Raw genomic sequence first — 72089 nt, forward strand, 5'->3', positions numbered from 1 at the left:
TCTCTCTCTTTCTTTTTAAAGATTCAGTAACTTCACTCTTGGCTTGCTAAACCTAATATTTATCTTTTTCAATGAGCGTCATAAATTGCAAATCTTGTTAAGAAAAATACCTGTTTACGTAGTTTACATAAGCCGTATATCTTCACTGCATAAAAGTTGTTTTTTATGACAAAAGGCCATAAAGTAAGGGATAATATTTTAAGGTCCTCCTCGTCTTCAAGAATTTTTGAATTGCCGGGCTTCGGATGAAAGGGAAAAATGTGAGCGTGGATTTGGTCAACGCTGATGTACGTGTATCCTAATTCTAAAGAGCTCTCAAATATTTAACAAACAAAATTCCGTAATAGGCTTAAGTGAGGGAGGCAGCATATGACACGCCTCATGTGATGCTCGTGATGAAGCCTTTAATTGAGGCGATGTGAAAGAGAAGCCTTTGCCCTCAAACACATTGACACGACACTTTTTCCACTCGGATGCCCCCCCCCCCCCACTAATCCATGGATCTGAGGGGGAATCATCCACTGACATTCAATTTTCTGGGAGAACTTTCTTTTCCTTCCTGAATGAGGCAATTTGTTCATGAAGTAATACAAGTATTAACTCTTTCTCAGTTTAAGTGGTCCTCACAAAAGAAAGATTAATTCTGGCATTGGAGATTAAGGTCACTAGACCAAAAAACATAGTCAGAGGCCCTCAGTTTTTAGCCACATCCCCTCTTGTCTGGAAAAATAACAAGAGAAACTGTGATTCTCCAGCAAAACAGAAACAAGAGAAGTTCAATATTGGACTCGCAAAAATCTTACAAATGAAATGGAGTAACAGCTCAATGAAACTCTGTCTCTAAATATTTTCTACCTCAAAGACAGACCTAGATAAACGAAAAATATATATATATATATAATAGATTTATTTTGTATATATAATGTGTGTGTGTGTGTGTGTGTGTGTGTGTTTGTGTGTGTGTGTGAACTATCCAGTTGGTAATTCAACAAACATTTATATGGTAGTCAGTTCAGGGAAAATGAAATGTGAGCACAAGGTATTCAGAGTATAGTGGGAGAGACATGTATAAGCAAATTACAGAATGCATGGAAAGCATTAAGAATAAGAGCACTATCCAAAAATGTTAGGGGATGTAGAGGGTAAGCTTGGCTTTGCCTAGTGGATGTTAGGGGAGACGTTCTCCCAGGGAGGGTAGGGTTCTGGAAGAAGAATGTGACTAAGGAAGGCAAGCCAAGAGAGAAACAGGCAAGACAGAAACAGCAGCAAAATCACAATGTCGTTTGACCTGTTACTATAGCTTGTTTATGGCCGTTGCTTCTTTTGCAAGATCTTGTTCCCGTCTACCAATACAGGACCTCAGGCCCCTCCTTACTCACCACCTCACCCCCATCCAGAGTTTTTCATGGAGTCTCCAGGAGGTATCTCATATGCACGTGAAAGAAGTCCGATGAGTTATCATATAGCACGCACTGCTTTTTCCTCCTCTCCACTCCAGCCTCCACTGCTGGGCAGCCCTAGGTCTGCTGGGTGGTGCTGAGTCTTTCGGCACCACCAGCAGTTCTGCTGAGTTCTGCTGTACTCAAGATAAGATCCAGATAAGATCAACTGAGCACTTCCTGATTCCTGAAGAATGATGTTGCCGCCATTAGATCTCGTCTCCACTGTGCCTACTTCCCCTACCTCTTTCAGCTGCTCTAGTGTCTCGAACTTTGGAAGCATCAGGATTGGTCCCTGTAACTGTGTCATGTGTTGTAGAGGGTACCAAACATACTGGGTGGTCTTACAGAATTGTAGGGAGGAATTATTTCCATTTCACACATAGTTCCTTCTCTCTCTGAAGACTCCAACATGGGGAACTAGGGACTACCCCATGCTACCCCTCAAATCACTCCACACCCCAAAGCAGGCCAAGCATGTATGCCTGGCTTCCTCATCCTTCAGGTGGACTTCCGTCCCAAGTTGTAGCTGGGCCCTTGTGTAAACACACACATATGGCAGTTTGGTCCCTGAGGTGGGTGTGGCATTAAGCTGAGACCCCTCCCCCCCATGCATTGTAATTGGGGACATGATATGGAGGATTCCTTAAGAAGCCCCATTTAGTGACTACAGTTGAGAAGAAAGGTCTTATGTATTAGAACTCTTAGTTGCAAGAGGTGGGAACACTGATCTAAAAGAACTTTTTTAAACAAGGGAAATCTGCTGGTTCATGAAATGAAACAAAAGGATCCATTTCTACAGAGCTTGACCAAGGGCTCAGACAGTGGGATCAGGACCCAGTTTCTCACCTTCCATTTCTTGGCTCCGCTTCCTTGGCTCTGTGATCAGGCTGGTTGGTACCAGGGTAGCTGCCAACATATCCTGGTTTTATATCCTTTTCTACCAGATGCTGTACTGTGTACTACCAGCAGGAAGAAGAGAAGGTAAAAACCACTATTTCCCAGAAGCCCTGGCAAAAATATCCTCATCTGTCTCATTAATGATGATGGGGATACTTCCTTGAGCTGTCATGATATGGCCAGAGCAATGCAACGTACTGAATTGCCCTTTGTTCCACCCCTGGATCTGGGGATGGAGTCAACTCTACTCAGAAGCATATGACTGAGACTGGCCAAAGGAACTATCACCCAGAAGAGAACCTGGAGTAGAGCTCTTTGCAGTGTTGAGAGATCTTAATGAATACTACTAGCCTTTGGGTTTGAGGCTCAATGCAAGAGGTGTGGGAATGGGCACAAGGAGGGAGGTGGCTTGGACAAACAGACTCAGCTGGGGCTCTGGATACCTAGGAGAATGTCTATAAATGACCTGCCTCCCAGTGAATGGGATAAGTCTAACAGATGATGTAAGATAAAAATAGGGAACTTTATTTTTTTAAAAAAAAAAATTTTTTTTTCAACGTTTATTTATTTTTGGGACAGAGAGAGATAGAGCATGAACGGGGGAGGGGCAGAGAGAGAGGAAGACACAGAATCGGAAACAGGCTCCAGGCTCTGAGCCATCAGCCCAGAGCCTGACGCGGGGCTCGAACTCACGGACCGCGAGATCGTGACCTGGCTGAAGTCGGACGCTCAACCGACTGCGCCACCCAGGCGCCCCTAAAAATAGGGAACTTTAATGTAAAAAATAAAACAAAAATAATTCAAGAAAATATGTTACTACATATATAATCTATTGGTTGAGGAGAACTGCCAAGCCAAGACTAGGAATTCAGAAGCTAGATAAGAAAAGATAGGCACATTTATGGGGCGCCTGGGTGGCGCAGTCGGTTAAGCATCCGACTTCAGCCAGGTCACGATCTCGCGGTCCGTGAGTTCGAGCCCCGCGTCAGGCTCTGGGCTGATGGCTCAGAGCCTGGAGCCTGCTTCCGATTCTGTGTCTCCCTCTCTCTCTGCCCCTCCCCCCTTCATGCTCTGTCTCTCTCTGTCCCAAAAATAAATAAACGTTGAAAAAAAAAATTAAAAAAAAAAAAAGAAAAGATAGGCACATTTAAATATATAAAAATCAAGAGTATTTGTATCACAGAGGATATAATAAATAAAATCATAGGCAAATATCATAGCTGGAAAAAGGTAACAGATTTTAAAAGAGTTGGTATCTGTAACATACAAAATCCTCTTAAAATTGTCAAGAATAAGTCAAACAATCTCATAGAAAAGTAGGTAAAAGATACAAATAGGCAAATCACTGAAGAGCACATTTAAATGACCAAATGCATTTTTTTAAATGCTCAAATTCACTAGTAGTCAGGGAAATGCAAATTAAAGTAACAATGAGATGCCATTTTATAACCATCAGACAGACAAATTAGTAAGAATTATCACACCAAGTGATGGTGGGCTGGTGGGGATGTGATGGAAAGGGTATTCTTACATATGATGAAAGAAATGTGATGTGTTATAGCTGTTTAGGAAAGCAATTTAGCAATAATTATAAAAATTGAAATTACACTTACTATTCAACTCAGCAATTCCACTCTTGAAAATTATTTATCTCATAAAAATAAAACCACCAGTACATGAAGATATGTGCATGTGCACATATGTGTATCATCATTGTTTCAAAAAAGCACGCTGGAAACAAAATAAATGTCCGTCAGTAAGCGAAGAGCAAAATATTATGGAATATTCACAATACAGAGTAATAAACAGGATGACCCAGAGCTATACCAGTCGACTTGAACTTTTTTGCAGTTTTGTTAGTGGGTGAGTTAGGATAAGGAAAAGTGTACAGTATAATATAATAAATATAATGTAATATGCAATAAATATGACATACAGAATATAATAAAATATAGAATATAACTTCATTTTATACCATAACAATGACAATTATAGGAGTACTATACTAATACAGAGAAAAATATGGAAGAACACACATTTCTAAAATTGCTTACTTAGGGAAGAAACATAAAGGTACGATGAAGGAGGGTAAGCAAGCATCCTGGCTTGCCTGGGACTGAGGGTTTTGGAGGATATGGGGTTTTCACTGCTAAAATGGGGCCAATCTCAAGTAAGCTGGGTTGGTCAACACAAAGGTGCCAACTATAGGATGGAATGGGGAGGGAAAAGGAAGCAAAAAAAGGAGAAAAAATGATATGACTAAAACTGTGTAATCATATATATGTTCATGTAAAATGATTTATCTGGGTTGATATTTGTAAAAATAAATTTTAAAAATACTTACTCTCAGGGGTGCCTGGGTGGCTCAGTCTGTTGAGTGTCTGAGTTCAACTCAGGTCATGATCTCACAGTTTGTGGGTTTGAGCCCTGCATCCGGCTCTGTGCGGACAGCTCGGATCCTGGAGCCTGCTTCGGATTCTGTGTCTCCCCCCACTCTCTGTCATTCCCCTGCTCGTGCTCTCTCTGTCTCTCAAAAAAAATAAAACATTAAAAAATTGTTTTAAGTACTTATTTTCATAAGTTTCTCTAGGACTTAGGGAAAAATTTCAGTCCTGCTCATAGACTCCTGGAATTTAGAGAAAGCTAGTCTAGAGATACAAGGGCAAAAGACGGATAAGATTAGCAATAAAATACCATCATTTATCCATTCATTGAATATAAACTCATTAAACATCTATTCTGTGTATTAATTTACCTATTACTAACACAACACATAGAAGTTTGTCAATAGATGTGTTGAATAAATAAGCAAATATATGACCATAATTATAACAAATATAACTATTATAACCATAGCACATTATAACATATATACCACGTGATATATTACAATATCAAATTCTTTAATAGAAGTAAAAACGGAAGCCCATGAGAACACAGAAGAGGAGGGCACTGGCTTTGCTGAGCGGAGTCATGGAAACATAACAGAAGAGGAATTTTGAGGGTTTGAGGAAACAAGTAAGAGTTTGCAGAATGAAGAAAGGAAAAAGGAGAATCTAGAAAGCAAGAACAGCCCGTGGCAGTGAAAGAGTCATGCAAAAGCCAAGTGTATTTGGGAAAGAATAAGAAGTTCCCTGGGGTCTGCGTCTGGGGCCAGGGGAAGTTGGGAGAGGGGAGGCAAGAAGATGAAAGACAGGTGAGCCGGTGGAAGGTCCTGTGCACCATGCCAGGGAGTCTGAAGAAGGCACTTGGGAGACAGAAGAAGTCTCACACCAGGGAAGAGACAATGGATTTAGTTTTTAGGAAGATAACACCGGCACCAAGATGGCAAATTGACTTTATGTCAAATGCCAGTTCCAATTGATTGGTCACGAGAACTTGAAGGACAATGTTAAGAAAGACCGTGCGGTCACCCATGTCTGGGCTTAGCAGTTAAAGTGCCATGACCGATTAGCAGTGTCTACCACGGACAAGGGGTAAGAAGGGTACTGACAAAGCTGCTCTGTGTTTCCCAATGCTGCATCCACCAGCAACGTGGAGGAGGAACCACATGAAAGAGATCACTGTCAGGAAGAGCAGGTGCTTTTACTAATCTTTGCAAGAGCTGATGACATCACGGACATCACAGAGGTAGAGTGGAGGAACCAGCTTCAGAAGCCTCAGAGGGGAAATTGGCAGGACCTGCTAAGGGAATTCAGGAATGGATCGAATCCAGGCACTAAGGGTGTCTCTGGCTGGCAAGCAAGTTTCTGATCACGATCGCGTTATGATATTGGAATCAAACCCACTTGGCTTCCGTATCCACCTCACGGAGGGCACAATGACTCAGCAGTTCCGGGAGCTGCCAGGGCACGTCCAACAATTCTTGCTACCAAATCGCTTTCCGGTGTCTGGTCCCGGCTGCTTACCACAGCGGTCCTTGTGATTTATTCTCCAGAGCAGCTCTCAGAAGTTGCAAGTTCCTCCTAGAGCTGAAAACAGGAAGCAGCCTCCACTCACCTGGCGCACGGACCAGGAAGGAGCGTGTGTGCTCTGACACACCAGCGGTGTAAGTTCCCATTATGTCAGCAGTGTTTACCATCACTGGGCACTTCCCGTGACATAGGAGAGGAAATGACTAACCTCAGGAAACCATCCTCCCCACCCACCCCCAGTCCTCCATCCCCCAATGGAGATGCTAGTGGACTTTCACTAAAAATATCAACACTGTCTAAAAATAAGTCCATCGACTCTGCTCCTGCCCCAGGAAATCCTGCCCAAAGCTCCTCTTACATCACCACCACCAGCCCTGGTCCAAGTAACTTCTCAGTGCCAGGTCCTACCTATTCTTGCAGCTTAAAGTTAATTTGGAAATCAATCTGCCCCTGCCTTTCCCAACAACAAGAGAGCAAAGAATTGGTGGCCGCGATGGCATCAAACAGGCACCTTCCCGCGGGACGGATGGTCTTCCAAAACTCTTCCACGAGCCTAAGCACCCCAGTGGGTTTATTTCCTGTCTGGTTGACTTCCTCTAGGCTCATTATGGGTTTCAGTGTCATTTTCCAGAGCAGGAAGGAGGGTACGGGAGCGTGGCCTTTCGCAGCCTCGAGTGGACACGCAGTGGCTGACCTGCAGGAGAGAGAGTCTCAACGAAGCCATTTGTTAGGAAACCGCTGACAGGCACTTAAAGTATTTGGTAGTGGAGCTGTTTGTGCCGCTGGTTCCTGGGGCGCTCAGTTTGCTGCAGAGTGTATATTCTGTCTCACACTAAGAAGCCACTGCTAATGTCATCTGCCTTTTGGGAGCGAGAAGGAGGCTGCTGGTGAGCTGCACTGCTCTAGAGGCAGAGTTGGGAAGAAATGCCTGAACCCTAAGCCCTAGAGGGAAACATGGGAGAAATGAGAAATAACTATTGATTCAGTCCTTAACTCCTCCAGTACTGGAAGATTTCCTAACAACTGAACTGCGCTCTTGGTTTTACTTACCAAACAAGGAGGCGGAAGCATATCGAATAAGGACTCTCACTGCAAGGGTTGCACTCAGCAGTTCTTCTCCTGGGTGTAAATTCTGTCTTCACTAAGTACTGTGGTACATAGAGCAGATCTTAGCTTCTGCAAGCCTCATGTGTCTCAGCTGCAAAATGGGGCTTGTTCTCGACATGGATTGAAATAAGAAATAAACAGTGCTTCATGCACAGGCAGTACTCTGGCGATGTGCCTACAAGTTTCCTTTATGGTGTGCCTTCCCATGTGGCCAGCACTCTTCCAGTGCTGCAGATTCCACAGAGAACAGGGCAGGCAGAGCCCGACGCACAGCAGGGCACAGCGTGCAGTGAACTGATCCAGGGGGGTTGGCTGGCGGGAACGGTGTGTAAATTCAGTAACCGACACCTGAGAACTTTGCGGTGGAAGACATTCTTTCACTCTGATTTCTCAGTCCCAGAGCCAGCAAGCCCTAGAGGAGGGAAAGGGAAGCAGATATGCAGGAGCATCCGGGGGGATGTGAACACGGGAGGCCGTGCTGGGCGGCATGATGTCCCCTCAGATCTCACTGTCTGCTTGTGCACTCTCTCGGGAACAGCCCAGGGAAGGGTTCAGTGGTCACTGCAACTTTGGAGGCAAAGGGACTCCAGCCATCACCGGGGCACACCAACAGCAAAGGGTGCTGGCCAGCGTGTTTCCAAAATGGTGATGGGGAAGGAATCAATTATGAATTATCAGGAGGCAATTTGGGAGACCAGGAGGTGAGCGCAGAATGAGAACAGTGACAACAGTTTCAGAGGAAAAAATACTAAGTTTGTGGGTTCAAATGGAACCTTTGAACTGAAACCATCGTTGACTTTTGGAGCCTCCTATAACCAGAAGCCAGTTTGATTCTCCTGAGTGCCTCATAGTAAAAGCTCCCTTGCTCTAAGGAACCTCATAGACCTTCTCTGTCCTCCACCAGAGGGCCCAGAGAAGGATCGGGTACCAGGATGTGTTGTATGTAGCACCTTCCCCAAAACGTAATTATTTACAACTCTCAAAACAAGCAACAAAATCCTGCAAGGGACAAGAAAGAACAAAGGAAAGAAAGAAAAAAGAAAAAAAAAATCCCTATTAGGTCACAGGAGAGAGACAGGGTTGTCTGTGAGTCACCTTTGGAGTGACCACAGCCTTTATCTTTCATTCCAAGGCAAGTCAGTGCCTCCCTGGAACCAAGGAAAGGTCACCTGAGCTGAAGGAGACAGCAGGCAGACAAGAGTGGATGCTGTCTGATATTAATTATAATTTCAGCTCCGTGAGAGCAGGACCCTTCACCTCTCTTGTTCAGTGAGGACCACAAGTGCCTGGCCTTTCAGTAGTCATTTGCTAACTTTGTCCTATTGTTCTCCTAACAGCTTACATGGGATATAGAATCACTTTCATATCACTAGATACAGAATAGTTAAGGTTTGGGGTATAGTATCATTTTCCTGTCACTAGAGACAGTATAGTGAAGGTTTCATTTCAAATGTTGGTTGTCATTCTAGACTGTCAGTGGCAGTCAACTGCCTTGATTCCTAACATTTGAGGGAATCAAACCCAGGTCATACACATCAAATTCCATTTCACGAATTCTCGTGAGGCCCCACACTGGGACAGAGTACTATTACTTAACAGAGCGGCCAATAGTTAACTCCAAAGCTGCACCCAGGGTTCAGCTGTTTTCCTCTGAGCTGACTACAATCCCAGCCCAACAGAGTTTGGATTTTTTTCTTGGTTTTGTGGGTCATGACAGACCAGATCCCCTAGGGGGCAGTGTGTGCACATGTTTCAGCCAAGCCAGGCGCAGGGTTTATGGCCGCTGAGGTAATTGCCACAGCAACAGTGTGGGGCTGAGAAACAAAATTCACTTATCAAGTTGTTCTTTAGGTAGGAGCAGGATAAAGGTGGCCTGAAAGAATTGCGCAGTACAGAAAAACCTGGTGACACAGCAGAAATTTGGGGGATGGTAATTTTAAAGGCTCCAACCACCGAATTGCTTAAGGTCCAACGCAGGAATGATTTGACATGCTCCTTAACACTTGCTAAAGGGTTTTTAATATTTTTTTTTTATTTATTACCTTTTACATGTCGTATTTCTGAAATCCGTGCAGAATCGTGTTTCATTTTCTTACCTAGTCTGGGTGGCAGTTTAAATTCAATTAAAGTTAACCAGTTTTAATTGAGTAATAATAGTTCAAACTGTATTATTAAGGGCTTAGAATGCACCGAGTGTTGACTTACGTGGCATTATTTAGTTATTTATGTTACGTGATCTAATGCTCCCGCATCTCCATGAGATGAAGACTGTTCTCATTTTACAGATGGGGAAACTATGGTGTGGGCACTCACTATGGTGGGAACTCACTCGAGATGCCGAGCCTAAAAGTGGAGTCCAGAACCCATTCTCTTCATTACTTTACTATTTTACCATCTGAGGCAGTGCCTCTTAAACTATCATGTGCACACCTGTTACCTGGGGATCTCGTTAAAATGCAGATTGTAACCCAGCGTTTCTGAGCAGGGGCCCAAGAATCTGCATTCCCCACAGGCAGCAGGCAATTCCGGTGTTGCTGATCTGTGGACCACATTTTGAGCAGCAGGAACTTAGAGAAGTGTGTGACTTCGGGGCGGGGCGGGGGGGTGGTGCTAATAAAGACGTGCATGGTACCCTCCCTGCCCTCAGGAAGAGCATACCTAGCAGATAAGATTAAGTAAGACAAGTACACAAGTAACAATATTGGGAGAGAATGTATATGTCAAGGGCCACAGTGGTACAAATGCAGAACAACTCCGTGGATACTAAGTGAGGGACTCCAGGGTGGGACCGTGCACCGAAAGCTTTGGGAAGGATGAGCCGGATGAAGGAGCAAAGCTTCTTCTATCCACAAGGCACTTGCAGACTGGTGGGGAAGAGCCAGTGGCCACACAAACAGCCCTAGTGTAGGCACAGGCTTTACAAAAGAGGCTCCCAGGAGGGCTGTGGGAACAGAAAAGAGGGATGAGGTGAGGTAGGCGAGAATCTCGTTCGTGACTGGAATTAGGAAGCAGTACATTAAGAAGCTCTCGGCTGGCCATGGGCATAGAGGAAGGCTTCTTGCCTTCATGGTGTTCGAGATAAACCATGAAAGACAGATGGAATTTTGACAGTGGATATAGGAGTTTATTTCAGGGAGAAAAACTGACGTAAGCCTAAATTCTGAAATATAATAGTACAAAAAGCTAATGTGGGGATGAGCACATAGTCCTGTTTTCCTATCTGGACACTGGAAGGAAGGTGATCCTGGAAGCCATGTTTTAGAGCAGCGATTCTCAATTAACATTAAGGGTCACTGAAGGAGTTTGTGGCACCTGGCTGGCTCAGTCCAGTGTACGACTTGGGCTCAGGTCATGATCTTGCCGTCCTTGGGTTCGAGCCCCGCATCGGGCTCTGTGCTGATGTCTCAGAGCCTGGAGCCTGTTTCGGATTCTGTGTCTCCCTCTCTCTCTGCCCCTCCCCTGCTAACATTCTGTTTCTCTCTCAAAAATAAGTAAACATTAAAAAAAATTTTTTTTAATTAAAAAAAAATCACTGAAGGAGTTGAAAGAGTTTTTCACGCTGGAATCCTATTCTCAGGGATTCTAATTTCATTAGTTTGGGGGTAGAGCTGGGAATCAGGACATTTTAAAATCTTCATATTTTAAATTAGATGATATGTATGTGCAGTCAAGTGTGAGAACAATTACTTTAGAGCAGTGGTTTTCAGAGTGTGGCCCCAGGACCAGGAGCATCAAGTGTCACCTGGAAGTTTGTGAGAGGTGCAAATTCTCACACTCTATACCTACTGAATCAGAAACTCTAGGGGTGGAGCCCAGAATCTCTGTTTTAACAAACGCTTTTGGCAATTCTTATGCATGTATGTGTGTATGTATGTGTGTATGTATGTATGTATGTAGAGCATGAGCAGGGGAGGTGCAGAGAGAGAGGGGGAGAGAGACAGAGAGAGAGAGAGAGAGAGAGAGAGAGAGAGAGAGAATCCCAATCAGGCTCTATGCTGTCAGTGCAGAACCTGACATGGGGTTCCAACTCACCAACTGCGAGATCATGACCTGAGCTGAAACCAAGAGTAGGACGCTTAACTGACAGATGCCCGATGCCCCAACCCTTCCAGTAACTCTAACGTAAGCCAAAGTTTGAGAACCAATATTCTGGAGCCTTGCTACTCCAAGTGTGGTACATAGACTCAGTGCACAGATATCGCCTGGAAGCTTATTACAAAATGTCAAATCTTGGCCCTCACCCCAAGGCTAATCCATGAATCAGAACTGCAATTTAATACGATCCTCAGGTGATGGGTATGTAAGGTTTGGAAAGCACTTTAAATTTCACGGTGATAAAGCTGCACTATTTTAGATGGTAATAGGGAGTGGTGACATAACTGAGGCTTGAAAACTATTTAATAACTGTATTTAAGGTCAATTAAATAAAGCAGAACCTGGGACGCCTGGGTGGCACGGTTGGTTAAGCGTCTGACTTCGGCTCAGGTCATGATCTCACAGTTTGTGGGTTCGAGCCCCGCGTCGGGCTCTGGGCTGACAGCTCGGAGCCTGTAGCCCGCTCTGGATTCTGTGTCTCCCTCTCTCTCTGCCCCTCCCCTGCTCATGCTCTGTCTCTCTGTGTCTCTCAAAAGTAAACATTAAAAAAATTAAAATAAAAGAAAGCAGATCCTGTGCAGCCCACCTTATCTGAGCCTGAAGGATAGTCACAGAAAATTCGCTTGCCACTTACACCTCCCCAGACTTTTCTTCCCCCTGCTCAACCCTTCTTCTCCTAGGCTTCAGCAGAAAACCGTGCACTGGGGCCTTAGAAAGAAGCCTGTCTCACTCAGAGCTCCTTTCACGGTGGAATCCTGCCAGCCATTGATCCGACAGTGGGAGTTATCTCAGCAGTCCAACTCCACTCAGGCCCCAATTCCAGCTTCTATAATATTTCTGATAATAAGAGAGCCTAAATGAAGCATCCTTTTAAAGGCCTTCACTGTTAATTTGGCCCAGGGAAAAAAGCCAGCACATTACCCTGGGTTTTCCAGTCATTCTGCTTGTGCTGTATAGACTCTGAATAGATGTCCATAATGAGATTACTCAAAATGGAATTCATTACCTGACCTAAGATTTATTGCTTTTTAACTACAGATATAAGGCTACCCACACTCTGCTCCCAGAATTGGCGGCGTGACGGCCCCGCTTCTCCGTTCCAGGAAGGGCACGGGAAAGCAGGGCGGGGAAATGCCGAGCCTGTGCAGGGTTGTGGACGAAGAGTGGAGTGAACAATGTGGCTTCATTAGGACGGGCGCACGGGAACCCCAGGACTCTGTTGCTAAGTTCTGCTCGCACAGTCTCACCGCGGGGACCGTGGATGGGCCAGTCACCTCCCCACTAGCATAATTGGAAAGACTCTAAGGGGCCCTGAAATGCTGAAGTGCTGTGAATTAGCAGTGTTCAATTCTGATGAACATTAAAGGAAGTGTGTAGTTAATTCCTCCACACACGCTGCTCGCAAAGTCTTCCCACTGGGGACTTTTGGCTTGGAGCATTACAGGCCCATTTGTTCTGCCTGGCTTCTCCATCAGGGCAGGGACCTCAAGGTGAGTTAATAGGCTTGGCTTCTCGGCGCTTTATTTTAATCTGTATTTACCATCATCCTATGTATTTTAACAAACCTCCGGTGCATGGCATGCCATTGAACGCTGCACAAAATAGATAAGAGAGACGGGGCCCTGGCCTCACTGGCAGAGGACAGCGATTGTGTTCAAGGCAGTATTGAGGATGTCCTGCCTTGCACCCTGGTTTATGATACTGCTTGGTCCCCACACGGTTTACTGCCTGCCACAAGTCTTCCTAGGTCTTCCCTTCTTACCCTGGCCTGGGCCACATCCCCTAGACTGTCAAGAGCAAGGGGAGGTCCTGTCTATGTAGTCACCTCTTATGACAACTATAACCACTGCCTGCCTTGTTTTCTCCATCCCATTCTTGCTCAAACGCTCCCTTCTAATACGCAGTGTAAAACCATTATGGATGGGGGCTCTACAGGAGATAATAACTTTAAATAGGTGATACTTACATGGATATCAGGATAAAGTAAAACAGGACGGGCAAATTGATATTGCATATTAGAAGGAAATATTATTAGCAAACCAAACAAAAGCCAAATTTGGGGGCAATGAGCATGATACATTAGAATTGAGAAGAGTGACACATTTTCATACCCAGGTCTTTATTCCTAAGGTAGAAAAGTCTCTTTATGTATTGTGGAAGTGTATCTGAAATGCCACATTCTATTTGTTTGTTTATTTAAAGATTTCATATTTTAAAAGCAAAAGAAACTATTACTACAGAGATTTTTTCCTTTTTTCTTTTTCTTTTGTTTTCTTTTCTTTTTTTTTTTTTCTTTTTTTTTTTAACCATAGCTTTAGGGACTAACACTGGGGGGTGGGGGGTGGGAAATGTCAGCATAGGTTATAATCTTGCCCTGGACAATTGCAGGACAAGTCACTAGCCTGAATTCTTGTTATCATTTTAATCTGTATATAAACCTTGTCAGATAGCCAGATATATTTTTAAAAATGCAAACTAATAGCCATCATCATCTGATGTTCCTGAGACGAATACGACAATGACAACATGCTATTAAAGGCCATGTCTGTGCTATCAAAATAATGAGACTGTGGCCCAGGCTGCCTGAGAATTTCAACTATCTTTTAGTCAATTTGGATTGTCACTTGGGCAACATTATAGACAGATCTGGGATCAGCCATTTAGATAGAGAGAAAATGTCACACTTTCCTTTTTTTGGTAAATGCAATGATACAAGCGTCTCTGAGTCCCACGACCTTCCAATCTAACATAGAATCTACCTCTGACACCAGCCCTCAATGCTGCCACCTGCCCAGATGGTACATTTGCCCTGGCTGGAAGGCAAGGTCATCCTGTAAATCTTTCTCAAGGTACTGGATGCCCACGGGTATAGATTCTGTGAATGCCCAGGGTGGGAAAATTGTCCCGCCCCTCTACCTCCTCTCTCAGTTTGGGGTTCTGCAGAGGAGATCCGCTGGATCCTTTCAGGGACTCTAGCAAATTTTCAGTACTCGTCCACTGACATCTCAAAACACAGGTCAGTTGCCACTTGCTCTTGCCTGGGTTGGGGACCACTAGAGTCCTCAATACGATGTTCTGGATCGGGATATTCAGTTTGTGGAATTATTGAACAGGGGACCTAAACTTGCTGATTTTTGTTAGTGTTTGTTGATCTTACATCGTAACATGTCACAGAACAACACCAAGACTCTTATCTGAAATGATTATTCATTATCCATTGCTGGACTGTGTTTAAATTGCAGAAATTGGCCAAAGCCTGGGGAGGAGGGGTGGAAAGGATGTGACAACAAAAATCATAAAAAAAAGAAAATATCTTGCATACTAACATATCTTAGAAGTTTATGAAAACACAAACACGCTTTTGCCAGATGACTATAGTTCCTGAAATGTCTACTTCTTTTTTTAATTATGTAAGTAAATAACGAGTCCTTGCTCCTATAAAAGGTTCAAACATTTGTGTACATTTATAAAGCAAAATTTGACAGTTTCCCTTTATTTCCCCTCTATTCTTTGTTGTTGTTGTTGTTTTTTATTTTATTTTTGGGGCGCCTGGTGGTTAAGTCGGTTAAGCGTCCAGTTTCAGCTCAGGTCATGATTTCATGGTTCGTGAGTTCTAGCCCTGCGTCTGGCTCTGTGCTGACAGCTCAGCGCCTGGAGCCTGCTTCGGATTCTGTGTCTCCCTCTCAATCTGCCCCTTCCCTGCTCGTGCTCTGTCTCTGTCTCTCAAAAATAAATTTAAAAATTAAAAAAAAATTTTAATTCAAAGAAAAGATTTTATTTTTAAGTAATCTCTGCACCCAACATGGGGCTCAAACCCACAACCCCAAGATCAAGAATTGCACACTCCACTGACTAAGCCATCCTAGTGATCTCCTCTCCATTCTATCTAAACTCTCACATCCTTTCCAGGAAAACAGATGCTTCCTTCCAGGTCTTTCCTTATAATTTTATAATACCCATGCACGTATGTACATAGTTTTAAAAAGAGTAGGATCATTCCATACATACTGTTCTGCAACTTGATTGGCCATTAAATATGACCTGAAGATTCTTTTTCTACATCAGTACATATAGCACTACCCCATTCTCTTTAACAGCCGTCCTACCGCTCCATGTTAAAGATGAATCATCATTTGTTTACATATTATCCTACTGACTATTATTTAAGATTTTACTTTAATTTTCCAATTTCAAACGCTGAACATTCTGGAACCCATGTGCAAATATATTTTTAGATTGTGTTTGTAGATTAAAAGTACTTTTACAGTTTTAATAACTGTGGCCACTCGCCTTCCCCAAAGGCTCTCTAATTGCACTGGGAGCTTTGTAGTTTCATGGTCAGGGTATTCTCCAAATGTATTACCTTAAAGACAGTAGGCTGAGCTTTGGAAATAAACAGAGCTGAGTTTTCATCTCCATCAGTTCCAGCACCTAGTTCCTTGGGCAGGTTACATAACCCCACTAAGCTTCAGTCACCTTGAACAAGCAATGAGACTAATGTTACGGATCCTTGAGGGCTTTGGGAAGATAAGTGTCATAATATGTAAAAAGCACTTAGCACACAGTAGGTGTCCATTGAGGCTTGGTTATTAATGAGTTCAGACATGAGCTGAATTGCACTACTTGAGAGAACAGGAACCAGCAGTTTCCAGAAACAGAAGTGACATCTAAGATTAAAACAAACAAAAAACCTCAGATGAATCTATATACATAAGAGCCGCATTTTGTTGGTTTTGAATTTTATCAGTGTTTCTATCTCCTTCTTATTAAAAACATGGAAAGCTGCTCATTGTATTCGCTTCCTCAGTCTTTGATCTGCATCTGCCCTTTAGTCTCAAGAAGTAAATTCAGTGCAGGCAGCATCACTCGTTTACTCCTGGGTATTTTATATAACATGGAGGTTTATGCAAGGAGTTATGCTGTGTTAATTACTTGTTCCCAGGTTAATATTAAGATTAACTGGCATTTGCTGAACACACACTGATGTAGATGTCCAACCCAATTTATCACTCCTGCTTCACGAAGAATGTCGTCTTTCCCTGGATCACCTCCCACTGCCTCTGTGGCTTCTTGGCTTTGTATTATGGTGTGATTGCTGGCACCAGTTGCCTTTCATATTTGGGGGGTCTTCCAGGAGAATAGTTACTTAAAAAAATTTTTTTTACGTTTATTTATTTTTGCGAGACAGAGTGAGACAGAGCATGAGTGGGGGAGGGGCAGAGAGAGAGGGAGACACAGGATCGGAAGCGGGCTCCAGGCTCTGAGCTGTCAGCACAGCGCCCGATGCAGGGCTCGAACCCACAGACCGTGAGATCATGACCTGAGCCGAAGTCGGACGCTCAACCGACTGAACCACCCAGGCGCCCCGAGAGTAGCTATTTTTAAATTAATTTACTTCATTTGGGTCCCAGCTTTCAGCTCTGGTAGTAAACCTGTCCCTGCACCCTATCATTCAGATGTAGATGGAAATACCTGCCATATCAACCCAAGTCACAGCTAAGGCAGGATTCCTCATTTATTGCAAAGAAATCATTTGGGGCTTATGGATGAGGAACGGTTTCCAAATCTCCATGTCCAGTAATATCCCCATTGCCCTTAACCTTACCTCACCTATTTACTTGTTTCTCTTAACTTCCAGCTGCCATCTAAAAGAAAAACCAAGGAACATATAAAGGGATGCTTATGGGACGCCCCTTTATTTAAAAAAATGGCTTTGTTTGTGTGTGTGTGTGTGTGTGTGTGTGTGTTAAAAAAGATACAATTCAAAACCAACAAGATGCAGCTGCAGAAGCCCTTTGGCAGAGGTGCTCTGAAGCCTTGCTAGATGCTTGGAACGGCACAGTGAAAAGAGAAGAGCAACCCAGTTAAAACAGTCTCTGGCCCCCTCTGCCTTACCATTTGCCAGGGGGATGACCTTGGCAGGTTGTATCTGCACACTTCCTTCATCTCACCAATAAAATGGGATTAGTCTCAGAATCCACCTCATAAAGTCAATGTAAAGATCAAACATGTCTCAAAAATGTAAAGCACGAGTGCTCCCCCCCTCAAAGTATTATGCAAATAAGGCGTAGTGGTATTTATATCTAAGAGCCCAGGGTCTGGAACAGGCTGCCGGAATTAAATCCTGGGTCCGCCACCTACTACCTGGGTGATCTTAAGCAGGTTACTCACCTTTTCTGAAGGCGCTTCTCCCTTTTTAAGTGAGAACGATAACTGTACGTCAGGGGATTCTTTAGAGAAGCAGCGGATAGGACGCAGTGTTTGGCATTTAGAAAGTGCTCAGCAATGTAATATCAGTTCATATTATTTTTGGTAAGCTAAATTGCAAGATATTTGTGCCATGTCCATAAAAAAATTCACTCTGGTGCGAGTGACCATGGATTCCTGCAGTCTCCCTTTCAGTTTCTGACACAGTCTGGTTTAAAAATATACCGAGGTCCACAGAAAACTCTCTGGAGACATGGAATGCCATTCCTTATTAATACGTTGGGATTTTATTGATGAGGCAACATGCAACCAGTGGACCTTGGACCTCAGCCAGAGCAGTCATTTCTAAAGTAACAAATGGACCTAATTATAAGGTGGTTTTACCTAAAAGGTCAGTCTGTGCCATATAACTGGAGGCTGGCATTATGGGAAGCTTCTGGTGTATTATATCGCATGTCAATATTAACACGTGTTCTATCACCGCTATGTGAATTTTAGAGGCCTTAGCGTTCTATTCTGTGTCCACCGTCATGCACAGGCACACTCACACACACATGCAGCGCGCGCGCTCGCTTTTAGCCGGGACCACTAGTCCCCTCACGTCCCATGATTCTGAAAGCCGACTTTATTGGTTCGGGATTCCTATTTTTCAGGCTAGTTGCGCTGTTGAAATGAGTCCTTGGTGCTTGCAAGTCTTGTTCCATAATTTCATTTGGCTGAGGCAGGAGACAAGTACCTCATTTTAATTAGAATTTCAAGCAAACTGCATTATGTTGTTGTATGTTATTCCAGAAGAATGTACCACATCAAGGACAGCTGTTGATGGAGTAAAGCATCCTGTTTATTCTGAGGAAGAAATAAAAATGCTCGCACTCCCTTCTCAGGCTCTCTCACCGTGCCACTCCTAACGTATCCCACGGAACACAAAGATGTGCCCCGAGGCTCTCCAAGACAGTGAAACGTGTTACAGAAGATGCCAGGTAATAATCATGGGCACAAAAATGGAGTATCACCATGTCAAAGGGACGATCTCAGATCCTACCCAGCTGATTGTGTCCTTGCTGGCTTGCCACAAATCACAGAGCCCTCTAAGGGATCCACTTTCTGCCTGTTGCCCTGAGAAAGGTCTTCGCTTCGTTGAGGAAAACTGGGGCTGTGCTGCTGTAGACCTGCAATTAAGTCCCTGCTGCTCTCCAAACCAATGAGTTTTTCCAAGTAGTAATCTAATTTATTTTTCCCATTTTCTAAGTAATGCCAGGGTAAGCGCGTTCATCATTTTAGACTCGCTGCTCCTAATTCCTAATTCAGACTTGTTTGTTCAGGAGAAAGGCAAACAACCCCCAAGCTATCACCCACCCCCATTTATTTGGAAGGAGAGAGTTTCAGTGGGAGAAGATAAATAGCATGTCAAACATGGTTTGGAGGGGCTACAACTGAATAATTTCTAGTTTCCTACGCCTGTCTCCAGCTGTTGTGGCCCAGTGTGACTCTGAAATCTGTGTGCTGGCTTGGCTGAGCTGCTATTTAGTCAAATCAGATCAATACCTTGAAGCACTTGTCTGATGATAATCTCAAGCTTTTCCAGGAATTCACACATTGAACTATGTGGACGAGGATGACTTCTTTCTAGTTATCTGTCTGTGAACACATCAACCGGTTGATACCTGTAATCCTAAGATCTCTTAGAAAATAAAAGGCAGGCCACCTTTAGAGAATTGGTGGACTCACATGGCCCTCGGGATGCATCAGTCTAATTCCACGAACAATTATTGGGTGCTGCTGTATACGAGCAAATATAGGAGATATAAAGATCAGCCCAACATAGTCCCAATTCTCAAGTATAATTTAATATCGGGCTATAAAAACATCAGTAGGTAATTAATTGTTATTTAGATTTGGCCTCATTCCACAAGGATCTAAGATAGAAGAGTACTTGCAAAAATGCATGCAATAGGTTAAAATGAAATAAACTAGGATTACGTGAGAAGGGATTGGGGAAAAATCAAGGGTGGGGAAGTTCAAATGAAGCCGGAAGTGAAATAAGTTCAGAGAACATATGCCGTGAGAAATAATGCTTGCCAGTGTGGGACATAAATTTTTCTTGGAGCTTTCTGGAAGCCAGCACAAAAGCAGAGGCAAAATTGGTTTATTATATGATTGACAATGTCCATATTGATCTCGCTCAGGAAAAGAAGGGCTATACCAGGCATGGAAACTATGCACATCTTTCTCACATAAAGACTTGCATTTATGCTAGTCAGTATCCACAGCTTACTTACAGAAAATACAATCATGATTATCACTAAATGGGAACAAGTACAATTTGTTGCTTATTATTTGTCATTCCTTGTCACCTTCTTCCTTGCTTCCAACACCCCTCTCTACTATCACCCGTACGCACACCAGGGGCTGAAAATGCTGGATATCGATTGGGTCTCTCAGACTCCCTTGGACATGTGACCCAATCATGGCCAACGGGATTCAAAGAGTAGGATAGGAGCTCCCTGTCCATTGATAAACACCAAGTCTGGATATATTTACCCTTGCTCTAGAAGGAATGAAAATACTATAAACATAAATGAGACTCATGAAAAAAAATATTCCACTGTAAAAAAAAAAAAAAATGAAACATTTAACTCAAAGAAGGAGCTTATCTCTGAAAATGATCTGTGAGATTCAAAAGATAACATCAGGAAACCACTGGGAATCCTTGAAAAAAGTGCAGGAAGACAGGCCACCATAATTCAGAAGCTTAAGGAGATGGAAAGCTGAAATTAATGGTGAGATTAAAATTCAAATCATCAGCGTCCGACTTCAGCTCAGGTCATGATCTCACGGTCCGTGAGTTCGAGCCCTGCGTCGGGCTCTGTGCTGACAGCTCAGAGCCTGGAGCCTGTTTCGGATTCTGTGCCTCCCTGTCTCTCTGATCCTCCCCTGTTCATGCTCTGTCTCTCTCTGTCTCAAAAATAAATAAACATTAAAAAAAATTTTAAAAAAATTCAAATCATCAGAATTGACAGGCATCCCAAAAGATCTAAAAACATAATGGGACAAAGGTGGAACTTTGAATTAACATCTCATTTTGCTTCCTCCCAAAGCCCTTATAAAACTATAGACACACACACACACACACACACACACACACACACACACACATATGTTTCCACATAGGTAGAGAAGATAGAAAATAATGGTAAACTTTTGACACTGGAAAACAAACAGATGTGTGAAAACTGACTTAAAAGATCTGAGAAAGCCAAATTCTAAACTGTAGGTACTAAAAACTGAGAACCAACCCAACCATCCACAGTCCCTATCTGTTTCTCAAAAATAAATACACGCTAAAAAAAAAAATTAGAACAGAGAGATATTCAAATTAATTTTTTTATGTGTGGTTATAAAAGTGGATGCCAATTTCAAAATTTATTTTTAAGCTAGAAGATATGGGATGGTTTGAAGGAAGAAGAGAAGGGATAAGGAAAGGGAAAAAGGGAGGGAGATAGGGAGAGAGCTTTAATTACATTGATAATGGGCAAATGGGAAGAAAAGAGGGGTGCAAAGTAAAATTATGCTTAAAGTCAGTAGTTGTCAAATTTTGCTGTGCATTGGAATCAGCTAGAGATCTTTATGAAACACTGATGCCTGGCTTCTACCCTCAGGCATTTTCATTTAATTGGTGCAGAGTGCGACTAAAAGCTCCTCAGCTGCTTCCAATGTGCAGCAACAGTTGGGAACCATTGGCTTAATTCTTTCAATAGGAAAAAGCAAGGATGGCAAAACGATTTCAGCTTACTGTTCCAACTCTTGTTAATTGGCAATGACTGCCTGAGGGCTTTGTTGAGGTCATATCCAGACTCAATGGGAAAGTGCTCTAATCCACTTACGCTATCTCCACTGGAAGGGAAGAGAATTACATCACACATTTGCCACTCCTGTATTCAAGTAGATTTTGAAACTAAAGTAACTATTAGTGGCTTAAAAAAACAGCACAGATCTCTTCCAAAGTATTAGAGATGACGAAAGCAAAGAAAATACAGTCATATAGTAAAAGACAGTAAACAAAATAAAGAAGGAAGAGGACAGGGAGCTTGGACAGAATGAGGAAGAGGAGAACGAGAAGGTGAGGAAGAGGAGGGGAGGAAAGAAAACATAATAGAAGAAGTCACAAAATAAAATGGCAAAATACAATCAAATATATTTATTAAGCCTATAAATGCAATTGGGAAAATCTCCTTCATTAAAAAATATTATCTTTAGATTGTATGAGAAGAAAAGAGATATCCATGTATGTGACATTTTCTAAAGCCCCATCTGAGACAAAATTACTAAGTAAAAATACTAAATGATTAGAAAGTAGGCGAATATATCAAGCAAAAACAATAAAAAACAATCATAATACCGATAACAAATATGATAGAAACTAAAGCAGAAATATTAAATGAAATGAAGATGTACTGTCACAAAGAATATTTCACAGTGAATATAAAACTGTCATGAAATTTTATGCATCATGTAACATTATATCAAAATACAAAAGTGAAATCTGCTATAAATTACAACAAATGGACAGAAGTGCAGTACTAATGGGACACTTTAATAATAACTCTTTCTCTTTCTGATGGGTGATAAAAAATGTAAATCAAACTTTATAGCACACAAGCATAGAATATACCTTTATTTCCAATACTAATAAAACATCTACCAAAAATAAATAAATAAAAGGATTATGCAGCAATAAAAATTTCAAAAGTATATAGCCCACATTCTGATTAAAAAGTAAGGTCATTATTGAGCCAAGGAGAAAATTAATGCTGCAGAAAATTTAGAAATTAACGAGAGTAGTACATAAAATTTATGGGATGTGCGAAAGCAGTATTTCGAAGAAAAGTCATAGATTTAAATGTATTTTATTTATTGTCTTTTGGTTTTTTTTTTTATTTTGGGGGGTTTTTGTTGTTGTTTTGTTTGTTTGTTTGCAAAGGAGGAAAAGGCAAAGCAAGTGCTGTATAACTGATGAGACTATGAGAGGAATGTCCTGATCTGGGGGTGGTTTAGGTCGATGTTGAGGGCCATAATGATTTCATTATATGAAATCTTCCTCTGCCTCTAATGTTCCTTCTTCCAAAGAAAAGGTCCTTGGTTCAAGTACCAACCCTAGTGATATTTCTCACTGTTCTTCTGTCAATCTTCTGTCAACGGTGAAAAGTTTGGGATTTGTATGTAAGCTGTTATCTTTTGTATTAAGTCAAGCTTAATTAGTATAGGAGATGTGTAAGAAGTAATGAGAAATTATTATAGTACCATTTGTAAATCCGGAACAGATATAGCTTCTTTTGGAACTCATCAGTCTTCATGTGGGCTAATCATGTCTTTTCTGCTCTACTCCATTTTTTTTTTTTTTTTTGAAGAGGAAAAATAGGCACAGAAAGAATAGTATGCTTTGTGTTAAATAAATTACCATTTCAACAAGCCCAGCTGCCTAAAAACTCATTTCATGAGCAAGTTAAAACTTTAATAAGGCTAAATGTAAAATATAAAAGTATACAACTTATAGAAGAAAACACAGGAGAAAATGTACATGACCTTGGGTTTGGTGATAAGTTTTTAAATACAATACCAAAAGCATAATTCATGAAGAAAAACTTTGTACTTCATTAAAATCAGGCTTTTGATACTTTTGGATTTTATTAAAATTAAAAAATTCTACTCTGTAAAAGACATTATGGACAGAATGGGGAAGAAAAAGCCACAGACTTGGAGAAAAATGTTTGCAAGACACATTTCTGATAAAGGGCATCTATACAAAACATATCAAAAAATCCTTACATTCAATAATAAGAAAACAACCACTTAAAGAAATGGGGAAAAAATCTGAACAGACACCTCACCACAAATGGCATACAGATGGCCAGTGAACATATGAAAAGATGTCCAACATCATTTGTCATTAAAGATATTTAAATTAAAACAACAAAGCAATACCACCACATTCCTATGGCAAAATGGCAAAAAAAAAAAAAGGGGGGGGGAGAAAAGAAAACAAACAACAACAAACTAATAACACTAATTGCTGATGAGGATGCATAGCAACAAAAACTCTCATCCATTGATGATAGGAATCAAAAAAGCACAGCCACTTTGGAAAATAGTTTGGCTGTTTCTTAAAAACTGAAGGTATTATTCCTATACAATATAGTATTTATGCTCCTAGATATTTATCCAACAGATTTAAAATCATGCCCACACCACATTGGGGCGCCTGGGTGGCGCAGTCGGTTAAGCGTCCGACTTCAGCCAGGTCACGATCTCGCGGTCCGTGAGTTCGAGCCCCGCGTCAGGCCCTGGGCTGATGGCTCGGAGCCTGGAGCCTGTTTCCGATTCTGTGTCTCCCTCTCTCTCTGCCCCTCCCCCGTTCATGCTCTGTCTCTCTCTGTCCCAAAAATAAATAAAAAACGTTGAAAAAAAATTTTTTTAAAAAAATAAAATCATGCCCACACCAAAATCTCCAGGAAAATGTTTAGAGCAGCTTTATTCATAACTGTCCAAAACTAGAAGTAAATAAGGCATTCTCCAAAAGATCAATTGATAAACTGTGGTACATCCATACAATAGAATACCACTTTTCAGTGATAAAAAGGAATGAGCTATCACATCATGCAAAGGTGTGGATGAACCATTTAATGCATGTCATAAGTGAAAGAAGGCAGTCTGAAAAGACAGTATACTATGTTATTCCATTTATGTGACATTCTGGAAAGGGTTAAACTATAGAGAAGATAAATAGATCTATGGATGGCAGGGTTGAGGTTGTTGGTGGGGAAGAGTTCAATAGGAGAGCCACAGGGGGATTTTTGCTTGGGGAAACCATTCTGTATGGTACTGTAATAGTGGATATGTGGCACATTTTTCAAAACCAATAGAACTTTACAGCAGGAAGAGTGAACTTTAATGTATGAGAATTTTAAAAGACATCATTTAGGTTGTTGGGACATCCCAGGATTTAATGACAAATGAATATAACTGTATGACAAAAGAATCTAACTGTTTTACAAATGTATTAAACAATTTTACTGAAGGTGGGGGTGGGGGGGGGTGGGAAGATCTTGACCTAACTCTGAAAATTAGTGGAATCTGTAAGGCAAATGGAACTGCACAAAGCTAGCACTGTGTGCTAGTTGATAAAGTTGTTGCCCATGGAAATATGCAACAATGTACGTGTATACTGAAACTGAGCAATTAAGTAAATGGTAAATGGATGGCGGATGATGGGGGCCAGGTTTCCCACCTGTGAGTGTGATTTTACAGAACAAGGGGAGAAGGCTAGAATTATCCATGTGGAAATCTATTAGAGTTGGAGACATCAATATGAATTCATCCTTGGCTCGAGTGAGAGAGAAATATTTATAGATATGTGTATGCACATGGGTTAGTATACACATTATATTTCTTTGCTGTCAGCTGACTGGACCTAAAAACTATGATACCCCAGTAGCAATAAGCATATGTAGCACCCATTTCTAATACCATTCTCCAGTAAACAGAACTAGAGCTCCTTGGAGACATGGCTTATTCCAGGCCTGAAGAAGGAAACCTACAAGATGGGCCTGGAGCATCTTACAATGCCAGGGGTAAGGAAGTGCTCAAAAAACATATTGATGGCACAATGTCAGAGATATAGGAGCCAGCTAAAAGAGTTCTTAATGGCCAAAACTGTAATGATTTTAGAGCAACAAAATAAATAAAGTAGTATTAGATCATAACTAATGAGAGAAGAGACAATGCTCCGAAGAGATTTCCAAATAGTGTATGTACATATCTTTTTCCAAGGACATGAATTACAAGTCCCATTATTTAAGGGTGGGCTGTACAGAATGACTTCCCACCAAAGAGCACATTACAGAAAGGGAGGCGAGAGTAACTTTATGGTGGACAAACCTGACAAATTCTACCTCAGTGAGGTCATCAGGGTTAATATCAACAGTGGTTAAGTCATGATGAGAAACGTACCTTCTTGAGGTCTTCCTCCCCTTAACCCATAACCCTAAAAGATAAACAACAGACAATTCTACCCGAAAGGCGTTGTATGAAATAACTAAGCAGTCATTTCCTCACGACTGTCAAGGTCACCAAAAAACAAAGAATGTCTGAGAAACTGTCACAGCCAAGAGGAGTCTAAGGAGACATGATGACTAACTGTAATGTGATATCCTGAATGGGATCCTAGAGCAAGAAAAGAACTTTAGCCAAAAACTAAGGAAATTTGAATAAAGTATGGGCTTTAGTTAATAATGACATATCAATACTGGTTCATTAATCATGACAAATACACCATACAAATAAAAGACGTTAATAATAGAGAAAACTAGGTGTGGGATATATGAAAACTCTGTTATTTCAAAATCTAAATTTAGAAATCTACATTTAGAAATCCTGTAAATCTACATTTAGAAATCTATTCTTTTTAAAAAAATATTTATTTATTTTGAGGGAGAGAGGAGGGGGGAGGGGCAGAGAGAGACTCCCAAGCAGACTTCAGGCTGTCAGTGCAGAGCCTGACGCGGGGCTCGATCCTGCCAACTGTGAGATTCTGACCTGAGCCAAAATCAAGAGTCAGTCACTTAATCAACTGAGCCACCCAGGCACCCCTAGAAATCTTTTCTAAAAATCAAATTTTATTTTATTTATTTATTTTTTAATATTTTAAAAATGTGTATTTATTTTTGAGAGAGAGAGAGAGACAGAGCACGAGCAGGGGAGGGGCAGAGAGAGAGGGAGACACAGAATGCGAAGCAGGCTCCCAGCTCTGAGCTGTCGGCACATAGCCCGACGTGGAGCTGAAACCCACAAGCTGTGAGATCATGACCTGAGTTGAAGTTGGACGCTTAGCTGACTGAGCCACCCAGGCGCCCCTAAAATTTATTTTAAAAATCTTTAATAAGAATTTACAAAATCTCTAGATTCCATTATCCCGTTATTTGCTGGGATCTGCCTTCTCTAGTGTCATCAGGCCACTGGGCAAAGTGAACCAATCCAGAGCCCAGGCCAACAAGTATGAGATTCTGATCCCGAGCCAAATGGACAGAGACCCTCACTCCACATCTCTTTAATGTTTTCAATGTCTCTTGCATCACGCTTGGTGCCTCTCCGGAAAGTAAAATTAAAACCAACAGTAGCTGCTGTCCTGAAGGACCTACAACTGCTCCCACCCCCCTCCCTCCAATCACAACCTTTAGACATAGACAACAGCACGAATCAGACTCAATGGGTTGTGATGATCAGTTAATTTCCGCCATCGCTAGCTCCCTCCTTCTTCCCTGCTGGGAGCTTCTAGCATGCTCTGTAGCCAGGGCCTGGATACTTATGATAGAGCTTATGATTAACCAAATTAACCAAGTGCTTTCTTATGCACATTTACCTCCCACTGTTTACTCTTTGGCCATTTTAGTGCTTGTAAACATATATCAAAGGCAGCAATAGCAACCAGCCCTGAGCCTTTGCTATGTTACCAGGGGACACACACACACACACACACACACACCATATATATATATATATATATGCATGTATTTGTGTATGTGTGTGTGTGTATATATATATATATATATATATATATATATATTTGTGTATGCATCAAAAAAGGCCTATAAGAAATTACATTAAACTGTTGGTGGTAGCTACCATCTACTTGTAGGGGGAAGATGGGGGATGGGATTGAAGAGAGTTTTGCTGCATTCTTATTGTTTGCTTTTTATTTCTATCTGTAAGGATTGTTTTGACAGAATTCTACACTGAATTTTTTTTACAATAAACATTTGTAATTTTGTAGTACTTTTGTAGTACTAATTTGTAGTACCTTTTTAATTAAAGTTTTCTTTAATGGGAATATATACTGTTCCCTCAAATTATTGACACAGGCTCTTAAGAAAAATGTTTCTACTATATACCGTGTTGATGGAATTTGGGGATTTTGTTAGGATGTTAAAATCATCCCCCGGGGTAAAAAACTATAAATAGGGGTCTCTCAGGGCTCAGAACAATTCCAAGGAAAGAAACTAGGTAAGATAAGGTTTTGACTAAAGGTAAGAAGGCAGTGGAGTGGGGAAGAGAGAAGAGAGGTCATTAGTTGCACCAGCAGCATCAAGAATTATAGTTTCCACTTCTGTGTCTTATTGCTAGTGTCCAAAGATTTAATTATTCCACCCACTTTCCCTTGTCTCTTTCCTCTTTCGATCAGGAGTTACCCTTGTTCTCTGTATCTTTTTTCTTCCTTTTCTCCGTACTATCTATTGTATATAAAGTGTGTTCATATAATTTTTTGACTTCCTCACTAGTTAAAGAAAACAGTGATGGAATGACAACCAAAGTACAGGAGAAATGCATATATCAGGGAGATCATGGTTTTCGAAGGTGGTGGCGCATCGACATGTCCTGTGTCTATGTTGCTCTTTGTATCACCTTGGGTTACTTCTTGTTGGCAAGTGTTTATAATTATCTGGAGAAGCATCTTTAGAATTGTGTTTGTGTTCTACGCCATCGAGGAATGAAATAGCAGAAATTTGGGGTGTTCCTTTCTGGGTGTGTAGAAAATTTTAGAAAACCCATCTCTTAAAAGTCAAAAGGAGTTCTATATGTCCTTTAAGAGAACTCCTCCAATCTATGGGAGTGGGGCTTCTCAGCTATCATGGTTCCACCCTGTGGTCCTGTCCTTTAGGCTATAACTGATTGAAAAGACCTAAGTCAGGCCAATCAGATACGATCAAAAGGAGAAAATCATGTGATAAAAACATAGCTGCTGGATGCTTACACCTTAAAAGAGGGGAAAAGACCTGCACGGTCTTATTAATTTTAGTAGAAGGTATTCAATTATATGTGGCAAAATTAATGTGGTATTTTTCTTTTAAAAAATTACAAGAAAATCCAACAGTACAGAAAATGATGAATTGAAGTTTGCTCCCAAAAGATATGCTCATATATAATATATACCCACGTGTAATGTGTATATAATGGATATGCCTTTTCCTACCTCAAACAGGTATATTAGCTATATATGAAATAATTGCTTTCATACAGAAATTAAAGCAGAAAAGGAATGAATTGGGGAGGATAACAGGATAAGAATATTTCCTTTTTGTTAAATCAATTTAGTGAGATAAAATTTACATACACCAAAATAAACCCATTTAAGTGCATTATTTAATGCATATTAACAAATACACCCGTTTAATACATTCATTTAACAACCAATACAATCAGGATAACACATTTCCATCACCCCCTAAAATTTATATGTGTCCCACACCCTACCCTGGCCCCAGGCAAACACTAACTTTTTCTTTGTCACTATGGATACTTTGACTTTTCCAAAATTTCATACCAATGAAATCATATATTGTGTACTGTCTTGTGTCTGGATTCTCTCAGCATACCACTTACGAAATTTGGCCAGATTTTTGTAAGTGCCAGTAATTTATTCTTTTATATTGTTTTCTTAATGTTTATTTTTTTTTGAGAGAGAGCACTTGCACGCACACATGCACATGTGAGTGGGAGGAGGGGCAGAGAGAGAGGAGAGAGAGAGAAAGAGAGAGAGAGAGAATCCCAAGCAGGCTCTGTGCCATCGGTGTGGAGCCCTATGTAGGGCTAGGTCCCACAAACCCTGAGATCATCATCTGAGCCTTAACCAAGAGTCAGAGGCTCAACCTACTGAGCCACCCAGACGCCCCCTTTGATATTTTTAATTGTGCATTTTAAATTCTTTTTTTCAGTTTTTTGTCACTCGTATATAAAAATATGATTTATTCTTAATACTGACCTTATATACTGTGACCTAGATAAATTGACTTATTAGTTCCAGTTGCTTTTTACCCAGCTACTTTAGGATTTTCTATATATAAAATCTGCAAATAAACAAGTGTTTCTTCTATTTTTCTAACCTGTGCCTTTTCCTTTATTTTTATTGTCATATTACATCGGCTAAGTCTTCCAGTATAATCTTAAGTAGAAGCTATGATAAGCAGACAACCTTGTCTTATCACTGATATAGGGGATATTTTATTTTTCATCACTAAGAATGATACTTGGTCTTTTTTTTTTTCTTTCGTAGATGCCTTTTGGCAGATTGAGCTAGTTCTCTCTTCTCTTTGCTGAAAGGTTTTATCATGAAGTGGTATTGAATTTTATCAAAATGCTTTTTTTTCCCACTTCTGTTGAGACACTCTTATGAGTTTGCCTTTCCCCCCTTTTATTCTGTTAATGGTGAATTGTGTTAACAGATTTTCAAACAGTAAATCAAACATGTATCCTGGGATAATCCCTATTTGGTCATTATATATTTTACTTTGTATATATTACTTTTGTCCTATTTTAAGAATAAGTCAAGGATGCATATTATAAACCTTAGAGTGACCATTCAAAAATAAGGAAATAAAAATAAATAAAGCTTAGAGAATAACAGTGGAGATGCTGCTGATTTTTAAAGCTGTTTTTCTTCATGTCCTTCTCTTTTCCAGTACTGTGTCTCATAAATCCCAGCTGCCTCAGCCTGTGCAAACCTCAATCTCTGCCTTTTTTTTTTCTAATTTTTTTTTAATGTTTATTTATTTTTGGGACAGAGAGAGACAGAGCATGAACGGGGGAGGGGCAGAGAGAGAGAGGGAGACACAGAATCCGAAACGGGCTCCAGGCTCGGAGCTGTCCGCACAGAGCCCGACGCGGGGCTCGAACTCACGGACCGCGAGATCGTGACCTGAGCTGAAGTCGGACGCTCAACGGACTGAGCCACCCAGGCGCCCCAATCTCCGCCTTTTTAACTTAGCAAGACCACTGTGCTCTGCCTGGTTTCCCTTCCCTGTGCCACAGTCCAGAAAGTGCCTATAGATAGAAGGTCAGTGTGATTCTTGAGGTCACTTTGTCTTCTATAATGGAGTGCAATCCTGTACTGCCGGGTGTCTGAAAATAACTGAAAAATATGTCTCGCTTTCTAGTTGTTTAGTGTGGGAGGGGAAGTCTGATACTAGTAACTACAATATTGCCAAAAATGAAAATCACAAGATAGTTACTTTTAAAAACATAGTCATTCTACCAGTGCCAATACACTCGTAGGTAATCTTAGCACAAAAGGAGGTAATATTGTGTTTCAAGAACTATACAATATCAATAATTCAGAGTCTTTTATGCCAAAGGTAAAAAAAACAACATAGAAATTAACTACCTTTGCCCAGATCTTTGAGGCCTACCTATAAAAATAGTGGAGGTAGGATGGCTTGATGAGAAAAGTTCAACTCAAGTTTGGGTAACTAGCCTTTAAAAATCAGTGAAAAGAAAAATCCAATTGAGAGAGGGAACATAAGCCAATTAAAAAAATATATGCTAATTATAGGGAAACGGTGAAAAAAGTTTTTTTTTTTTTTTTTTAAAGATAAAAGTAAAACAAAAATTGACTACTTTGAAGCAAGTCACTGAGGGGAAGAAATGATGATCATTAGTCTGAGAACATTTAGGTGCAGGCAGAGGGTAGAGCCTCAGACCCGTTGGGAACTTTTCTGGTTTAAGGATTCTATGATTAAAAACAAAAACTTTAAAAGCTATTGCGTTAATAGGCCTCATTTATAAACCACCAACTAAAGTATCACCTTATAGATATCCTGTTTCCAGTTTTTAAGAAAGAGCAAAGGCAAAGTCTTTTCTTCATTCTAAGATACATTTATATATTTGGGACATCAAAAGATATAAATGCAGATAGGACTGGAAATAACTTTTGCAAGATACTGTATAAATCACATCATTCTTATGAATACCAGTTTCCTTATTTTTACAGTTTCCATCTCTTTAACTGTTTTCTACTTTTCTGTTTTTGAATTAAAACAAGAAAATAACTTTGTCCATGATTCTCCAGGACCTTAATTCTTACTTTTGCTTACTTTTGAAAAGCATCCACAGCTATCAGCAGTAGGCTAAGGATATATGTCTGTCCTTAAAAGAGCAAAGAGTTAAACTAAAGGTTGTTTTACATTTATGCATTAATTTATTCATTCAACAAAAAAAAAATTTTTTTCCACCAATGACAGATTTCATGTTTAATGCCATTTCCTATTGACTGGTAGTAGCTAACTGGAACTCTGTATTGAGAAGGAAGATGCTTTCCTGACTCATATAGATTGATATGCCATTGAATCCTTCCCTGGACCAAGAAGGGAGAAGGAGGAAGCAGCACAAAGGTACATTGCCTTCTCTACACATGTGACCATATTTGGTTCAAGGGATATTATGGTGCATGAGACAAGATCCTGTTCCTAAGACTAGTGGGGGATAATTCTAGCAATAATGGTAACCCTAATGATAATAGTGTATCAGTCAGGTCTCAGTCAGAAAAACAGAATTAACTCCAGGTGTTTCAAATAGGGATTTAATACAGGAGATTGGGTAATTATAAAACTGTTGGCAAAGGCTGGAGGGGAGGAGAACAGAGAAAGACACCACATGACCTCAGCTACTAGCTTTCAGATTGAAGAAGCTGAAAGAACTTTCAATGACTATAGCTTTGTAATATGGTTTCAAGTCTGGAATTGTGATATTGCCAGCCTTTTTTTTTTTCTTCCAAGATTGCTTTGGCCATTTAGGGGCAAGAACTTTTGAAAAACGCTGGTGAAGATAATAGCTGCATATGGCACTGAATCACATGTGAAACTGAGCTCCAGATAGGGCCAGAAATAGAACGCAGGTCTTAGTCTCAGTTTACTAATCTTTCTACAACATCTTTGTTTCTCCTCATTATACTTGTGCTATCATTGTTCTGACCTACATACCCATCCATATCTTTATCGTTTTGCTAGTCATTTCCTCTTGTTTTTAAGTTCTTAAGTTATACATGAAAAAGAACTGCCTGTCCTGTTAAAAACCTTATAGACTCTTGGAACTCTTGCCTCTGGAGATTCCACTCTATACCACATCAAATATAGTAACATACTCCTACTTTGGGGCTAAAAAATGTAATTTTGCTTGTGAAATAATTTGGCTACAGAGAGCTAATTTAATTTGAGATTGGCTATGATTTCTGGGCAATTACTTTGTATTTGTATTGCTGGAAATTCTTGCAAATTCAGAAAACTTTAACCTTCAAATTGTTTTAAATGTAATGAAATATTTAGGAGTAGTAAACATGATATTAATGAAGTTGGCCTAACATTACATTTTGTAGATGTTTAAACGTGTATCAAACTCAATTTTACAGTTTTCTTTTTGAAGCTAGTACATTTTTTTCCCCAGGTCTCAAACACTAGGTCCCGTGCCTCTTATAGTGCCAGTTGGCAAAAATGGTCCAGAACCCTGCTGCTCTCAATGAATAGAATGACCTTCACACTCCCAGGCCAGGTGCATACTCTTTAAGGTTCACCTTCTTATCTAGTTTTGTTAAACCCATAAACACCACCCATCTTCCTACAGACTTGATCTATTCCTCTGCTCTCATGGAAACTAAAGTTTGAGAACATGTTTCCATATCTGTGTCCCTTCTCAAAACAGGGATAACTTGACTGGTGTAAGAGTTTATTGTAGCACAAATCCTTATACATGTGGAATCCAGTAGTAACACATCATGAATGAATATAGATTTATTAAGTAGCTTTCGGGCACCTCCTCTGTTGAAGACACTACAGGGGTATCAGTGACGGGGCAAGGATACCATCCTCCTCATCGTCCAGACAACCTCCAATTCTTAAGAGTTTTGACCTGGGAGATGAAAAAGACGAATATCATTCTGTAATTAATTAACTGGACTTAAAATTCTGTACTCAGAGCTGTACGTGTAAACATTTCTAGTTTATTTTCATATGGTTTTCTTTTTTAAAAATTGGATAACCAGAACGTGTGCGAACAAAATAATATAATAACAGGCTCCATTATAGTGGGGTCTCAAATATCAAAACCTGTTCACATACATAGTTTTATTTGAGCCATATGGATAACATGGCAGAAGCAGGGCTCGTAATATCATCCCCACCTTACAGATCAAGAAATGGATGGTTCAGGAGGCTAATAAGAGTCAGAAACAGAATTTAGGTTGATATCCAATCCTACCTCCACTCTCTCACTACACACTTTGCCCCAGGTTCCAGAATGTTAAATGGAAGGCAAAATGGTTATAAATTAGCAAGCTGGATAATTCAGCAGTGAATGTAAATGAGAGTTATAAGATAAATGACATTTAGTGACATTAATTAACTGATTAAATTAAACCTGATATTTTAATCAGAATTTGTTTGTGTAAAGTGCTAGATAAAATGAAACGTAGTTTAACCTAGTTACTTTTAAAATTCCAGTTACCATAACAACTTCTTGGGATTTCAATTAAAGGTGGTCTTTTCTTCATATTATTTTTAGAACTTTAGTTACCATAACAACCAGATGCCATGTGTTTGATCAGTTAAATTATTCCCAAAGAGTTAAAATATGGTGTTCTCTTGGAAACAATCAAAATATGATAAGTGGCGTGTCAGGAATTAATGCCCAAATGGTGACGCAGACTCAATTTTTCAAGGAGCTCACATGTGAAATAAACGACCAATGAATCTTCCTTTGTATGTTGGGCTTATGATGTTTCTCAGTTACAGAAATCAAAAAGAGATTATTTATCAATTGGAGGAAAGTGGAGATGTCAGGTTCTGGGGTAATATGAATTGTCAGAGCTACAAAGAGAAATGATGTAAATGATAAATTCGTTTTCACCGGGTTTGGGTGCTTTATAGGAAACAGGATCACCAGAGCTTTGCCCAAGCTGGGGGCGGGGAGGGGAATTTGGCTTTTCAGGATCGATGACACCTGAAGAGACCTCTGCCTTTCTGTGCTCATTACCTCCCTCACCCTCTGCCCAAGTAGGAGATTTTTGAAAGGAGTCTGCTCCCACGTTAAGGAGCAGGTTTCCCGATATCAGTGAGAAGAGCCACCACATACTAATAGGCTCTGCAGTTAGAAATTGGGCAAAAGGGAGTTCAGAAACAGAAGACTGGCTCACCAAGAGGAAGGAGAGAGCTGGGGCAGGGTTAAGGTGCAGGATGGAGCCAAAGAATTGAGGGAAGCAGAAAAGAAGGAGGGGCAAGGTAGGAAAAACAGCCTCATCTGTAACCACATGCCCCTGGGAAGACATAGGCTTACATTTAAAATGCTGATGGCGGGGCACCTGGGTGACTCTGTTTCCTCTTTTCCCACAAATTTAGCTTCAGCATGCTGAGAAATAAATTTAGCCTTAAATTCTCTACATATACTAATATTTTGTGTTAATATTCTTTCTCTTTTAGTGACTCCATCATCCTCTAGCTGGTTTTTCTCTTTGTAATTATGACAATTTTAAAAAAGCAAATGATATAGAGACACTATCCATTAATAAGGAGGAACACTAAAGAAAACATTTCCATTAATTTAACTTAGTAACTGCTGCAAAGCCCACAGTATTTTGCTGGAGGTCTAAAGGTTTGGAACTCAGGGCGCCTGGGTGGCTCAGTCCATTAAGCTTCCGACTTTGGCTCAGGTCATGATTTCACAGTTTGTGGGTTCGTGCCCAACATCGGGCTCTGTGTTGGCAGCTCAGAGCCTGGAGCCTACTTTGGATTCTGTGTCTCCCTCTGTCTCTGCCCCTCCCCAGCTTGTGCTGTTTCTTTCTCTCTCAAAAATAAATAAACGTTAAAGTAAATGAATAAAAATAAAATGCGGATTGCTACCACTTCCAATCATGTGGAAGTCGTCCTGACGTTGGGCCCAAATGCACAGCTAAGTAACATCAGGAAAATTCCTTTGCTCTTGGGATTAAAGTCCCTCACCTGTTTGAGGTAAATTGGCCCTCCCGGGAAGAGGGAAGATGTCTTTCTTTATTTGATGGGCACCCATCCACAGTGGAGGTGGTTAAGGACAAAAGGCACATCTGGTTGCCCTGAAGGAAGGGCCAAGTTGCCCATTAAGTGACAGATAAAGATGGCCTCTCCCTGTTATTCGCCCTCTGCCCAGAAAATGTGGAGGAGAGAGCTGCCTTTTTTGCCCACAGACGATCGCAGAAGCGATAGACTGATGGTGGGAGTGTCAACCGTGGATTCCGGGTTTAATTATAGTCCTCTTGCTTAATGAGGTTTCATGAGGAGGAGGAGGTGGGGGATCGGTGTGTGCTCGTGTGGCTGGGGGTTATTTAATTAAAAAACAATAAAGCTGCCAGCTGCTGCTGGTTAACAATCTGGAACCCTCCTCGTCCTCCACACAGATAAGAGCACGACTCAGAGGGATGAGGCCTCTCTGTCCTGCCGTGTGCTGAGGTTCTGGTAACACCCTACATCACACCACCCCATTTTCTTCCCTAGCTCTCTTGGGTTGCCAAAAACGTTGCTTTCATGAAGATCTACAGAGCCAGACTCAAGGGAAAAAAAAAAAAAAGCCTATCCACCCTCTTTCCTAGGTGTGCTTGTTGGGAAACAAAAAAATAAAACATTCCTTTGGAAATAGGCACAGACAAATTGAGCAGAAACTAGTATTTTCCAGTTCCTACCCTTTCTGTGACTCTGGAATTGGGAGGAGGTATCTCCTGCTCTCTTCCGAGAAGAGGATGGGCTTGTGGTCTCCCACTGGTGTGGTTCCCAGGCAAGAGTTCCCAAGGCTTGCCCACTTTTAATAATCACCCAGGGAGCTTGTTTAAGCATATATGTATGCTTTAAAATGCATACACACAGAGCTTCTCAGGCTCTTCCCTGGAGCTTCTGAATAAATTTGTCTCTGCATCTGTACTTTTAATAAGGGCTTTAGTTAATTTTCAGTCAGAAAAATTTAAGAAATTCTCTTCTCTCATTGCCTGTTCACACGAGGGACCAGAGCATCGATTGGAGCAAAGGGGGTAAAACAGAAAAGTCCTTCAGTGAGGGTGGGCTTTGCCTTTGATATATTTCAGTTACTGACAAAGGACCAAAGCCTGTCTATGATTTTCACTTTTGGTGGAACCCCTGTCTCCTAACACTGCCAACTCAGCTAGTGGGAAAGCAGTATTACGTAAGTGCACTGTGTATTTCTGGGGATACTGATTGGGTGTGATATCTAACAATATTCTGATTTCCACCAGGAGTTGAAGGATTCCTATAGCATATTGTTGACTCACTAGTGTGGTACTTAAACCAGGAGGCCCCACTTAACTAATTAATCAGGTTCATGGCAGCCTTTCAGGCTTCACTCCCCAGTACTGATAACAATGCCTTTCTGCCTGGGACTGTCTAGGTTTTAGCACTAAAAACCCCCTTCTGGGCAACCCCTCAGCCCCAAGCCAGAGAGGCATTGGTCACTCTACCTCTAGTAATCTAGTAACTGGCCTACACTATCATTGCCTCTCTTGGGACGATTGAGCCTTGTGTTTTGGCCAACCTGGGTGCACCCATGAATCTCACAGGGGAGACCTGCCCTCACATGTGCATTCTTTGTGCCCCACTTGGCCCCCAGTCCCCAGTCTGGCCAGAGAATCAGTTTCTTCTCTTTCCAGCTTCTAGTCATCTAATTTTCTTGCCCAGCAGACTCACGAGTCTGAAAGCCCTGCATGCTCCAAATCAGGAGTCTCCTGTGACTTTTGCCCTTTCAAGTCCACAGAGTAGGCTGGCCTGGGATTAAATCATCTCTGTAATTACATTTTATTTGCATTTCTAATGTACAATTTGCATGACAATTGTTTATGTCTCAGTCACATTGGCTCTGATCTAATCCATATTTATTTGGGGGGAGGAGAATCTAATGGCAAAATGCTGTGGGCTCCTATTCGGAAAAGCTGACTCCAAATCTTGGCTCTGACACTTCCATGGTCAGCAACCTTAGATCATTTTTGTCACACGAAAAACGGAGATGGTGTTATGGGTTGAATCTTGCCCCCTACCCCCATTCATATGTTGAAGATCTAACCTCCAGTACCTGAGAATATGACCTTGTTTGGAAGTAGGGTTGTGGCAGGTGTAATTAGGTAAGGCCATACTGCAGTAGGGTTCGCCCCTAGTCCAACATGACTGGTGTCCTTATGAAAAGGAAAAAATTGGAGACAGACACACATAGGGAGGATCCCATGAGAAAACTGGGAATTTACTGCCACAAGTCAAGAAACTACCTGAAGGTTGTTTCCAAGCAGGTAACAACCAAGTAGGTAATAGGTGAGAGGCCTGGAAGAGATCCTTCCCTGGAGCCTTCAGAGGGAGCATGGCCATGCTGGGCCCTGTGATCTAAGACTTTTGGCTTACGGAACTGTAAGGCATTTCTGCCGTTAGGCTACTTAGTTTGTGGTACCTTATTCTAGCACCTTTAGCAAACAAATACAGATTCTAAAATATATTTCAGAGGACTTTTCTGAGGCTTCAATATACGTGATTATTCATGTGAAAGTACTTGGCACTGGGAGTCATTAACGGATAACAGGGAAAATAATAGGGAACAGGTGAGTTATCAGAAAATTATATGCTTGGAGTGGCAGGCTCAGGTTTCCAACTCCATTTCCTGCTCTCCCACAACTTCTGTAACCACGGCAAACCACTTCCACATCTAATTTCTTTGATTCTCATTCCTCCTCTGTAAAATGGATACAGTGGTACCAACTTCACTCTCTAGCTGTGGTGATTACACAGGAGAACATGTGAAAGTGCCTTAACGGACCTGATAACTGAGGGTCACGTGGCTTTTGCCCTTGCAGCATAGAAGGTACAGAACTGTTCACCGCCTCTCCTCTCAGCAACGACCCCCACCTCAATGCCCCCTTAGCTCCTAGTCTGAGGCCAAGAGCTATGGCAGCTGACAGATAAGTGGAGCTTGAGATCCTGCCAACCCTCTGTGTGCTGGGGGAAGGTGGAACCATAACGACTACCCTTTCCTTTCTTCCTCCCTGCCCACCCTCCCATTTGAGGGCAAGTTTTGTGCTTCTTTTCCTGAGGATCAAAAGAGCTATGACTCCGATAGTTAGTGGTTTAAACCCCCTTTCCTTTCTTTTTTGGAAGAAACAATTTGATAGCTATAATTATTCCTACAGACCCAATTATTTTCACAGAAATTAAATATGTCTGTGGTAGTACTTCAATAGATCAATGTGTTTGTTACACTATCAAAACCACTTTTTCCCCCTGCTATGTTGAAGAAATGAACAATTGAGTGCCAGATTGCAGAACTGAGGTTTTGTTTAATATTTACTGCTAGCAGGCACGTTTGCTCTTCGAAAAAAAAAAAAAAAAAAAAAAGCACAGAGCAGGGCCATTTGTATCCAATAAAACTCATGATTGCAATTCATGTACAACCCCTCCCCCAGAATTAAGCATATAATATTGCTGAGGAAATATTAGCTCCAAAATGAATATCTAAAGCCTTCAAATATGAATGCCCTTTGAGCCAATAAGTCTACTTGTAGAAATTTTTCCTAAGGAAAGAAATATTCAAGTGTTCAATGATGCAAAGATTTATATATTAAGAGTATTCAGTAGAGAATATTTATATATTTTTAGAGCAATGCTAAATTTAAATTATGCGAAGTTAGTCCCATAAAGTATTGTTAATTTTATTAATTATATATTATCTAACCATTAATAATTGAAAAATAGATTTCTGTTGATACAGAAAAACTTTTACCATATATGGTTAAATGAAGCAAGTTATAACACAGTACATAAGATATTCCAGTATTGGGCTAAATGTTTAGGTGTATAGGGAGGAAGAGCATGAGAGAAAAGAGAATAGAAGAGAAAGGACATACACCAAATTAATAGTGGTTATTTCTGGGCAGAAATATTATTACTGATGTTTGTATTGCTCTATATCCCTTTGTCTATTTTTTATTTTTTAAGTGAATATGCATTATCTTTATAATCAGAAAAGATTGTTAAAGCATTATTAGCCCCGAAATCTTAAGGGGAATTACTTTAAATCGAAGGAAGCAACAGAGTACAGCATTTCCCAAACCCTGTTTTGAAATATGTGGTAGGAATTCTTTGAATCAAGAATTTCAATGTAAAATAAGTTGAGAAAACACTGTTTTTGTTCTCTCTGTTTCTCTCTCTCAATATACATGGTGTTAGATGTTAAGGACTTCTGTGGTGATCATTTTGCAATATATACAAATATTGAATCACGTTGTACACCTGCAACTAATGTATGTCAATTATACCTCACCAAAAACAAAACAATACAGCTCATATAGACACCATTCATCAATACATCACTCACCTGTTAATTCCACATGTATCCTTTATATTATGCATATATATTTACAATTTCTTAGTTTAGAATGTTCTAGAACAGATTTCCACATTTCCCATGGGGTTGGGAAGGCAGAGGCTATATTAAAGTTTTCTCATTGGAGGCGCCTGGGTGGCTCAGTCGGCTAAGCGTCAGACTCCAGCTCAGGTCATGGTGTCATGGTCTTGCGGTTCATGAGTTCCAGCCATGAGTTCGAGCCCCGTGTCAGGCTCTGTGCTGACAGCTTAGAGCCTGGAGCCTGCTTCGGATTCTGTGTCTTCCTCTTTCTGCCCCTCCCTGGATCATGCTGTCTCTCTCTCTCTCTGTTTCTCTCTCTCTCTCTCTCTCAAAAATAAATAAACATTTAAAAAAATAAAGTTTCCTCATTGGTTTTCTTCCTTACACTCTCGAAGGCTACCCAGAACCCCATATCCCTAGGAGGAAACCAGCAACAGTGAGGATTGGTCACCATTTAACTGCTACATTATGAAAGCTCCAGTGAGTTACAGCATCAGATCTATAAGCAACTTTCCTTCAACCGGTGTCTTTCCCCATTTTTTCTATTCCTTATCACCTCCTGGGCTACTAGAATCCAGACCACAGAATCCCCTGCAGGTGCCAACAAGCTAATACAAAATGGAAGCTTTGAAGGGACACACTAACCTCCTTGGCTTAAATTTCTTCCCAACAACTTCTATCCCATTAGTCAAGGGACATCTGCCACAAATGGTGCCATTAAATCATCAGAAAGAACTTTCCTGAGAATTTAATTGGAAGTATCAGCTGGCATTCCAACCCTGTTCCAACATGATGCAAATCTTCCTAAGAAAAGCATCCATGTTTATCTGTAAACCATGTCCTGAGAGGCCTGAGGCCTCTTTGCTGACACAGTATATAACTTCTTTCTACAAATGGATCTTGTGCATAAATGTGGTTGCATATAAAGGTTGTAGTTCCTACACCATACCAAAATCTGTCAAGAAACAACAGATATCAACTTAGATACAAGTCAGTATAAGGGAGAAAGAGGGCTCAAAGCGATGCAAGAGATGACTCATATTCTTTATGGGCTTGTAACCTAGTTGGAGACAAAAATTTTTTACTTTTTTTAAGTAGAGGCTTTCTAATAATAGCTATGCGTGACAGGTGCCGAGTGTCCTGGGCATGTGCTTTATTTTCAAATGCAGGAATATGCCAGTAGTTTCCACTGCTAAATAAACTGAGGCAGTGTCTTCTTCCCCCTCTATGAGCTAGAAATGGAGAGAGCTTGAACATGACTTGTTTACAGTCGGTGGCCACCACAAGCCAGGGGTTTTCAACCTTGACACTACTGACATTTTGGACCAGATAGTTCTTTGCTGTGATGGGGCTGCCCTGTGCATTGTAGGATATTTAGCACCATCTCTGGCTTCCACCCACTAGATGCCAATAGGTTCCTCCCAGTTGTGACAACCAAAAAATGTCTCCAGACATTGCTAAATGCCCCCGGGAGGCAAAATAACCTCTCACTGAAAATCATTGCACTAGATTATTCTTACCGTGGTTGTCTGTGCTGTTAAGCCAGAGCAAATTCCCTCCAGAATTCCCTCCATTGTATGGTTGCAGGTTAGCACTGATGGCAAGGAACATTTCGTATAAGATTTGGGAGGTAGATCGAAGCCTACCTTCGATGCAGAATGGTTGGTTACATTCTGCAGTTGGTGCAGAGGACCAGGCTCTGTGGCCGCCAGTGTATAATTGTCACTGGTCTGCTGGTGTACCTTGTTGGCATGGGTGATGGCCAGACCTGAAGCCCCTCCATCCAGCACCTGCCAGATCTCCTCTGTAAGCTTCCCTGAGTCTTACGCTGAAGGGCACCATGTTTTCTTCCCAACTGCTTATCTATCTTACCTATAGTGACTTTGGGCTCAATACTAAACAGAGGCAACAGCCTACAGTCTGCTCTACCAGCACCCGCAAGTGAGTAAGACCTGATCTCTATAATAACTATTTTATTCTCTGCTACTCATAGCAGTTTTGTTTCTCTGATTGAAGCCTAACTGATATACTTGTAAGTGGGGATTTCAGGGTATAGTGACATTTCAGAGGAGAACAGGAAGGCTTTGCCAACATTCACCCTACCCCAGATAATTAGTCTAAGCCAAAGCAGGTGGTACCATCCCTCTTGCCAGGGTTTGGTTCAGACATGGGCAGAACTAAGTCAGTTTAAGCCAGCAAGATGCAAGGGAGGCTCGCTTGGGGTTTCTGGAAGTAAAAATCCAATCTATTTCGTCCAACTAGACATAAACACAAAAATATGCTTATAACAGTTGCTGCTGGCATCCCTCACGTGACCCTGTGGGGAACCAGCTTTAGGATAAAGCTGATACCATTGACAGCAAAGAGAAACACCAAAAGAACCTAAGTCTGAAAATACCTTTGAGCTGCGGAATCAATAAACCCTGAAGCCCTCCCTACTTCTGAACTTCCTTTTGGCGTGAGATACTAAATTTCCCTATTGTTTAAGCCAGTCTGGCTGGAATTGTCATATTCTCTAAGTAGCTTTGGAGTCTGGTTTAGACCTTGCATACAAACCATTCTCTTTTTAGAGATGATTTAACCTGGTCATTCTGGGGTGAAGACTCCATTTCTTTTTCAAACGTGGTAGACTGCTCCTGTTCAGAACTGGAAGTCCAGAGGGTCTTACTCGATTTCAGTTGAGGCTTCTCTGCCTACTTCTTTCAGCCCCAAACTTCACCTAACACTTCTGAGTTAAAAGCAAATGACGAACAAAATTCAGCAAAAACATTCTCCAGGAAATTCAGGCATGTGTGACCTTGTTTCCATCAGGACCGGGATTTATCTGAAAAATTTGGGCCTTCTCCAACTATGATCAACCCCTTGCTGTCCTGGGCCACCCACACCCAGCAGGAAATAAGCAATAATAGAGGCAGCAAGTTAAAACCTTCCCAGAGTATCAGCACATCCCTTTACTTATCTGGGGCTATTCTTGTCACTGTCAGCTTTTGGATCATCCTTCCCCACTCTTTGGATACTCTGTCCATGGGGATAGTAGAGGAAAATGGAAGTCATGGAGGGGCTGCTGCTAGCAAAAGATGCCTTTGTCTCCAGATGGCTGGGGTGGCAAGGAGGGTCCTAGCTAGATTTCATGTACCGTTCACACCCTCTGCCTGGCACCCCTGCACTAGGACACAAACGGCACGGCCCTGAGTGATAGTCAAGAACACTGGAATTAGGGGCACTTAGGTGGCTCAGTTGGATAAGCGTCTGATTTTGGCTCGAGTCATGATCTCATGGTTCGTGGGTTCGAGTCCTGCATTGGGGTCTGTGCTAATAGCTCAGAGCCTGGAGCCTGCTTCGGATTCTGTGTCTCCCTCTCTCTCTGTCCCTCCCCTACTCGCTCTCTCTCTCTCTCTCTCTCTCAAATAAATATTTAAAAAATTAAAAAAAAATAACACTGGAATTAGACAAGCTGAGGTTCAAAGCCCCTGCCTTTACCAGAAAGTGGGCGCGTCATGCAACCTCTCAAAGCCTCATTGTCTCATTAGTAAAATGAGAATAGAAATGTCTATCATCATGCATGGCACGTTGGTGAAACTCAGTAAATACTGTTTTCTTTGTCTCATCCCCCTCCACCTCTCCACTGCTTTCATCGACCTTTTGGAACCATGGCGTCCTCCTCCTGGGCATTCATCGGATCCTGGAGCTTTTAGCAGGATGGCGGGTCTTACCTGTGGTTGCCTACACTCTGGCAGCTGGAGGGGTGCATATTCGGAAAAGCCTGCTGGCCAGGGGCAAAGCAAGCCATGACTACTTTCTGGCTGAGGAAATGGAGGGAGGCACACAGCCCACGGGACCAGAGTGTCATACTCTTCTCCGCGAAGAAAGGGAGTTGTCAGGAAAACTTGCCGCCACGTACCAGTGGTGCCTTTGCCACATACTGATGTCATGCCTGACTTGGGACACCCAAACCTAACATTTCAACCCTGGTCGCACCAACGATTGTCAAGTTAACTTATAGACTAACGGCTTGAAAGAAGGGTGATACGCACGTAGCTGTGTTCCAGCAACCCTGAGCTTCATCCTGCTCTACTGTTGATTAACTATGCGACTTCAGATAAGTCATTGCAGCTCGGTCTCCTTTGGCACCTCCCTGGGGGATTACCTCACACCATCTCAGATCTTGTATCATTTCGGGGTGGGGATGGAATGAGTACATTAGGAAAAGTGCCCTCCTCTGGCCTATGTTAAGGATCCAATGTCTTCCAGACTGGATAATCCCACGAAAGTCTTGGTTGCCTCAAGAGTCAAACGGAATGTGTGGACTAGCCCTCACCACTGAGGTACAGACCATATTTGGTGAATTGAATATCATTTTATGCTTTGAAACTGGCCCTGCATTTTAAAAAGCCTGTTTCGTATCGAGCAACATGTATATTTTATATATAATTGTTCAAAAATGTGCCACAAGAAAGCTGCCTCACGAATAGTTCTCTGGAGAAGCCAATTGTTTGGGAATAGGGATGCATTTTGTCACTTGTGAAAAGAAGCAAGAGAGAGAGAGAGAGAGGGAGAGAGAGAAAGAGAGAGAGATGAGAGGCACAAATAATATTGACAGATGAGAAGAATAACTGTTTTTGTTGAGTGCGCTGTGCGGAGGTGTCGCACATACCAAATTATGACATCACGTTGGAGTAATGGCTGCAGCTGCTGCCTTTGTAAAGTGATCCACGACACCCCACGCTAATAAGCGCAGCAACGTGTCGAGGACTTCACACAGGGAGGACAGCCTAATCCCATGCCACGTGAGCTCTGTGCCAAACGTAGCCGTATCACAGCAGCAGGATCAAGCCAGGAATCATCACATCCTTAGGAAAAAATCCCCTGTGTCATACACAGAAATCCCTCTTAAACAAAGCAAGCATGTGGATCTACTGGTGAACAGGAAAACTCCATGATGAATTGCCAAGTAGGAGCACAGGGTAAAAATTCCAGATGTTGCCCCCATTTCCATGGCATAATAACTACCAGAGAGAGAAAATAATGGACTTTGGTGAACACAGGAAGATGCTGCTGTAGTCATTCATTCATTTGTTCACTCATTCGTTCAACAAGTATTTCTTGAGTAGGTGTGCCAGGCACCAGGCTGTGAACCAGAAATACAGGGGTAAGCTCAAAGAGGGATGTAAACATTGAACAAATAACAAAAAAATCAGCAATTCATGGCAATTGTGATAACTGTTTTAAAGAAGAACTGGGTATTATGAGTGTCAATTACAGACCATCTTTTCTCTTCGAGAACAGTCTGAAATGTACAAGCTTGCAATCGCTACTTTGAATAACAACAGGCTTGGGAGTTGCTACCCGGAGAACCAGAAGTTCCACTGTGGATTTTAAAAACTCATCTTTCAACATTTTATTTGAGAACATGTTCCTGTCAATGAATATTCAAAATTTGGCAGTGAAAGTGTTAACAACTATCCTCTCAACTCAGCAAATGGTAAGTGCTAAACGTAACTGAAGATGTGAGGAAAATCCCCTTGATATGAATACTCATCCCTATATCTGAGTCAGTTCCGTGTGGCAGTTGAGTGATGGGCTCTGGAACCAGCCTGCCTGGGTTCAAGTCTTTCCCTACTGCTCACTACCTATAAAAGTCAACTCACTTAAATTCTCTGGGCCACAGTTGCCTCACTTGTAAAATGGGAATAACTCTATTGCTTCCTTCATAGGATTATTGTGGGGATGAGGTAATTTAATAGACTTAAAGCACTTTGTATAGCACCTCGGTCATACTAAATATTATGTTAGTGTTTCTATTATTACTGTCACTATTATTACAACCTAAACGCTATTTAGGTCTATTGCTATTATTACAACCTAAATCTAGGACCCTATCCTACAGCTAAATTATTATGTCCTTTTTAAATATTTGATTCCTTGTGTCCGAGAATCACTTAGATTTGAGTTATTCTTTAAACTTCTGGATCTCTGCTCCTTCCAGATGTGAAATCTTTTGACCCTTATATCACCTTCAATTATTTTCATTCTATCAATCAAAATAGGCAGGCAGATGTATAGTTCATTTTCATCCGTGAGTAGTCATCTTCTCATTTTTCATATTTTGTCAGGAATGGTTTTGCTAATTATCCTGTCTTGTGCGTGGGCCAGAAGTCCAATAGCAGAAGTGCCACAGGATACCTCCATAACTGCCATTTCACTGTTGAAGAATTAAAACTAAGTGAAAGACTACAGCACCTACCTCCCCAAAACCTCACTCCATTCCCTAGCCACCCGGCCACCTCCAAGGAATGTAAACAGTTAGGAGGGGCCCATGGCAAGGTCACGCATCAACATATCTGTCCTTTGTCCTTGAAGATCTCAAGACCTATTAGTAAGTCACGTAGATGATCAGTTCTTTGGCTTTTGATTTTCATTGTTCATGGAGGGGTAAGGATAGTTTTGATGTCTTGGGAACAGACTAGATTTCTTGAGTAGACGATAGAGAGAATTTTTCTGGGTTTTGATCATTTGTGTATTCCCAAGTTCCCCCACACAAGCAGACTGTGAATGAAAACAACTCTAAAGACATCTAAGCACTATGATTAATTGTGTGTGCAGTAAATACAATTCACTCCTGAAGAAACAGTTTGCTGTTTATTCACGGGGGGGGGGGGGGGGGGGGGAGGGGACCAGCTTGATAACACTGACAGAACAGGACTATTATGGGGCATATTGGAGGAAAATATTATTTAAAATGCTTTTGGAAGGGTATACAAAAGCAATCTGATTTTTTTTTTCCTTTTATAAATCTTCACCCTATTTCTTCATGTGTTCTTCCCTTTCTGTTTTCCTCTTTTCTTTCAGCTTATCCTTTGGTGGTGTTGCAGGAGACTTTTCCCAAAGAGAGTTTTCTGAGGCATGTCAGCTAATTAATTATTTTTCAACATTATTTCTATATCTGACCTCTGATCTCCTAGCAGCCCTACAAAATATCTTGTTGCATTCTGTGTTCACCCAAGAAAGATTCTGGGAAGAGGTGATTAATTGAAAAATGGGCAAAACTATATTGTCTAGAGACACACACAGCATATCAAAATCATTCAGACCCATGTTCTTGAACCCAATGCTGTTTCTCTCCCATGTATGTAAGCCCCATGGGAACCTGGTACATCTTCTAGCTCAGCAGAAAGCCTCGTTTGGGTAAAGGCAGCCAGCAAATCTCTTTCACCCCTACATGCTGCGTGTGAAAATCCACCTTTCTCTCACCACTTTTACTCTTGGGTTTTAAAAACAAAGGCCTGGTACTACCTGACAGGCATCACTTCTCTTTGGCTGAGCAGGCCGGCGATGAGTCTTGCCCAATACTGACACCGGAAATTAGCCACAACTGGTGTTCCAAAGGCGATGTTGTTCATCTGCTGCCTTCACTTGGCGGTCAGAGACTTGTCTTTTAAAACATACCATCTTTCCTCTTGTCTTCCACCTGTACTAGAAATACACATTGTTTTGATTTCTGAGGGTCTCTCTGATGCAGTATGTTGTTGGATATTTTGCTATTGTGGTTTCCCATTGGATACCAGAATAATGGAGGATAAAATAATGGAGGTGACATAGATGCTACAAGGCATGGAGGAGGGTAGACGATCTCCTTTACAGACATAAAAAAAATACACCCTCTAACTCGCCACCAGTCACAGGAAGTGACATCTTTTTCAGTGAAGTCCAGTTCTGCCCACAGAAGGGACTACCGTCAGCAATCACCAGCAATGGCAAAATAAAGAAGGTAGGGCCAACTTTGTGCCTCTCCCTTTCCCAGGTAGGCCTGATAACACGACCAGAAGTCATCACTGGATAAGAACCTGGGATCTTGCTTGCTGTGGACCAGATCCCATTGTGGCTATGTGGTTTTCATGTCGGTGTATGCTGATTCTATACATGTGTCCAGGGAGCCCACATTACCTTGTGTGTGTATGACGTTCGCTCAGCATTACAACAAACTGGGCACATCAGCTGAAGCCATGAGGGGTCCACCCTTCCAAACTATTGCTTTTCGTGTCCACTCAGAGGAGGATGTTTCTCATTTCAGAATTATGAAATAGGAAGCTTTCTTATGAATAATGAATAGAATTGTGGAAACTAAAAAGAATAGGATGGGCCCCTGCCGTTGGTGTTGACATTTAGTTAGTGGACGTGGTTATTTATTTTTTTTAAATCAATATGCCTTGTGAAATTTTCCATATTTTTAATTCACTAACAACAGATAATTAGCTCAAATATTTAAATTAGCCCACTGAATTTTATTCAGCAATTTTTTAAGAAGATCACATGCTCTTTTATTCTTACATTAGTTCAGCCACTAATAGAGTATACAGACACAGTTCCTGCCATCCCCCGGAAATGGCTGTGTAGGGCTCCGTTTCCAGTCAAACAATCTGGATAATTTTCTCCCAATGCCATGCATCGCTTTGCCAGTGAATCTTTGACCTATATGAGGGGTGGTGGGGGACGAGCAGAAGATGAGGAGGAGGCAGAAACACAAGAGACCAGGGGAACATGGAATCAGAAACTTTTGGAATCAGAAACTTTCATTTGGCTTCAAGGGGATTAATTGTGTGTAGCTGCTGGTAAGTGTGCACAAGCTTGTTTCTTCCTTATCAGATGGGAATATCACACACAATGGGAAAGCCTTGCTAGGCAGGAATTCTTTCAGGAATGAAGGCCTTAGTGGGCAGTGAGCTCAGGGGACACAGCATTTTCCCTTTGGGAACCGCATTTAAGCCCGATATTTCATTTAAATAACAATACACCACATTTCCTGGGGAGGAGGAGGGAAGGGCAAATTATCTTCTTTGCTATGTCTCTCAGAGCATCCCAAGTGGGAAAGTGTCCTTATCACTGGGGTGTTCGCCCTGCCTTTCGGTCCTGCAGTTGACTTACTGTAAGGTGTAGAGAAACCAATTATGGGTAGTTATGGATACCATACAGCATTTTATTCATATTTGAAGGAGTCTTCTTTCTTTTCCACTTTTATTTTTTTCTTGATCTCTAACACATTGCAGATCTCTCTTCTTACCTCCTTTCTTTCCTTTCTTTCCAGTGCTTCTCTGTTCCCCAGCAGAGAGTTTGCTTTCTTTCCTTTTCTCTGTCTGGTCAGTCCTGCAGGAACCATCCCCCAACCACAGCCCCTGTCTGATGAGAACACTCTTGCCATCACATTTTCAGCAGGCAGGGCACATCATGACCGCGTCTATATTAAGAGGGGGAGGACAAGATTGTTTACTTTCTCAGAAGGCTAAGCATCTCGGCTGGGAGTCCTTGACTGTGTGCTTAAGGACACAGACAGAGAGGGCAAAGGGCAGCAGAAAGTGCTCCTGCCACTGCGATTTGCATCTGCCTTCAATTCAGCTCTGCTTTAAAGAGTCTCATTTGAATACACAGTACATTAGCTCCACTGCTGCCTCCGATCCAGTATGGGAAATACATTCATAGCTCAGTAACCTCTCCCCCACCTAGTCCAGACAGTTGGGATAGAGGATGGGGAGGGGAATCCAACAACTGCAGAGAAATTGTATTTCAAATGAATGTCTTTTCATCAACTGCCTATGTATCCCTCAGCTGCACTCCGACAGAAGATTTGCATATTTTTTTCTTACTAATGGAAATAAATACAGGATGAAGATTTTGTTTTGTCCATTTAAAAATACTGCTTTGCCACCGTGCTTGAGGGCTTCTAAATACGCGATGGGAAGAAATGGCTCGTTAGACTGAAAGAAATCAGAAGAATTTTCGACAACACGTCTACCGTTATCATGGATGTGAAGACCTCTGACTTCAGCATCATCTCCAGAATACTTTCTGGCAAAAAATTAATAAGCAGATTTATAAGAGAAGGATATGTGAATCTAGCCATATAAAGGATCACTGATCTAAACTAAATCAGCCTACAGAGAGCCCTACATTATGCACGAGGTTGACACGGCATTAATACACATTGTCTATTCCCTTTCTTTTCAGTTTTCATGGGAATTCACATACACCTTGGGATCTTTGTATGTATTAACTCCTTGTCTTCTTTTAGCCTGGGAAAGCAAGAGTGTAACTGAAGAATGAGATTATGTAAGAGCATAGGAAGAGTGGAATCGGCAAATGTTTGAACCCTATAACAGTTCCTGACATAAGGAACTGTTAATGCCTAAATATTACAAGTATACAAATAATAAGGTAATGACAGAGACTTTTTCATTTTTTAATAATTTTTTAAAGTGCTTATTTTTGAGAATGAGAGAGAGCGAGAATGGGGAAGGGGCAGAGAGTTGGGGGGGGACAGGGGATCTGATGTGGGTTCTGCGCTGATAACAGCGAGCCTCCAAGTGGGGCTCAAATTCAGGAACCCCAAGACCATGACCTGAGCTGAAGTTGCACACTCAGCTGACTGAGCCACCCAGGTGCCCTGACTTTTTCATTTTCTTAACACACATTCCAAAACTTGTAGGTAGCCCAGATTTTACATATTGAGACTTTCAAAGCAGTTACCTCGAGAGACTGAAGTTTTGTCATTTTGGCTTTTAGTTTTTAATAGTGGCTTTTGTTTTGTCTGAGCACCACAGTTGGGGCTTGGTGCTAAAGCCTACAGCATTTTATATTGAATGTTGTCAATGGAGAAAAATTTTTGTCATTTCAGAGTGGGTTTGATTTTTGCAAATAATTTAATATTATCTGGATCTAGGGTAACTAGTGGATGAGCAGCTAAGTATTAATTTAAGTAAGATCTTCTGTAAGTGTAGCTGGGGCAAAATGTCTACTGAGCTTAGTTAAGTTTCTGCTGGAAAGTGCAAGAGAGATGGAAATTCACATTCCCTGTGCCTGACAGTCCTCATGGCTTTAATCAAAGAGTCTGGACACTACAAGAAACCTTATGGGTTATGGAATTCAACTCCTTCTCTGAGGGAAATAAAAAGTCCGTAATAATGAAATTTTACTTAATGTTTTGTTCTCACTATGGAAGTATAAGTAATTAGAATTTTGTTTAAGTAGTTCTTAAATACTGTGAACATTTGGATGCTGTGTGTGTGTGTGTGTGTGTGTGTGTGTGTGTGTGTGTGTGTGATTGTGTTTATATTTGTAGAATACACTTTCAGGGTATCTGCCCAGTTCTCAACTAATTTTCCTTACTTTAAGACTGTCCTCCCACACTCCACATCTGATTCTTGAAGTCACAGGTGTGGAACTCTGTGAGCCATGTTAGGAGGGTGACACCTGCCCGGGAGATGACTGTGGGACCAGCAGTAATACTTGAGCAGCCTAATCAGATCCTCTCTTGGGGGAATTTGGAATTGGCACATAGGCAGTCTTTCATTATGGCTGGATCAACAAGATAGATAGTCGGGAACTAAAGCGTTCCACCTGCACTGGATAGCCAAGAAAGTTCATTTGTAGAGAAAGAAAAGGATTATAGAAGACATGAAGAAAAAGATAAAAATGAGATTAACAGAGAGAGTAGTGTCCATGTGTCTAAAGACTCCAGATTCCAGGCAGAGACCTTCCTGATGGCTGAGTGTCCTTAGGTTCCCTGAGCCACCAATGCATCTTTAAATGATGTATTTTAAATGTTTATTTTTATTCATTAAATTAGATTGAGTTGATTTGTTTCTTGGAACACACTAGATCATGCATATCAGGATATGCCCCCAAGAGAGGAGAGAATCAGCCAAACTTTCTCCAGAACTAAAGTTCTTTTCATTAGGACCCAATGGGTTCTCTGAGACAAGTGGAAATGGAACAAAGAGTCAGGTCCTGTGCCATGAAGCTTGAGTCCTCTGCCAACCACAGCTTTCCAGACAATACCAGTGGGGAGCAGGACTCCCTCTGAGGTATGAGACAGTTGAGGTATCTGGACCATTACCCTCTGTTGATGCTCGTGGGAAAGGGACCATTCTGAGTGTGGTCTGCATTATCCTCGGGGACACAGTCCCAAGGAAACCAGGAAAAGCAACCTTAACATCGTCATTCTCCTATATTCAACTAGTTCAATAGCAGCCCCCTCATTGAAGAGACGAAGAGATAAAAATCCAAACTCTTATATCAAACACACAGGATCAGCACCCTATTTTTGCCTTCACTCTCATCTTCCATTCTATCCAGCTTCATGTTCTATAATCCAGAAATACAAAACTGCCAGTTTCCCCTTCCCCAACTGTATACCTACACGTACATGTGATTCCCTCTGCTTGGAATAACCTCCACACCTATCCCTCCCTACTCTGTCCTAGCTTGCACTCCCTTGGTTTAGAAAAGTCCTATTCAACTTCAAATCTCTTCAGCATTCTACTCTGAAAGACCTCCTCTGGGCTTTCTCTATGCCAGGAGAGGGTTAATCCCTCCCTTCTCCAAACTACTTCAATACCTTATAAATACTTCCATTACTGTCTCCTATTGCACTCTACTGTAATGACTTGTTTATATGTTTTGCTCCAAGCTTTCGGAGCACATTGCCATGAAATCAAAAGGAATTAAATCTTGCCATTTGCAACAATGTGGATGGAACTAGAGTATTATGCTAAGTAAAATAAGTCAATCAGAGAAATATCATATGATTTCACTCATGTAGAGCTTATGAAACACAACAGATGAACATAAGGGAAGGAAAGGAAAAATAAGATAAAAACAGAGAAGAGGCAAACCATAAGAGACTCTTAAATACAGAGAACAAACTAGGGGTTAGTGGAGGAGAGATAGGTAGGGGGATGGGCTAAATGGGTGATGGGCATTAAGGAGGGCACTTGTTGGGATGAGCCCTGGGTGTCCAATGGAAGTGATGAATCACTGGGTTCTACTCCTGAAACCAACACTATACTGTATGTTAACTAACTTGAATTTAAATATAAGTAGGGGCAGCCGGATGGCTCAGTTGGTTGAGCTTCAGGCTTCAGCTCAGGTCATGGTCTCCCGGTTGGTGGTTTCAAGCCCCGCATTGGGTTCTGTGCTGCCAGCTCAGAGCCTGGAGCCTGCTTTGGGTCTCTCTCTCTCTCTCTCTGTCTCTCTCTCTCTCTGCCCCTCCTCTGCTCATGCTCTGTCTCTCTCTGTCTCTCTCTTTCTCTCTCTCAAAAATAAAATAAAAACATAAATATATATATAAACAAACAAACAAATAAAACATTGCCATAAGTCTTTTCCAATTAGGTGTTTTGTGGAAGCTAACTCAATTATTTGATTATACTAATATAATAATTATTAGATTATTTATAATCTAATGTGGGTGCAATCACAGAAGGTTTGAGCTAAACAGGTGACATGAAAGATAATCAGATATAAGACCTTTATTTTACAATTGACTTAATTCAGTCTTTGAGAAACCAAGGGACTTTCCTAAAACTGTAAATGAAGCCAATGACACAGCAAAGAGAAGAGTTTCAGTCATGCATATTCCAAGCCAGGTGTTGTACTATGTAGAAAAAAGTCAAATAAGATGGAATGGCAGTAAATGAGACCAAGGTCAAGACCTTCTGATATCTTAGACTGAAGAGACCTGAAGGCAAAGGTTGACAATATTACAGAGTTGTGAAGAGAAAGGACTTTGAATTCCTCTTTGGATTCTCAATTCCAAGGTTTAATAGTCATGTGACCTTAGGAAAAGTGGACCTTTCTGATCCTCAGTGTTCCTATCTATAAAAGGAGCATAATAAGAATGCCTACCTCAGACAGCTGTTTGGGAAACTAAATGATATTAGTGCAATGTTCGCACATAGTAAGTACTCAAGATAGCAGAATTTTACCTTAATTCAATTTGGGCTAATCCACCTCAGTGTATGTCTTCAACAGACCAAGGAAAAGAAAAAATATTGATTCAATTTGCACTGTCACTAAATGGGTATGGGCCCTGGATCCAGCATGAGAAGAGAGCTATGAGTCTCTGAGTCCCTGGGTCAGTCTCAGCTCCTGCATGACTTCATTACCCTGCCCTGAGGAGATCTTCAAGGTATGTGTTTGTTACACACCATGTCCTTCAAATGTAAGCCAGTTACTTCATCTGGTGCATACATGAGGAAGCACCATTTGCTCTGATCTTGACAGAACAACTAGATGCAATAGGCTTACTCAGAACTGTGGGTTTTCACTCTCCAGCATAACTCTACTGTATCAAGAGAACTTGATGGAATGTCATTTTTGCCTTAGGCTCTGACTTGGTATTCTAATTCCCTCATTAGATACATTGGCACTTTAAATATCATCATCATGGTAGTTATGTCACCACTAACGCTCTGTCACAAATCCCTACTGTTAGTATGGAAATCCCCACTTCCGGCATTTTGCTCAGAATTCCCCTCAAAAGATTACACTTTGGGAGTCTCCCTTCTTCACACACTGTATGGTGAGAGCATCTTGGAAAGAAATGCAGTGGGTCCTCCAGACCCTTTGTCAATTAGTACATATTCAGTGATTAATTCCAGGGTCCTGTATATACCCTTTCCATGGCCAGGACTAGGGGGAGGCCATTGAGACACTTGGCCTCAGATGCAAAGTTTAAGGAAGCATGACAAATTCAGTAGACATTAAAAATATCCTACTGTAAGATCTTTTAAAAATATATGGATAAAATTCATGGTAAACCAAATATCAAAATGTTAAATATAGGATTGGCATTACTAGTTTTCCCTTTTGTTTCAGACCCCAAATGGCTTGGTCTGGCACTGGACTTGCCTTTCTGGGCCCTTCACACTTCTCAGAGGACACATCAAAGTTGCGTTCACCCTTTGAATCTCCTCATGTGATTATGAAATCACAAAAAGCAGCTCAATTTAGTCATTTACTCCACAAATCATACTACCATATGCCAGGCACTATTCTAGTTGCTGGGGATATCACAGTGAGTAGCCAGACAAAACTGTTGCCTCCACAGGCTTGGCATCTAAATGGGAGAAACAGACAATAAAGAAAGAAATGAAAAAAAGAATGTGTAGTTTGTCAGATGCTCTAGTGCATCTGGGATTTTGTAGATGGAGGATCAGGGATTCCATGGATGGAGCTAGAAACTGAATAAAGTGGTCAGAGAAGGCCTCATTGAGCAAGTGAGAATTCAGCAAAGACCTGGAAGGATGAGGAAGCAAGTGATGGAACTGTGTGGAAGGAAATCATCCCATGCAGAGGGACCAGCAAGTGCCGGAGGCCTGACAATGGTTGTTCCAGGGAAGGGCTGTGAAAAACAGCTGCTTCACAGCCAGAGCCAAGCACATCATGTAGGTGTAGGGTGAAAATCAATGCCTGACAGCATCAGAAATAAAGATAGCAAGCTTAATAGCAAGGGAAACATGGTGTTTTGGATGGGTGGATACCTAAAACAAAAAATGCAGGTTCTGAAAAGAAGAAAGGATGTTTGGTAGACAGCCAATAGGATCTACATTAAGAACTTGTTTCTGAGTAAGAATGTGAGATGGGGTAAATTCCTAGAAGAGGTAGTATCCGTGTGGAGGTAAGAGTACTGATAGAGAAAGCAGGAATAATTACAAAACAAGTATCTGAGTTTGAGGAAAACAAGGACCTTTTTGTCATTTTTTGGTTCTTCCTGGAATTAGAAAGCAGGTATAAAGCCAACAGCTGGAGCTGGAGAAAATAGTTTGTGACCTGCTCTTCAATCTCATAAGAAGAAAATCATTAATTATTCCAAAGGTTAGTAGAGCTGTTCCTTGTCCATGTGACGTTGACTATAAGATCATAGTATGAAGTAATGGACTTGGAGTCCATTTTGAATATGTTGAGGTTTATATCAGCAAACTGGTTAACACAGACAAAGTTGCAGTTTCCATTCAAGCTTTATTCATCTGGCAAATGCCAAATTCCAAATATGCGAGTGATACGGATTGCAGCAATGGATACACAATCGTTGTCCCAGATGTCTTTGTAGGGCAAGGACTCTGGCACCATTCTGAAGACCAGTCTTCCTTCTAGTTGTCAATCAAGAAATGCTAAAAAGATTGCTAAAGTAACTAATATAATATCTAATATAATATCTGTTATGCCCAGATGTTTTAGATTCTGCTATGGTAAACTGACTTTACATCATTTAATAATAAAATGTCCAGAATTCCAAGTGGGAGCATCAATCTACAGCATTGTCAAAGATTTTGAAGATGTCTTCAGTTTAAAGAACACTACATTGTTCATTTTTGCTCAAAATAATGCTACACACACACACATACACACACATATATTTTTGAGCAGGTCTCTTTCCTGACCCAGAAGATGAAAGAACACAAAGATTTTTCTTGGGAAAATTGATGGATTTGTGCTCAGAGGAAAGAAGACTTTAATGTCAGGACAAACCTTATATTGAGGAGACAAGAAAGATCAAATATAGTGGCCAAACTAAAACTTTTAGTAATGGCAGAATGCAACCTTTTTCAAAAGAGATTTTCTCAAAAACTTGTTTGGAAATACTTAGATCATTGGATTTAATTTTCAGTTTATATAAAATTTCATCTCATGGAATTCTAAAATTTTATTTCATCTTACCTATAATTTCTACTGTGAAATTAAAAGGAAAAAACCTCTGCCTGCCTTCATCCCAAATTTTCTTAGGGCAATGTTTCAAAACTGTCCTTTTCCCTAGATTTAAAAAGTATCTCAAAACCCCCCATATTCCTAATATTCTCTGATAGCATAGGGGAGGATGTTTGTCAGGATAGATTAAGCTATGATAGAGTTACAATAAACTCTAAAATCTCAGTGGCATAATTTCATAAATGTTTATTTCTAGTTCACACAATGTCTAATGTGTGTGGGGCAGTCCTCCTTCGTCTTGTCAACACACCATCAGGAATGTGAGGTCTTCATGATCACCATGGCAGAGGAGAAGAGAGCTGGAAAGTCACATGGAGTGATTCTACCTACATCCGATGACCAGAACCCAGTCCCATATCTTCAACCCACTACAAAACTGGAAAGGAAACGAACAGGAACTGATGTATAGTACATTGAGTGCCAGTAGTTCTGCTTCAGTTTAATTTATGCCTCCAAATAGCCCTTTGTTCTTTCCTCTCACACATAGAAATAGTTACCACTCCCCAAGAACCCCCAACAGTCGACCCTAAATCCACTGCATTCAGCTTAAAGCCTAAAATCTCTGAGTGATGCACTGTGTGTCTCTATCGAGTCTGGATGTGGTTTCTCCTGGTCCAGAGACCAGTGAACTTTAAAAAGTTTAATTATCTGTCCTGTCCCTTGTACAATGGTGGAATGAAGATAGAATTATCACAATAAATGCTCCTATTCAGAAAAAGGAAGAAAGAAAGATACAAAGCAATCACACATCTGGAGTTGTGAGATTCTCCTGGCCACATTTTGGAGACCACTACCCTGGGTGAAGGAGGTTCCTTGATTCGTCCTGGTTCTGTCCTCTGGGAGGGACTTTTCTTGGTTATCATCTTTGACCACACCTGAGTTGGGCTTGAGGAATCATGTCTCCTCCAGACTGTAGCCTTGACACTTGTGCTCATGGAAGATTAGAAACCAAAGGTTGTAATACAGCTCAAACCATCCAAGGCTTTTCTTATTCCAGTTTCACTGGGTTTTTTGGGGGGAATACTATTCCCTCAAAAATCCAGTAGACTTTTGATCTTTTTGACTCTAATCAGCTCCGTGTGGTAATAAATACAACAAAAGTTACCTTTTAGACACAATCCTCAAGTCTACTGTATTTCCTTAGTCTTTACCTTTATTCATATCTCTTTCAACTTAATGATGGCTACCTTTCAAGTTTGGAGGGGAAGGTCATGTGCCCTTAATCTGATTTGTGTTCAGAGTCACTTTATTTTTTATCCTGTGTTTGTTACTCAAAACCTTTTGTTAAACTCCACCTCGTACCTTTTGGAAGCTAGCAGATGGCTTTTACAACCCTACAATGCCTCAAATGTCTGGTCCTGATTTCTGTTTGTAAAGACGTCAGCTCTTTCCTGAGCTCATTGCTTGTTTATAGATTTCCAAACACAGTTGATAGTAGGCAATACACAATACTAACATACTGTTTTCTAAACTTTTTCCTTAGATGTGCCAGCTCAGTAAGTGCATGTCCTGTCTCAAATTATTGTAGGTAGCAGATTTTCCCAATGTTTTCCCTTTGCATAATGTGAGCCAAGGTTTTTCCAGCCTCCAGTACTAGTTTCTTTACCATCTAGTGGCCATCCACTAATCCAATGCCACATACTGGTACCTTGAGTTCCAGGACTATGTAAAAACAAAAAAAGCACCCTAGGTGCCAGAACAGATGAGCTCCCAAGATTCAGTGACTTAAAAAATAAATATTATTTCCAGCTCACACAATGATTAATGTACGGCACATGGCCCTCTCCCATCTTACAGCTATATCGTCTTGGATACCTGGCCTCCAAAGTACCAATGCCTCTTTGAATCGCGGGAATAAAAGGGCTGGATAACCACACTGGAAAACTTTAAGGAATGGTCTAGAAGCAGCTTACATTATTTCAACTCATCCTTTATTGGTCAGAACCCCATAAAAAAGCCCTAACCTAACCGAAGGGCAAGCTAGGAAGCATTGTGGAGCATATGGATTTGGAGCTGAAGTATCCTGTCTCTGTTGCATGTTATCTCCAAAATATCAATTCCAAAGATACCCACAAAAGAAATTCAAAGTTTGCAAGTTACTTTCCCATCAATTCTTTGTTTTCCTTATAAAATGAGCTTCATTTTATTTAACCTTAATTTTATTAATAACGTGATTGTGAGGATTTAATACCATGACATATAAAGTTCTAGCATAATATTTGATGTAGAATAGTCTCTCCTAGACAAATTTATAAAAACTCAGTGGAGTATTTCTAATTTGTCCTAGTTTTACATATAAGGATATCATATTCATGTCCAGGGCCTAGTATTCTTTATAAAATACTCACAGGAAGCAGTTTTGACCATGCAAGTTCCCTTTCAGAAGTCTGTTGATTGCATCTTTAACATGAAATTTTAGTTTTTTGTTGGGGTCTTGGCTTTCCTTATTAGTGTTGTTTTCAAAAGCCTTAGTTCAAGGGTAGATTGGAGAGCTACCAAAGGATATGATAGGAAGAACAGTTCCATGGGCTAGAGGGGATGATATTGTCTCCAGATTAGGTTACCCCCTTGAGAAGTACTTGGAACAAGGATTCCAGTGCAAGTAGTTGACTTGAGAGGTTATTCTAAGAAACATGGTAAGGGACTGGGGAACGGAGACGAAGAAAGTAAAGGCAATAAGGTATATGTTAATGACTAGGTTACTGTAGTGGGCAACTGGGAGTTGCCTGGGGACTTTTAGGACATTCTGTAGAATATACTTTGTAACTGTCTCTTCAAGGTTTAAAGAACCCGAGTGTTTATCCATCAACTCCTCTCTCAGTGATTGAAGTCCATTCCTGGGGTGTTACTCTCTCCACTTTGTGCACAAATAAGCATGCTCCTCCAATGATAAAAACTCCCACAGACACAGAGAGGCAAGACACTCTTGGCATATCTGGGAACTATCTGCAGGTAACTTCTGGTGTAGGCCTGCAGCTATGGGCAGGACACCAATAGCATGGAGCCTGTTTAAAACAGTTTTCCTGGGGCACCTGGGTGACTCAGTTGGTTAAGCATCAGACTCTTGATTTCAGCTCAGGTCACGATCTCACAGTTTGTGGGATGAGCCCCATGTTGGGCTCCATGCTAACAGCACAGAGCCCGTTTGGGATTCTCTCTCTCTCTCTTCTCTCTCTGCCCCACCCTGCTCACACTCTCTTTCTCTTCCTCTCTAAACAAACAAACAAACAAAGAAACAAACAAGCTTAAAAATAAAACAAGTTTTCCTTTGGATCTCTGAATCACTGGGCCAGGTAGCCACAATTCCTTTCCAGCATTTCTCTCTCTTACTCTCCTTTTTTTTATTATTATTATGGCTAACTCTTTTTTTTTAATGTTTATTTTTGAGAGAGAGAGAAAGAGAAAGAGACAGAGACAGAGACAGAGCATGAGCGGGGGAGAGGCAGAGGGAGAGAGAGAGGGAGACACAGAATCTGAAGCAGACTCCAGGCTCTGAACTATCAGCCCAGAGCCAGTCACGGGGCTCAAACTCATGAACCACGAGATCATGACCTGAGCTGAAGTGGGCTAAGTAACCAACTAAGCCACCCAGGTGCCCCTATTATGGCTAACTCTTAAATGTACTTAAAATATACAAATTATGATTTTTGAAAAGGAATGAAAAAATAATACATTGGAAAGTTTGCTTACTTTCAAGTCTATGTTGTTTTATCTCTCTGTACTAGATTTGGTCACTGTTCTCCTTCTTGTTCTGTATCAGTGCCAGATTTCCTTCTTTGGCAGGAAGGTATTCGAGGGCTCAGGCCTGCCAAGCTGGGAGAATTCTTGAGGAGTGGTGGGAACTTGTTACTGAAGCTAAAGAGGTGGCATTAATCAAGGTAGCAAGCAAGATTGAAAGCAGAGTGGTAAACCTGAAATGGAGAAAGAGAGGAAGTGGGGGGTGGGGTGGGTGGTGGATTGGGGAATCACAAAAGCCAGAGGGGCAGAAGCAAGCATCTACTCTGGGGTGGAGTCTAGAATCCAAACATCAGGGAAACCAGGTGAGCAAGGATTGGCTGAATAGAAGTGGAAAGATCCAGTTACATGAAAAGGTTTCATTGTTTCCAATTTCATTTTAGAAGTTAGTCCCTCACTGTGCATGGGAGAGCCCCAAACTTTGAAAGTCCATGATGAGGCAGACAGTAGGAACCTCTAGACTTTTTCACATTTCCTAGATTTTGCCTCCCTAATCCCTCAGTTCCAATTACTCCCGTTGATCGTTTCTGTTATATTTTTTTTTAACTCATTTTTGTTCTCTTATTTTTCAGCTTAAAATGTATCGATGGGTTAGAGTTCCCTTTTTGTTCTGGATTAGAAAGTTATACTCTTCCTAAGTCAAACAACAACATGTTGGCAGGAAGTTAGCAGGAACATATGGGCCTCAGCATTTTGATGCCCAGACTGGCTTCTGCCAAAACATTTCTTTGCTGTCATATAGAGAGCAGCAGTGTTTGGGACTGTTGGCGAATCATCCCACACAGCTCGGGCTGGGGAATACTGCTATCTAACAGCCTTTGTGTGTAGCTGAGGGACTTCCCACCCCTAAGAACTTTTTGAGAATTTTCAGAGGTGGAGGGAGGTGGGGTCATCCAGTGTCCACTTCTTAAAGCCACAACTACAGGTGATGTCCCTTTACTTCAAACAGGCCACAGATAGCGGTAGGATGACTGGGACAGGAATGTGGATGTTATTGGTTAGAATCAAACCCAGAAAACAGAAACCACTCTGTTTTTTAAAAGAGGGAATTTACTTGAAGTGATTGGTTGCACAGATAATGGAAAAACTAAAAATCAGGGGCCCCTGGGTGGCTCAGTCAGTTGGGCGTCCTACTTCAGCTCAGGTCATGATCTCACGGCCCGTGCGTTCGAGCCCCGCATCAGGCTCTGTGCTGTCAGTTCGGAGCCTGGAGCCTGTTTCGGATTCTGTGTCTCCCTCTTTCTCTGCCCCTCCCCCACTCACGCTCTGTCTCTCTCTATCAAGAATAAATGCTAAAAAAAAAAAAAAAAAAAAAAAAAGAACTAACAATCAACCCAGAGATAAGCCAGAATAGGAAGACACTAGCACGTTAGAGTAGAAGAGCAATGGGAAGGCAGACTTACCAGAGCCCCGCGGAGTTTGGAGCAATTTTGGTTTGTGCACAGGAATTGGAGCCAAAGAAGAGACTGAGAAACTTCCAGAGACACCCCCTGAGGTTGATGGGGAGGGGGAAATACCCTGACTTGGCTTCCTCCCACCCTCCAATCTTTTTCCAGTGACTCTCACTAACTGAAATGGGAGTTAACAGACATGGGAGCCTGGGGCACCAGCCTCAGAGGTTAGTCCCCCTGCAAAATAGAGGGATCTGAGAGGAAATAGGCCAGAAATGGCTCGTGTGGGGTGGGAAGAAATAATAGCTGGGGCAGAATAAGCTATCCAATCCTGGGATCTAAAGTAGGTACATCCAAATCCCCAACATTTTTTTTTTTTTTTTTGAGCCAACTCAGTGCTTGGAATGTTGGCATAAGAAAGAAAATGATAATAACATCACCATCACCTGACATTTACTGAACTCTGTGTGTTGGGAACTTTGTACCAGGTATTCCGTGTAACCCATACCATAGGCTGATATACTATTGTGTCCTCGATAAGTACATGGGAAAACTCAGGCACAAAGAAGTTACAGATGTGTCCCAGTAAGCAGTGGAACCAGTGTTCAGACACAGGCAGTCCAGATGCAGAGCCCATTTCCCACCTACACCTTCACCTCTCCCTGCCTACCCCTCTGCTCTACTGCCTCTACTCACTGGAAGTCTGGAGTTCTTCACATGTCATTATAAGAGGGACCTGAGGCTCACACCATTACTTGGAAGTATGTGAGCCCCTTCTGAGCATCCCCCAAGAAGGACTATCCCAAAGTAACTTTTGGAAAACCTAGAACTGGCAATGTGTTTTTCGATCCTATATTTCTCCACTGTTTATTGTTTTCTATGTTGGTTATTTATTCTTAGCCCCCCGTCATCTTTGCGGCAGAGGTACATGGCGGGGGGTGTGGGGAGGTTCAATTTTTCAATCTACGAATCATAAAGCCACCGTATTTTCCCCCTTTACCTTATGCTAACACATTCTACCAGGTATGTGCCAGCTGTCCTGAACCCTTGGCATAATGATCTTGGTGCTGCTTTATTTCTAAGCAGCTGGGACTCAAAGGGTTAATTACCGTTAAGGTGACAGAGGATAGCTCTTTGGTCAAAAGCTGCATAAAGTTTTCAGCTGGCAGGTAGGGGAACTCCAAGCTAAAAAGCAAAACAATACAAACAAACAAAAAACTGGGTCTGGAGATTACAAGGGATAGAGTGCTGCCTACAAAGAAACCCAATCTACAAGCCAATGCCTAGACTTCTTTTCAACATATGATACTGGTGCAACTGGTCATGAACATGTAAAAACAAATGAATCTATACATTCCTCACAAAAATTAGAACAATGAAATACCACTACATACCTATTACAATGGCCAAAATCCAAAATACTGACAACACCAAATGCTGATGGGGATGTGGAGCAACAGGAACTCTCACTCATTATTGCTGGGAAAGCAAAATGGCACAGTCACTTTGGAAGACGCTTTGGTGGTTTCTTACAAAACTTAACATACTCTTACCATACTATCCAGCAACTTGGTGTTTACCCAAATTGTGGGTATTGGTGTTTCTTGGTATTTACCCAAATTAGTGGAAAACTTATGTACCTATAAAAACCTCTAGATGTTTATACCATCTTTATTCATTATTACCCAAACTTGTATGCCACCAAGATGTCCTCAGTATGTAAATAGATACATAAACTGTGGTATATCCAGACAATGGAATATTATTCAGTGCTAAAAAGAAGTGAGCTCTCAAGCTATAAAAACACATGGAAAAACATTACATGCATATTACTAAGTGAAAGAAGCAACCTGGAAAAGACTACATACTATATAATTCCAACTAAATATCTTGGAAAAAGAAAAACCATGGATTCAATAAAAAAGATCGATGAAGAGGTTTGCAGGATTCAATAAAAAAGATCGATGAAGAGGTTTGCAGGGAGAAGGGGGAATAAATAGAACACAGAGGATTTTTAGGGCAATGGAAAATACTCTGCATAATAAATATGATAAAATTGGAAACAATGCAATAATTTTCACTATCACCACTATTATTCAACATTGGATTTGAGGTCCTAGCCAGTGTTATCAAAATCCTAGTGAGATTTACTTATGTACATTGACAAGCTGATTTTAAAATTTATCTAAAAATGCAAAGGACTTAGAATGGTCACAACAATCTTGAAGATTGAAGGGTCTATACATTGTCAGATTTTAAGATTTCTTGTAAAGCAAGCTATGCAATTAAGAGAATGTAGTGTTTGGATATAAATAGATAAATAAATCAATGGAACAGAATAGGAAGTTCAGAAGTGGGCCCACATGTATTCAATTATTTGATTTTTAGTAATGATCCCAATGCCTTTCAATGAGAAAAGAAAGATCTTTTCGATAAGTGATGCTGTATTAACTTTCTATCTCTATGCAGACAAAGTGAACCTTGCTGCTAGCTCACATTACACATATACATTAACTTGGGATGGATAATAGACCTAAGTGGGAGGGCTTAAGGTTGAAAGTTTCTAGAGGAAAACATGAAAATAGCATTGTGACCTTAGTTAGGGTAAAGGAAGATTTCTTGCACAGAATTCAAAAAGCACTAAGTATAAAAAAAATAATAATTGGACTTCATCAAAACTAAAAACTTCTAATCAAAAGAAGTATTGAAGAAAGTAAAAAATGGCAGCCCAAGGCTATAAGAAAATATTTGCAGTGCGTATATTTAACAAAGGATTCATATCAAGAATATATAAAGAACTATAAATCAATAAGAAAAAGACAAATATCCAACAAAAACAGTAGACAAAACACTTACGAGGCACTTTGCAAAAGAAGATATCTGGGTGGCCAATAATATTATGAAAAGATAGCCAACATCATCATCAGGAGGGAACTGAAAATTAGAACTACAGTGTGATGCTATTCCACAAACACAAGAATGGCTGAAATTTTTAAAAGACTGCCAAAACCAAGTGTGGACAAGGATGTAGAGCAACTGGAACTCTCATATGTTATTAGTGGAGATATAAAGTGGTACAACCATGTTGGAAAAATTTTGACAGATTTTAAGAGAGTTAAAAATATACTCTCCTTGTGACTAACAATTTTATTTTTAGTTATATGCCCAAAATAAATGAGGGTATATATCCACAAAAAGACTTATCCAAGAAGTCTCAATGTTCATAAAAGCTTCATTCGTAATATACCCAAAGTGGAAACAACGTAAACATTCATCACCAAAAGAATAGATAAGCATGTTTTGGTGTATCCATACAATGAAGTACTAGGCCACAAGAAAAAAGAACCAATTACTGAAACATAAAGCAACACAGTTAAATTTCAAAGGCAACCTGTTAAGCAGAATAAGCCAAACACGAAAGTATATACACTATGATTCCATTTAAATGAAGTCACAAAGAGGCCAAGTTAATCTATGGTGATAGAAGTCAAAATAATCATTACCTCTGAGGGGAGTATTGACTGGAACTGGCAAAAGAGGGGCTCTTGGATGGCTCAGTTGGTTAAGCGTCTGACTTCTGCTCAGGTCATGATCTCATAGCTTGTGAGTTTCAGCCCAGAGTCGGGTTCTGTGCTGACAACTCAGAGCCTGGAGTCTGCTTCAGATTCTCTATCTCCATCTCTCTCTGCTCCTCCCCCACCCCCCCCCACCTCGTGCTCTGTCTCTCCCTCTCTCTCTTTCTCAAAAATAAATAAACATTTAAAATTTTTATATATATAATATGGCAAAAGAAAACATTCTGGGACAATAGGAATATTCTTGATTTGGGCCATATCTTGATCTGAGTCATGAGTACTTAAGATACCTCTCTGTAGGCGCACCTGGGTGACTCAGTCGGTTGAGCATCCGACTTCGGCTCAGGTCATGATCTCACAGTCTGTGAGTTTGAGCCCCGCATCAGGCTCCGTGCTGACAGCTCAGAGCCTGGAGCCTGTTTCGGATTCTGTGTCTCCCTCTCTCTCTGACCATCCCCTGTTCATGCTCTGTCTCTCTCTGTCTCAAAAATAAATAAACGTTAAAAAAAATTTTTTAAAAATACCTCTCTTTCTCTCTCATGCTTGCTCTGTCTCATGCTCGCTCTCTTGCGCGCTCTCTCTCTCTCTCTATACACACATATACATATACATATACATACATATGTATACATATATATATATATATATATATATATGATCAAGTTGTACATTTAAGATTTATATTTTGTCAGAGTGGCCAAAATGAACAAATCAGGAGACTATAGATGCTGGAGAGGATGTGGAGAAACGGGAACCCTCTTGCACTGTTGGTGGGAATGCAAATTGGTGCAGCCGCTCTGGAAAGCAGTGTGGAGGTTCCTCAGAAAATTAAAAATAGACCTACCCTATGACCCAGCAATAGCACTGCTAGGAATTTATCCAAGGGACACAGGAGTACTGATACATAGGGGCACTTGTACCCCAATGTTCATAGCAGCACTCTCAACAATAGCCAAATTATGGAAAGAGCCTAAATGTCCATCAACTGATGAATGGATAAAGAAATTGTGGTTTATATACACTATGGAATACTACGTGGCAATGAGAAAAAATGAAATATGGCCTTTTGTAGCAACGTGGATGGAACTGGAGAGTGTGATGCTAAGTGAAATAAGCCATACAGAGAAAGACAGATACCATATGGTTTCACTCTTATGTGGATCCTGAGAAACTTAACAGGAACCCATGGGGGAGGGGAAGGAAAAAAAAAAAAAAAAGAGGTTAGAGTGGGAGAGAGCCAAAGCATAAGAGACTGTTGAGAACTGAGAGCAAACTGAGGGTTGATGGGGGGTGGGAGGGAGGAGAGGGTGGGTGATGGGTACTGAGGAGGGCACCTTTTGGGATGAGCACTGGGTGTTGTATGGAAACCAATTTGACAATAAATTTCATATATAAAAAAAAAGATTTATATTTTTTCTATATGAAAAAATTAAAATAAGGAAATAATTCTAAAATTTATCTCTTTCTTCATGGTAGGAGGCTTAAGTGCAATAACTTATCTTTTATACTGGAGGGAGTGTCTTTGTACACTTCAAACGCTAGACCCCTAGAAACATCACCAGTGTGAGAGGTCTTTGAATCTTCATAAGATATCTCTCTCATCTTGTTGTGCAAATCTGTTTTAAAGCAATCAGAGTACTTGCTATTTCCTGCTCAACAGGTCTGGTTAACACGATACCATTAATATGTTGGATCAACGTCATGTGCTTTGGAATATCAAGACTATCAAGACTTGGAGGGTATCATACCCCTAGGGCATAACTGTAAATGACTCTGTACTGCTCTCATCCCCAGGTGAATTTGAACTTCTTTTGATCCTCCTTCCAGATGGAGGTTGAAAAGAACACAATCACCAGATCGGTAGCTGCATATCAGGTGCCAGAGGCTATTTTTATCTTTTTAAGTAAAGATGCCACATTGAGCATAGCAGCTGCAATTGGGGCTCCCACTTGTTTGAATTTATGGTAGTTCACCATCCTCTGCCATGATCCATCTGCTTTTTCAGGGACTGTACAAGGAATTAAAAGAGAATAGTATGCACCACCTTAGCATGCTGTTTGTCTTTGAGAGTGGCACTCATCTCTGCCATTCATCCAGGATGTGTTATTGCTCTAATTTTAATTCCTTGCAGGGGTGGAGAATAGTGGTGCAGACTTAACAGCTTCCTATATTTGTTTTCTATTGCTGCTATAACGAATTACCACAAATTTAATGCTTAAAACAACAAAACCTTACTATCTTATAGTTCTGAAAGTCCAAAGTCCAAAACAGGTCTCACTGAGATAAAATCAAGATATTGAAAGAACTATGTTCATCCTAAAACATCCAGAGAAGACTGTTTCCTTGACTTTTCCAGTTTCTAGAAGCTTCCTGCATACACTGGCTTGCAATCCCTTCTTCCGCTTTCCAAACCAGCATCATAGCATCTTCAAATTTCTCTCTGCCTCTGACTTCCTCTTCTGTCTACCTCTTCCATTTATAAGGACTCTTGTGATTACACTGTGCCTCCCAAATAATCCAGAATAATCTCTCCAGCTCAAGGTCCTCTGATCAGCAGCCTTAGTTCCATTTGCAACCTAATTACCCTTTTCCATGTAACCTAACATATAGGTTCCAAGAATAGGACATGGACATCTTTGAAGGGCCATTATTCTATCTACCATACTTCCACTAACTTCCCCAATTATAAGTCCATGATCAAGTAATAAATGTGAGGGTTCTGTTCTAAGTAAACACATTCTAACGATGCATTTAGGGCTGAGAAAATCATTGTAGGGTGGTCTACAGAACCATTATATTGATGGGACAGGACTCCATTTATCATATAGCTTCCACAAGCTCTACAGCCATTTTGATTCCCTTTGTCAGTATCACCTATGATCCAGTACCCAACAGCCCTTGAAAGATCTGCTTTCACCAACTGTATGATTATCTGACAAAGGACCCTAAGTGCTTTGGAGATGGATTGGGAAAATAGCTACTGCACATACTTCTTGTGACATCACAGCACATTTCCTCCAAAGGAAATAGCTTCCCCTTCAATTGACTCTGGTTCTGAGAACAGTATAAGGAATTGTGATTTTCCAACACAGTGCTTGACATCAGCTTTCTGCTCTCCCACTACTGATTTTTTTGGTTGTATATGTCAAGCAACACCATCATCATCAGGTCAACTTTCCTGCCCCTAGGAATACCATGGTCTATTAGACATCTTCACAAATTCCTGTGGGTCATGGGCTCCTCATTGTCATTCCATCTGTACCCCCATTATAGAAATTACATTCACCTTGCTTCTGATGGTTAAATGCTGCCACTTGGCTTCTAGTACGCCAGAAGCTCATCATCCCCATTGATGCTAAGTAGCCCTGGTCTATAACAACCTTCCATTCCAACCCTGGCCCACAAATGATAATCGCCATTAGTTCTCTCTTTCCTTATTGCTTTAGTTAAGGAATAGCTTCTGGGCCCTCTGAAAAATCACAGACACCTGGGGTCTTTTTCTTTTTATATTATGCAATAAGTCCATTCAAACATGTTCACATCTCTGATTCTTTTGACCCCTTCCTTAATACTCTGCCAAGACAGTTCTGGCATCTCTACTTCATTTACTAGAGGCCTCCAGAAAATGGGAGGCTTGAGAGTTACGTTGCATTTCCTGCAGTATAGTAGGTTTGGCTCCAGAAGTCCTTGCCAGAATGCTGTCTTGCCAGCACTCATATCAATATACTATTCCCTATCAAAACTTATATTCATCCTCTGTGAGCAACCTCAAGTTACATTCTCAGACATGTTGTGAAACATGTTAGTATATACAAGCCCTTTGGTGAACAATTCTTTTTCTTTCCATTGCATGGACAGTGCTTCCTACTTGTACTACACTAAGACCTGACCCTAGGTTTTATTATAGACTAGGGGCTGACAAACTAGGACCCATGGGCTGGACATCTAACACTGTTGTAAAATTAAGGAACTCAATCACACTCATTTATTTGTCTATTGTCTATGGCTGCTTTCATGCTATGGTGGCAGGGTTGAATAGTAGAAACGGAGCCATATGGCCTCAAAATCCTAAAATATTTATTATCTAACCCTTTAAAAAACACTTTGCCAATTCCTGTTCTAGATAAGTTCTGTCCAACAGACCTTCCTCTGATGATAGAAATATATAATCTTCACTGTCCAACATGGTGGCCACTAGCCACATGTAGTTATTGAGTATTTGAAATATGGCTAGTGCAGCTAAAAAAGAATTATTGATTTCATTTCATTTTAATTGATTTATAGTTGCATGTGGACAGTGGCTAGTGGGTTGAACAACACAGGTATAGAAGCAATGAAGGAAATTGGGAAGGGGCAGAGATCTTAGGGAGGCAAATACAACTTGAGGTCATCCATCTCAGTAAGGATTTTGTATAATCTTCAGAAACATTAGAAGATTGCTCTTCTAGCCAAGGGGAGAGTGTCACCCCTGCTGGTCCAGGGATCAGAGGATTCTGGGGGTTGGCAGTGCACAAGCACATCCACTCAGAAATTCTCATCCTAGGTATCAGGGACTTGATTTTAGTGTAGGAGATACTTGAGCTGTGAATTCAGCCTCTTTGAAGTTCCACTACTCTTACATTTAAGTCTTGGGTTTATTAGTATAGCCTTCTGAAACTAGGAGATGAGGATCTCTAAACACTGTACTGAGGCATCCTGGTTTTCATACTATGCCCTGGGTTGATAGATTTTTGTTGTTGTTGAAGTATAGTTGACACAAAGTTGCATTAGTTTCAGGTGCACAGCATAGCGATTCAACAAGTTGATAGGTTATGTTATGCTCACCATGAGTTTAGCTGCCATCTTGAGTTGGTATGTTGTTGACCTCTTTTATTGTCTTTCTTCCTGTGGATGTTAACAACAGCCAACTAATTTCCCAATCTTCATAATTTCCCATGCTCCATATCTTTCAAGTATTAGAGCTATTGCAGAAGCAGTACATCTCGTTCCATCCACACATTCTCCCTCTCAAACCATTATAGGAGAAATCTAACGATTAGGTGAATATAATGAAATCTATGATATGCCATGCTAAAGATAATCATTGCCCTACTTTTCAGTAATGGTGTTATCATACCTATCCCATCACTATCCCACTCTGAATGTCTGTTCCCTCTGGCTACTCTTAGTAGCAACTTTCTTAGGCTGCGTGGCCCCAGAAGCAGATGCAAGGATTTGAGGGCATATGCCTCGAGAGGGATGATTTTAGGGGGGAGGGATCACAGAGTGGGAAAGCAAGACAGGGACGAGTTAAAAGACAATGCAAGGTATGTTAATGAGCAGATTATCCTGGAGGGCAATGAGGGCTCACTTCTGCTGGGACTCCTGGGAAACAGTGTGGAACACACCTCAGACTTGTCCTCCTATACCACTGAGAGGTACTCCTATCATGTCGGTTCTCTGGCACTTCCCACCTGCCCCGTGCGTAAGCTGAGATAAAACTCTCAGATGCTTGCCATCTTCATTTCCAGGAATGGTGAGTGTTGAAGAATATAAGAAGGGCACTCACAACATCTTCTACAACACTGAATATACAAAAAACTCGTGAGTCCATTATGGCACTCAAACAAAGAAGGGACAATCAAAGCAAAGCAAAACAAAACAAAAAACAAAAAAACACACAAACGCACACAAACAAAACCTCCTTAGTCATCACTGGAGGTGATCGGTATATAATACTTCACCCTGACAATTGGCAATTAAAGGGAAAAAATTAAGCATTGAGACTAATTTTCCTATATGAACTATATTTCAGAATAATCAGCCATGTTCAATGAAGGAAAGTTCTTCTTTACAGAAAAATTATCATGTTTCATCACTGTTTGTCATGCTGAAATAATGCAAAGTCATTAATTTGCTTTAATATATTTCAGAATAGAAAGGAAGAGCTGGACGAAACAAGTGAAGGAAATCTGAATAAACACTGAATCTATATTGGATCTGCTATGTGGGGAGGTTCATTGTATCACTGTATTATTTCTTTTTTGATTTTTTGCTGAGAGAGAGAGAGAGAGAGAGAGAGAGTCCTTTCCTTTTCTTATCCCCTCCAGAACTATCATCAGCCTTGGGTTGCATACACATCCTTATAATCCTGATTACCCATCATCATTAGGATAAACGGAGCACTAAATAATGCAGTTGAACTGCAAGCAACAGCTCTTTTCCTAAGATGCAAGTTTCAAATCATGATGCCTGTTCCTGCTGTGATCACATTATAACCTTAAATTTTCCCTAATGAATTGATCCACTTACACATAGCCAGTGCTTGTTATGAAATCTTGTATGCATACACACCTCATAGGTTTGATGCGTGGATTTTAAAAGCCATGAATATGGAGCTCCCATCAAAGTGTCTGGCACATGGGGAAGGCACTGAGCAGCAGACACATTTCTCACCACCTCCCCTTCCCATGCATAAATAGGAAAAGCTCCTTTTAGTTCCTTCCAAATGTAAATATATTACCTGAGAAGGGTACTAAGTTCACTCATTAGCACCTCCTAACACTTGAGTAGAGTTTACTTTATTAGATTAACTATTGAAAACAAGGTCCTGAGGCGGTGGAACTTCAGTTGCATAAATGTTGACAAGGACAAGGTAGTATGGAAAGTAAATAAATAAAATTCCATCTTAACATTTGTTCATGGATATGCACTATCTGGGTTGCTTTTGGTACCAATCTCATTTGATCCTTACCAACCTCAATTCAACAGAGGAGGCTCAAGAAGCTTAAATCATGCACCCAGCCTTAGCAATAAATGGCACAGCTAGATTTGGAACCTGGATCTTCTAACTCTGAAGTTCAAAGAAGGCCTGGGTATCTGGAGCCCAGAATGAGAATACTGAAGAAGATGGAACAGCAGAGCGGTGACTTCTTAAAGAAGAGATGAAAGGTGGGGTATTTGCCTCCTTCACAAAGG

This window comes from Puma concolor, chromosome C1, assembly GCF_028749965.1.
Source record: "Puma concolor isolate L17-30 chromosome C1, mPumCon1.1.hap2, whole genome shotgun sequence".
Classification (NCBI taxonomy): Eukaryota; Metazoa; Chordata; class Mammalia; order Carnivora; family Felidae; genus Puma; species Puma concolor.